The sequence below is a fragment of the Silene latifolia genome, chromosome 2 (assembly GCF_048544455.1).
Source record: "Silene latifolia isolate original U9 population chromosome 2, ASM4854445v1, whole genome shotgun sequence".
In the NCBI taxonomy this organism is placed as follows: Eukaryota; Viridiplantae; Streptophyta; class Magnoliopsida; order Caryophyllales; family Caryophyllaceae; genus Silene; species Silene latifolia.
Window position 1 is genome coordinate 55,601,456 of NC_133527.1, and position 72,089 is coordinate 55,673,544.

The window sequence follows — 72,089 nt, forward strand, 5'->3', positions numbered from 1 at the left end:
GTCAGGTGTTGGGTATGCGGGAGGTTAAGGAGAGAGGAGGGACTAGAGAGTAATGGTCGCGTGAAAAAGAAACACCATCAGATTAGCCGCGCGTGATTGAGATAGTACGGTGCAGATTTCTGGATTTTAAGTTAGTCCAGAAGCTTTCTCAAATGCAGTGACCATCTCAAGGACTGGATGTGATTTGGTTGTGAAACGAAAGCGCTAAGAACTTATCTTTACATTACAAGTTAAATGGAGCGGCACGCTGTACCTGCATAGTAACGACATCAAGATATAACATAACCTGAACAAGATTTATTGTCGGATATCATGACGAAGTGCATAGACGAATCATCATAGTAATTAAAAGACAGGATTGCAGGAAAAATAAAGAAATGAATGGCATAAAGATAAGAATGAAAAAACAAAATATAAAGCATATAGGAGCATCTAAGATTCTATGTTTATAGACGATATGTAAATATACTCAACCGTACCAGCCGTTTATTATTCTGTAAGGCGGAAATTGCAGCGTTCTAAGCTTACACATATAAGGTTTACAATAAGAATCCGGCATATGAAATGCGCCCCTGCAGGTATTTCACAATAAGGTTTTGTGTGGTGTCACAATCTACAAGTTGTTGCTCGGACAAGGAAATTAGTTTCCCGGTTTTAATTTGGTTGATGTCCTCGACTGCTACGACTGTCGAGAATGCCCAACAACTCCCTGTGTAGCATATAAGCGGCACTAATATCAGCACAATTAACCATAGCAAATATAGAGAAACTAATTCGAACTTGAATAACTGTTTGCTATTTCATGATGTAAAACAAAGGTACTTACCACATTGGTCTTGGTCCTTAATGGGGAGAACAGCACCCTTCAACCTTCAATCAACTGAGGCTAGGACTTGATCAGCCTTTGCATACACGAAGCTCTCAGTGGTAGGCCTGTAGCCTTCAAGCATTTGGTGATGGCGGATCTTGGATTCGGCATAGAGAGTCCTGCAATCCGGCATATGAAATTTTCCACAAGTGAAATTTGCCACAGGTGAATGGCAGATATCCCCCTGCTTCCTTTGTCCAATTCACTTAAGCCAACATCTTCATTTGCTGACATATATCAGCTTAATGGTTCGAACCATTATTTATTCCTCTATGATCGTTACTTCCATTTTACAAGCTACCTTTTTCAATTCGCCAAAAATACCTGGATATATATGTCCATATTACTAGCACAATTGGCTATTGCTCAAAAGATACACATGGTTTTACTGCCGGATACACATTGTATTAGTACTAGATACACAAATCGATTTGTGTATCTAGTAGTAATACCATGTGTATCCGGGCTGGTATTTCATGTATCCACGATCTAAAGATCAACTACGACCACCAAACTGGCCATCGCAACCACCAAAACTACCACCACCACACCTACTTCCCTAGAAAGCTCAATCAATTTAATGAAACATTTGCAGCCGCTCTAACTACATACCACACGAATAGGCTAGTAGACAACAAAACTCAAACAACGGTGAGTTAAAATTAAAGAGCTTAGCGAGGCTCGATTTCTAATAGATACAAGTATACAACCCAGTATTATTTTCCTACCTTTTACTTTCCTACCTTTGAATGTTTATAAAAGTTACCATAAAACGAACTACCGTAAAACGAACTTTGCAAGAAATTCACTAATTGGTAGCAATTACTTACTGTACATTTTATGGAATTTGTTCAATTGAAGATCAACCACAACATTCCTAAACCACTGTTGTTTTTTAATTGTTCAGATCAACTAACCTGAAATCTAAGAATGAAATACGTATCTCCTCGCCATCTTTGATCGCCCTTCTCTCTCCAGAAATGGATCAATTGTGTGAGGTCAACGTCGCCAGCAGAGTAGGTTCGGCGACAACAAAATCAGTTGCTAATGGTGTTATACGGTGGTGGAAAGGCAAAGAAAAATGGAGGTCGTGGTGACCGAGGATACACACCAAACAAAGAGATGCGCCGACACTGGTCGTCGGTGGTGCGCCGGCATCGTAGTATCTCGCCGGCGTCGGCGGCAGCGGCAACAGGTGAGGATGGGTGATGAGAGAAGAGAGTGGAGGGAGGATCGCAGTTGGGAATAGGAAAGGAAAAGGGTTAACTTTTGTACTCCGTAGTAGTTAGTTTTGCGTGAGATAGAGTAACAGTGTATATGAGCCTTAGTTCGTATGGTTCGTACTGAACTTTAGTTCGCACGTGACCCCGACCCTATATATATATATATATATATATATATATATAGAGTTAGGATCATGAGAGTCTAGCTTCTTAGGGTGAGTCCGTCCTACTATCTTGGACCGTCGGATCTCTTAAGATCAACGCCTCAGATTGATTAAAAACATGGTAACTATTTCGTAAGACTTTAGTAAGGGTAATTTTGTCATTGTGTTTTATCATATATAATACCCCCACCAAAACATTTTCTTCGCTTCTTTCATTTGTTTGCAATTCTTTTCTCTCTCTTCGCTCTCAGGTCTCAATTTTCCTCTATCGATCAGCTTTGATGACGCCGTTTTCCGTCATCGTTTCTCCATATCACGCCACTACTCGGATTTTCAAGCAACTTTTATTTTCGGTAATTTCTTTCAGTTTTATCGATTTTTAGCATTCTTTTTTAGTTACTTTTAGCAATTTTTTGGTTAATTTCAGTTCTAATTTAATAAATTCATCAACATGAGTGTAATCATGAAAATTGTCGTTTTAAAGTGTATTTTGTATTTTAAAATCAGATTTGAGTTTATAGATATGAAAATCTTAATGAATTTCAGTTTTTATGACTTATATATTAGGTACGAGTTATTGATGCCGATTGAAGAGCAACAATCAGAATATGCTGGTGTTTGACGACGACTTCCACTATTTTCACTCAATTCGTAGGTAATTCACTTTCCCACTGCTTTAATTTGGGGAACGATTGAAGGAGGAGCTCTTAAATATTTTGAAAAATGTGAGTTTCTAATTTAATTAGGTTTTTTATATGATGAATTTATAATTGACAATCGATTTCCGTTGATTGACGATTTGTGAGATTATTCAGATATTGTCGATTCGTGGTAAAAAATATTTAGTTATCGAGCCGAAGCTTAGTGGCTCACTTTTGCTGAATGTAGAGACTGCAAATCTTTAGGTAAGCGTTTTGATATAGTTTCCGTTTAGTTGTGTTTCTTGTCTTGTTAATTTTCTAGCATAATTTTTCTGTGTACTGGATTTTTGTTCACGTTATTATTAATTGTTCAACTTGTTTCTAGAAATAAGAATATCTAAGTATGTGTGCTATTATGTCAATGCTACATGTCCTAGATAATTGTTCAACTGTATTGCGATAATGGCTTCATCGTGTTATAATAACGGTTATCCTTTGTTACAATAATGGTTTACTTGTATTACACTAACGGTTATACTTTGTTACAATAATGGTTTTCTCGTGTTACAATAACGGTTTGACTACGTTATACAATAATAGCTTGTTATGATAATGTTGTAAATGTGTTACTGCAACGATGTATTTCTTTTACGTTAATGGCGTACTTATGTTACAATTATAGCGATAGTGGAACAATGATGTAGTCGTGTTACTCTAATGGTTTAAGTGTGTTATTGTAACGATATAAGTGTGTCATTGTAACTCTAATTCCGAGTAGTATAAGTGTGTTATTATAATGTTATAATGGTGTTACTATAATGGGGTAATTGTGTTACTAAATTGGTATATTTGTGTTACTCTAATGGTATAAGTGTGTTATAATAATAGTATAGAGGTGTTACTATAATGATATAATTGTGCTTTCCTTTGATTTGTACGTAATCAGTATCAGGTTAATGAGTTAGTTACCTTACCCAACTCAGAATTACTTATATGTACATTGGATGCTTCCCATCTGTGGTTAGTTATTTTGGTTGCAAATGCAAGTCGTCTTTTTTTGTTGTTGTCAGCTTTAGCTGGTGTAGTTGTGCAAGTCGTCATAGTGCAGGTTGCCTTTGCTACTTATAGAACCTGATGATGGTTTTTGCTCTAGGTTCAGATTGCCTTTGTAGGTGGTCGTGGACAACTGTTTGATGTTTCTAATTTCAACTAGATAATGACGTGTATTGGCTTAATGGATGATGATAAATGATCTATTATCGCACTTAACCGTCTATTAGCTCAAAAGGTAGAGCATTGCATTATTATGCAAGATGTGGGTTCGAACCCCACATAGACGAACGTGTAAGTGTATTGTTTAAAACATTGAATGGGCGTAACTTAATTAACTAGTAGAAGACACATGTGAATAGTCTAGTTTTGTAGGCACCCAGAAAGGGTCTAATGTTAGTAAAACGTAAGTGTGATTAGTGGTTGCGATTAAAGTTTGTCATCTTTGGGCCTTTCAAACTCTGAACTATGCTCAACTTTTGTGTTTATCTTCCTACGAAGTGTTACATGTTCTCTTCTTTTTATTAATTTTATCAACATATATTACTCTGATTAGTTAAATGATGAGACAGGATCACCATATTCACATGTTATTTATTCATATGTTCAAGTGCTTTGTAGAGTGAACGTTGATCAAAGGCCAGATAGCCTTCCACAACTCGTGCTGCCCAGCAGATAAAAATGTCATATTCACCTCACTGGGCAGCATCTTTCAGGCCTCCCACGTCCCAGTGCCAACGTGCTCGCCTGATGGTAAACTACTGGTGTTCTGTTCAGGAAGGTCGACTTGGGGCACAAGAATTTGTATGTGATGAATGCGGAAAAGGGAGAGTATGAGATGATAAGGCATCTGACTGAGGGGGAGTGGACATACACAATGCCGACCTAGTATTCGGATGGGGAGTGGACATACAAAGTGCTTTAATAATAGTAATTCTATAAAGTGCCATTAACTATTTTATATCGTAACACATCTTACTCTATAAAATAACATTACTTATTCTATAGAGTAACTAGGAGTAATAATAGTTATTCTAAGTAACATTAGTTATTTTATATTGCAACACATCTTACTCTATAAAGTAACATTACTTATTCTATAGTGTAACACTAGTTGTAGCCAAGAATTAGGCTATGTAGGAGTCGAACCCACATCTATGTACAAGATTGCACATTGCTCTACCATTGAGCTAATAGCCTTCACATAATCATTTACAAATTAAATCCTAAAACTCGCAAAAGAAAGTAATTCAAAAGACTGGCATAGAGACAAACCAAAAAGTAGTCACCTAGCAATGAAAATTGAATACTTGTGGGAAAATACTGCTAGGACAATATCACAGAAGTAGGCCTCAAGAAAAAGAATTTTAAAAAAAAGAGGAGCTAATTAAGTCAGCTAACTAACAACATTTAATCGTTAGACAGACAAAAATAATCAACAGATGGATAATTCTAGCAAGAAAAGTAGCGATTCTACTCTCCAATGCCCAAGTTATTGTCCACTGATCTACTAAGCTAATGTAATATACTCCCTCCGTCCCGGTCAATTGTTATCCTTTGGTTTTGGCACAAAGACCAAGAAAAGAGGAGAGGGTCAATAACTAAATGACAAATGGAACAAATTGAATGAGAATGATCAAATTACTCATCTAGTCCATTCTTAAAATAGAAAGGACCTAGTCCATTCTTAAAATAGAAAGGACAACAAATGACTGAGACACCCAAAAATGGAAAAGGATAACAAATGACCTAACAGAAAAGTATTTGGCATTATGGTGGCCAAGAGTACCTTGCGCTCCTGGCCATGTAGTGGAGGTAGATGAACTGTCCAAGACTCCAAGAGCTCCATTCAGTGCCATAGAGCAGCTCGCCACTTCCGTTAAACTAGTAACCGCCTAACTGGAGCTTTCAATCCCAAAAAAGATCTAACATTACAGATTTTTTAAGCAAAATTTTCATGTACTCGAATTCATAATGACAACTTAAGCACCAAAGCCACTACAAATCATAACATTGAGCAATTGCTCTCAACAAAGCTGGAATTTGATTAATTGGCATTTATCTCAATGAAGCTGAGATAGTTATTTTTGTTTTTGTTCTAACTGCATCTTTTAAGTAATACAGTACTCCGTATGTCTCACCTTAATGTACTTTCATTGTTTCATATGCTCAAAATCACTTCTTTTGGTCTCATAATGAGACTTTTTTGGCACAAGCATATTATTAGAGAAATCATGGGAAAAATAATAGCAGCTCTAATTCAAAAGAAAAAAATCAACCCATAAACGGGATAACTTCTCACTGTTCAAAATTTCATCGATTAAATAGCCGTGGAAAAGGAACATGATCCGCGGAAATACAGCCTTTATTATAACACAACTGAATCGTTATGGTAACATGGGTAAATCTTTATTATAACATGGTTAAACTCCTACCGTAACAGGGCTAAACTATTACGTAACAACCTGCACAGATCATATGCATGATAGAACACAATTAAATTGTTATTGTAACAAGTTGCACATATCATATCCATGATTGTAAGACAGTTACAAAGTTACTATAACACAATTATGCCGCTATGGTAACACAATTAACTATTGCCTACATTATTATTTTTACAATTGCACCTTTCTCGGATCATAATATAGTTATGTTGTTACTGTAACACAAATAAACTGTAATTGTAACATGTCAAAAAAAGATTTTGATGTAAAAATTTTTTAAAAAAAATTGCGCTTTTTGGTACTATTTCACCCATCTAGCAATTGATCTGACATATCTTGACAATAAAAGAGCAATTGTATGAGTCAAGATATCAAATTACAGTTAAACTAAACTGAACTAATTTCTGAGAAATTTTCCAATAGATCACAATTTAAACCGTCAATATAAACAATTAACCTTACTGTAAACTAAATTACGAATGTCTTCAGTATTGGCAGTAAATTGATAAATTAAAATTTGTGAAAATCAAATCATAGTAACACTAGTTATTCTATGTAGTAACAACAAATTATTCTCCCTACTAAAAACAAATTAGGATATGTGAGTCTCGAGCACATATCCTTGTATAATATTATACATTATTCTACAATTGAATCGATAACCTTATGGAAAAAAAACAAAAAAAACCCCAATAATAATAGTTATGACACAGTCATAGATATTACTCTAGATTATAAGCTAATAGGCTTTTCCGATCAACAACTCACTTGTTTACATGTTTTTAGACTTCTCAACTTTACAATAACAATTTGAGAAATAGGATTACCACTAATATTATTGAACAAATGAAATTAATGCTTTGATAGTATAATAAATCAAACCTGCAATTGAAATTACTTTTCTTGTCGCTCGTTTCGTAGATCTGAAATATGGTCGTTTAATATTGTTGACGAGGTTGTAGAGATTTGATGATTATGTTCCTTCTTTTTGGCTGCAAAGATAAGAACAACAGAAATATTGGGAAAAGAATAGACTAGAGAGAGAGAAAGGAGAGAGAGTATATTTTTTTAAAATGACAAGTTACGGTTGGTAAGGAAAGTCAAGCGAGGTTCGCGTGATATTTTTTTTGGTTAATTAGGATTGCCTGACGTGGCCTAATCTGGCGCGTCGAATAGTATTAGATCTGACGGTGTATAATGATAGGACGGACTCATTTAAAACCCTGGACTCACCGGATCCTTGCTGTATATATATATATATATATATATATATATAGAATTAGGATCTAATGAGTCTAGCTTCTTAGGGTGAATCCGTCCTACCAATTTGAACCGTCAGATGCGTGAGATCCAACAGCCAAGATCTAACGCGAGTTAGTAAGGGCATTTTTGTAATTTGTTGATATCACATAAAACCCCTTTTTTTCTTCTTTTGTCAGTAGTCATTTTCATTCCCTTTCATATTTTCTCATTTTTCTCTGTATACTTTTTCTCTCTCCTCAAAACCACGATTATATCTCTCATATCAAAGCAAATTTGAGACGAAAATTTCGGACGACGATTTCTATGGCTATGTGAATCTAGAATCGACGCTAACACCAGATCAATTTGTGGTTATTGCTAAGGTTTGTCACTACTTGTATGAACAAGTTGAATAACCCTAGATTATTAAGATTTTTGGTGTATTTGAGCCATAATTTTCACACTGATCTTCAGTTTCTGGTGAATTCTTCTTAATCATCTTCAATTTTTGATTAATTCTTCTTATTGATCTTCATTTTTTTCTGTTGCTTCTTCATTCTTCGATTACTCTTGACTGTTCTTACACGATTTCGATTTTATTTGTGTATAGGTGTTTACGCTGATCTTCATCGTCATCTACAATCGTCTATGTGATTCCTTTCGATTTAGGTATTTTCTGCACTTTTTCTACAATCAATATTCATCTCCAGTTTCGTTTTCTTGGAATCAAGCTTTCTATATGCGCGTCTTACGATTCTTCAGATTCTTCAATTTCATTACATCCTATTCTTCTCTCTTCTATCAAATTCTTTGAAATTGACGCCTCACCCTCCTTCATATGAAATAGAACATTTTTTCGCAATTCAATTACTATGATTCGTATACTTTGATTGGCATATTGTTGATTTGATTAAGTTGTTTACGATTCCGTTCTATCGATTTGATAATTTTGTACTTTTTGGAGTAAGATGATTGATCTCTTTTCTGTAATTAGGCTAGGATTTCTGTTTAAAATAGCATTTTAATTTTTTTACATTAAACTGAGATGTATAATGCGTGGAATGTATACTTTGTTACAATAATAATTTACCTGTGTTACAATAACGGTTATACTTTGTTACAATAATGGTTTTCTCTTGTTACAATGATGGTTGTACTTCGCTACAATAATAGTAATTCCACCACCGAGATGTCAGTGTAACCTGTTATAATAACGGTTTAACCTTGTTACGATAACGGTTTAACAATGTTACTATAATTCTAGTCTTATGAATGCGTTTCTCTATTATCATAAATTATACTTGACGGGTTGGCTTTGAGTCAATACTCATAAAAGAGAAGACCTTCTTTCGTAATTTAAGCAACGCTCGAAGTGGTTGGTATTTAAATCCTAGGTGTTGGTGTCATGTGCTTTTGTATTGTTGAAGGTGTTGATCTGGTAAATCAGGTTTACTTATTTTGGAAATGTGGAAATGTCTACTTACCAATCTAATAACGTTCTACTTGTGAAACAAAATAATGCATAACTGTGTTACCTATCTTTCTAGTACGAAGTAACTCTAATGGTATAAGTGTGTTATTGTAATAGTGTAGTTGTGTTGTTATAATTATATACCTATGTTACTTTAATGGTATAAGTATGTTCATAATTGTGTCATCATAATAGTACTAGTGTAATTTTGTAGAGGCACTCGTCATTTTGCGGCTGATGAGTAGCAGTTGTGCACCTAGCTATTTCAGAAATTCAGAAAAGTTAATTTCAAGTATTATTATTACTTTGTGTTTCATTATTGATGTTATACTGAAATAGTCTATATCCGTGAGGTATAGTTGTGATTATTGTACCAACCAGCCTAATTTCAAGTTTATGAGCAACAGATTCTTAGCTATGTTTTGGTGTTGAATGTTGTAATTAAGCGCAGTCAGTGTGTTGCATGTTGTAATTACTACTAGACGAGGTATTAGCTTTTGAATATTTCGTGGAATGGCCTAATATTTATTAGCTTTGACTATTTTTAATTGTCTCATTCACTGACATGCTGAACATTTTTGGAGATGGGGATTGCTGATATTGAAGATCTGGGAAGAGTACCCAAATAAAACCGGTTGTTAACTTCATTCATTCACTTTCTTGTGGTTATTTTGACCTCTTACCTTCTGTCAGTCCCATTAATGATGGTCAGTAACAAGTTAACTTTTCTCAAGCTAGCACAAGAAAAGCCAATGAATGAAGAGGAAATATGCAGTACATCTTTAACTTGGAGGTATATTTGTAGGAGACATGTGATTATGGCCTGTTTTGCTACATTACAGGTATCTGAGGAATGGTTTCAGGTTGCTTATGCACAGACCTGAAAACCTGAAATCATGCTACAAGAAATCAGAAAGGATACTCACATTAAAGTTCAGGCGATGGAGCTCGAAAAAGTGAAGCATTGTACCTACTTGATGCAGGTGGTGCTAATGGCATATGTGCATCAAGTTAGCTTTATTATTCAGTTATTTGTAATCTAGACGTTGGTATAGTGAAAATTTCAGTATGTATTATGTTCGGGATGGTGATAAATGATACATTGTAATTGTCAAATTTTTTGAAGTAAAATGGCTAAAAATAACATTCGTGAGTTGTTATAACTATTTCAAAGGCTATTAGCTCAAATGGGAGAGTGATGTGCAAATTTTGCACAAAGGTATGGGTTCAAATCCCATATAGCCTAGTTAATGTAAGACTTCAGTGACTAGATCTTGTCCTGATACGAGCAATGTAGTAGCATTAAGGATGAGCCAACTGTAATCATAGACATTTAAAACTAAGAATAAACAGGCCATGATCAGACACGAGAGTGAAATAGTGATGTTCGTGAGCCATTGTCGTCGCATGGCAGCGAGATAAGATTAACTTCTGTGAAATGCTTATTCAAAGCATGTGCTAGTTTTAGTAGGATTACAGGTTCTAGCCCTTTGTGCGTCAAAGTCAAGGCATGTTTAAATCATGCTCATCTAGACATAACACAACTTCATCCGTCTTTTAAAGTAACATTTGTTAGTAATTAAAGTAACATTAGTTAGCCTTAATAGTAACAGAATAGACAATAACCAATACGGGAATTGAACCCACATCTTGTGCATTGCACAATGCTCTACCATTTGAGCTAATTAGCTTTTAAAAACAGTAAAAAAAATAATAATTATTCATAACGTAAACCAATTTATACGAGATTCATTCAAAGTCGTTTCAGCTTAAAGTGAACATCTTGAATACATAACTCTTATCATTTATCTACACAAGTCTTATACCAACAAATTGTGTGTGTTACAATAACCACAAATATGTGTTTCATTAACAATTAATATGCATTACAATAACGATTATGACTCACGAGAAGAGCTCAGGACACTACTCATATGGATTATACATGATAATAAATGTGTTACACCAACCGCGGATATGTGTTACAATAATAGTTAATGTGTGTTACAATGACAAAATTCATATGGCTTATCAACGGATAAATATAAGTGTTATAATAACCACAAACATATGTTACAATAACGACTAATATGTGTTACTATAAGTTATAATATAGGTATAAAATTAATAAATACAGTATGTTATAGTAATAAAATATTATGCGTTACAGCAATCATATATGTTACTGTATGCGTAACTATAGTAACACAAGAATGAACCGCAAGACACAAGGCAAACAAATCAATTCGAAATCACAACGGAATCATTTTCTCTTACTGATAACAAAGCCTTTACAAATGTCTACTCAGAGTCGGTAACTAACATTAATGAACCTCAAGGTCCTCAAGGCATAGAGATATCGGGAATAGTCATCAAAATCAAAGTGTCCCTCAAAGCAAACACTTTACAAGACAAAATTGTCTCACTTCTTATTCACCAGAATAACCAAATATACTCGACAACCAATTTTATATAACTCCTTAGTCGACACTTTACATTGCACAAGATAACTTTTCAACAACAAAAAGTATTCCATATGAGACAAAGGATATGCCTCTAGGTGATGGGGCAGTAGATTTCAATTTATATGTGTTACAATAATAGCTAGTGTGTGTTACAATGACAAAACTCATGGTTTATGGACGAAAACAATAAATATGTTACAGTAACATCAAAGTTGTGTTACAATAACGGCTTATATATGTTACTCAATACACCAAACAATCGAATAGCTATTTTGAACCAAACATTTTTTAGAGCTATGATCAACAATCGATCGAGTACGAAGCCATTCAGATATCGATCAACTCAAAAATTGCAGAAATAAACATTCTAAATCAACCAAAAACCACACAATTCCTATGAAGGTAAGAAAAACTTAAAATCTATAGAAATTAAAGCTCTAATCTAAATAGTTATGGGTGATCCATTTCGTAAAATCGAAATTGCAAAAGTAAAACTTGAATCGAATGGTACAAATATACCTGATTTTCAACGGTTTATTACGCTACACTAACGCAGAGAAAATCGACATTGAATAAGCAAATCTTCTATAATTGAATTGGAAGAAGTTGTATTGAAGAAGACAAATCGTTTTTGCGTTGATGTTTTTTTAGGGGAAAAGGGCTGGATCAATGAAGAGGAGAGAGAAAAAAAAATTATGATTTGCAAATGCCGTGTTTTTGGCGTTTTTGTTAATCCCTTACAACTATATGCAACGTGGCTTCATCCTGTGCGTCCATTATTTTGATCGGACGGTCTGAAATGGTAGGACGGACTCATTTAAAACCCTGACTCACCGGATCCCGCTATATATATATATATATATATATATATATATATATATATATATATATATATATATATATATATATATATATATATATATATATATATAGAAGGATCCTGAGTCCACCTTCTTAGGTGAGTCCGTCCTACCATTGAGGACCATTAGATCTAGCGAAATCAACGGCCTAGATTGATGCAAAACTTGAAAAATAAAACTTGCGAAAGTCGGAAGCCAATTGCTGACCCCTTTCTTCAGGTCTCACTCTCTCTCCAACTTTACTCATTCTTTAATTTCAAAGAGAGAGAGTCACACATAAACTTGCTTCAAAAATAATAAACAACTTAAGACAATCAATGTCCAAATTTAACGACAACAAGAATGATTTTAATTGCAGGTTCGATTTCTTTTTCTATTAAAGCATCGATTTTATGTTTTCAACAATATATCTTTTGTTTTCTGAGATTTTTATTGTAAAATCGAAACCCTAGAACGACATGTAAACAAAGGAACTTGAATTGTTTATTTGATTAATTATATTTGTGAAGATTTATTATCAATCAATTTCACCAATGACTCATATTTTAACTTTTTCGAGCTTCAATTATCTTAGTTGCTTAATTCTGCTATTGTTTGTTTCTGATTGGATTTTACATGATTATTTATATTCTCTGGTTATTACACTATAAAAATGGTTTATCAACTTTCGTAGAGTTTGTTCATAGGCCAACTTGGATTGATCGTTATTTTTCTCTTAATCTCAAATTGAGTAATAGATTTGAGGTGCTCACGAAGAAGCCATTTAGGTTAGTAGGCGAGTGAATCCATTCAATAATTATAGTGTTACATGTTATTGTAACACATGTTTGTCGTTACCGTAACACAAACTAAAGCTTATTGTAATACACATGTTTTTTTGTTAATGCAACTCATTGTTGTAACATATATTTGTGGATATTGTAAAATATTTATCATTATCCTTTTCTCACATAACTCGAAGGAGTAATGGTTGTCATCTTAAGACACGCGAGTGTGAGTTATCATTAGAAATACATAATTGTTATTATTGTAACACTTATTGAATTGTTGATGCTGAAGGGAGCCTGTTGTGACTGCTTGAATGTTGAGATGAACAAGATACCCCGTTATATTTTTGAAATAAGCTGAATTAGTAATAAGGTATTCTGAAGAGAGTTGCCTGGTACTTGGACTGAAGTTTTGTTAATGTTAAATCAGATTGGAATTTCTTCTTTGTTTAAGAGGCATATTCATACAAGCATGTTTACAAATTGCTAATGTCATTATAACATATAATTGTGGTTATTGTAACACGTACTAGCTATTATTGTAACACATTCTTTTATATTATCATAATTCAATTTGCTAGTATGGTGACACAAATTTGTTGGTATTGTAACACACAATGTCTGTAACTGTAACATATAATGTATGTTATTGTAAAATTTTAATTGCGATCAAGATATCGGATCTTTACTCATGAAAAGTATTTAAATGAAACTCGTATATTAATGTACATTTTGAGATTCAAGCCAATTAGCTCAAATGGTAGAGCATTGTGCAATGCACAAGATGTGGGTTCGAGTCCCATGTTGGTTTATTAAATACAAGTGTTAATCTAAAGGACAAACTTGTTGCACCTAATTCAGAGAAGCCTTGTCTTTGAGATTACAAAGCATTCACATACCCAGCGGTAAAGACACTGACTCATGAACATTGTTGTTAGATACCCAACGTAACTCTGATCATCACTTGCTTGTCCTTAATTTCGCAGGCTTGAATATTAGTATGACTATTACTCAACAATGCTACTTCATTATTGTAACATATATTTGTGGTTATTGTAACATATTTATATTTGTGGTTATTATAACATATTTATCATTCTCTTTATTTCATTAGATAAAGATAACTAGTGTTACTTTAAAGAGTAACAGTGTTACTTTATAAAATAAGTAGTGTTACTCTATGAAATCCAATGTAAATCTAATAATATGTGTTGTTCCATTGAATACTAGTGTTACGTTATAAAATAACTAGTGTTACTTCATAGTAGAGACTATAACTACATGTATCAGGTTCAATCACACTATTTGTACTTGAGATTATACCTAGTTAATTGAGTTTTGCCCATTCAATGTTTATCAATACACTTACATTCGTTCGCCTATGTGGGGCTTGAACCCACATCTTGCATAATAATGCAATGCTCTACCTTTTGAGCTAATAGACGACAAGGTACCAAAATAAGAGTATTTATCAACATCCACTACCTCATGCATTGTCATTATCTAGTTGGGAGTTAGAAACATCAGCCAAGAAAGCCTGCAAAGGCAATCAGGACCTACAACAACAATCGTCAGTAGTTTGTGTATGTAGAAGCAACATTCACTACGACAACCTCACTAAAGCAAACTAATAATGAATAACCAATTTGTTTCCAATAAGCACCATTCTAATTCAAATGTATCAAATGTATACAGCACCTCAGAGAGTTATTGCTAAATGGCTACCAACATAAGATTCAAATCTACACCTTTTACACCATATAGGTTTGTGCATTGTATAAATGAATTGTTCACTTATCATATATCTACTTTGTAGAAAATACAGAGGATACATTTAGGTTTTTGGCACTACTAGTTTGTCCGAACTGTTGTGCACTTGTGCCAGCCATTCATAGTAAAATTTCTTCTTGCGGCTGCACTCCAAGTATGAACCATTATCTCTTTGGAAACAAACAAACGAAATACCTTGAACTCGGATGTAAAGATACGGCAACATTAGCATATTCCTTCTTGCATCGACACATGTGAAAGCCACTATGCTGTCTATACTCACATAAGTCACACTGAAGACCATTGATAATTGCAATAAAGCTTTCTAGGTTGTTTTTAAAACCAAATTCTCAAAAGTGATAATATAAGGAGAACATAACCTCATTCCATTTCACCTATTCATCAGAATAAGCATGTTAAGGCAAGCCTTATGTAAAATATCAGTGGTAACATGAGAATTTACTAAATTTAGAAACAACTTATAAATCTCATGCACAAATTTAACGAATGCTCAAGATTTTATCATTATTCAACAATATTTCATTGTAGTAACATACTTACATCATTAGAGTAACACAATTACGCCATTCTAATAACACACTTTTACCATTTCATAACACTTAGAGTAACACACTTAAACCATTAGAGTAACACAATTACATCATTGTTCAACAATCGCTAAAGTAACACACTTATACCATTAAAGTAATAGAGCTACACAATTACGCAATTTTTAAAAAATATATACACAAGAAAAGCTTAAACATTAATTGATAGAATCTAATCTTACATCAATTTAGAAAAATATGTATACATCAGCAATTATTTCAATAATTGATAAAACTGCCTTCCGATAACATTATTTGAAAAAACTCGCAAACAATACACACGAATTCTAAAGTACGATTGAGTTAGGGTTTGAACAATTAGGCTGCTTGAAACGAAAACTAGAAGAGCAAATAAAAGATTCACAACGAAATTAAGAGAAAACTTACCATAACTTTGAAATAAATGAAGATTTGTTAGTTTATAGTGGATCTAATGGACAAATTGAAAATTTGAGCAGTAGTGTTGAATCAATGAGAGTAGGAATAGAAGAGAAACAAAAATTTGATAAGACAGAAAGAAAACCTGATAATGATGATGATTGAGAAGTGCAGCAGTTGATAATTTGATGCTGAATCGGGAAGAGTAAGCAGGTATAATTAACCGCATGTGAAAGCGCGTAACAATCGAGCTCTGAAAATCGTGAGAGAGAAATTGAAGAGAGAGAAAATTATTGGGAGCAAGAATAATAGAAACAAGCTGGGGATAGACATCTTATACAAAACGAGGAAAGTACAAAACTACCCTTAAACTCGCGTTATATCTTAGCCGCCAGATCTCCTCAATCTAACGATCCATATTGATAGAACAGACTCACCCTAAGAAGCTAGACTCTCATGATCCTAACTCTATATATATATATATCGTGGTTTATTCTCATAAATCACAACCATTAGATAGGGTTAGATATACGGCTAAGATGAATCTCAAATAAAACAAGAAGATGGTCCTCTCAAGCATCTTCAATGAAGAAAATTTAATCTGCTTCATACGGGTCTTCCCTTCAAACACGATAGTTCTCACAACCGTGCTTCTCTCCTACTGTTGCCTCACCTCGACTTCCACCCCCGCCACCGTGTTGCCGACCACCGCTGCTGCCTTCCCCATGTCAGGCCGTTAAGCAAACACGTAGCACCGCCACCAATTTCGAATTAGGATTCTAGGCGTGAATTTGGGAATTTCGTCGGGTTTTCAGCAATTACAAGGAGTATTTCCGCCATTAAAGCAAGGTTTGATCTATAATTGTTTAATTTTCAAATTCAGCAATTTGGGTTTCGAAAATCTGTCTGTATTCGAAATCAAAGTTCGTTTTTGGGTTAATTAAAGCGATTCTCTTTGTCGGAGAAAGTTTAGCATACGTCTGATTGCATTTCTGGAAATTTCTATTTTGCGGGTTATAGGTGCGAACTCAAGGAGGAGGCAGAGGAGCGCCGACGAAGGAGCAATTTCTAGGACGGGTAGGAGTGGATGTAACTACATCCCGCATTATCATGATTAGGGGGAGTCCAGCTAATATTGTTGTTGCTTATCTTGTCATGTGATAGCATAACTGCAGGGCCTTTTTCAAAAAAACTGATTAGGGAAGGTGGTTGATTGAGTGTTTAAATATGTGGGTTTAGGAGGGAGAAACTGGGACAAGGATGGCCGGCGTCTGCTCTTGGCGTCTATGGTGGTTCGGTGCCAAGTTCTCTCTGTTTGTGGCCAGATGAGTGCTGATGGTTGTTCAAACTCGACGTAGATGACGAGTTTGATGGTGGTTTTTTAGTGCTATGTGAGGTAGGTGGTGTATATGGTTGCTGGATGTCCGTGACGATGGTCACGGTGATTGATGTGGTGATTTTGATTGATTAGAGTTACATAGTCTAATGCTCCAAATTTTATGCTTCTTGTGTTGTTCATATCATGCTACAAAAATCAGTCGAGTAGTTGAGGTCCCTCTTTGCCAAAGTGGATGGATCATATGCAGACATGCAGACATTCATATGCGTTAATACTGAAGAGAAATGTCGAGCACACTGAAGCGAAGCACCCGAAAACAGATCTCGACGCATGTTTTTCTCACTTGAACAATTGGTCTTTTACGTGTTGGAATTAAGGGTTTAACCAGTCGTGCTGGATCTAGTTTTATGTGATTGTGTAAACCTAACTTAGTTCTAAATAAACTATGTGAAGGTTGGTGGATAATTGGTAATGTCTGAACCTAATGTCAAAAAATGAAACTTGAGAAGTTGCTTTGCACATGTCTTCATTGTTACTGTGGTGTTATTCCTTTGTTATTGCATTGTTACTCTAATGTTACCAATATCCCATAGTTACTTGGTGTTATTCCATTGTTACTCTAAGTTACCGTTATTCGATTGTTATTCTATTATTATTGTGTGTTATTTTATTGTTATTCTATTGTCACTCCAATGTTAACTATTATCTCATTATAAAACTGAAAGATGGTGTTAACATCCGACAATTCTAAATAAGAAAGGAAACATATACTCAGTAACAAATAACTAAGCAAGGACAATAGCTAACCCGTAGAGAGAGAAAGCCTCTTCACCCCCAAATTAAAAACCCCCAAATCAAACACTAACCTAATCCACCACATTCAGCCACCACCCGACACCCTCGCTCCTCTGCCGACCGGCGGTCCGCCGGAGATGAAGCGGTGTCTTTGCTCATCTCCGGCGGATCGATTTCCCCTGCCGCCGTTTTTTCGTCTACCCGTCTGTGGTTTACCTTGGAGTGCGAAGTGCGGTACACCGTCGTCTTTCCTCGTCTGTTGATAAAGTGGGTTAGCGAGGCCTTTATGTTCCAGTGGCGTTTTCAGTGTGACTCTAGCTGGTTTTCGCGAGTGTTGTTTCTGGCGCCTTTCAATTATTTTGATTGATTTGGTTGAAAAACTCATACATATCAAATTGTCGCTGTTGAATTGCAATAAGGTTGATATTTTTGCAGGTTTAATTGGAAAATAAGTTCTGAACGGTAGTAGATGATGATTGGTATGGCCGAGTGAGGTGAATTGCCAGACATCTACAATGGAGTTTTTGGTTTGGGTCGTCACTCACTGGCTTTGTTCTACTACGTCGACTGTTAGCGGTCATCCCTTTGGTCGAAATTTCTTATGTTTTAAATGTTTCGAGCTTGTTGCTGCGAGCTTGATGTTGTCGTGTTTTTGTTGTCGCTCCAGCTGCCGGATTTGCTTTTGCGGCCTTCCTTCTTTGACTTCATTGCTCTTCGCACCCTGTGATGGTGTTTGATGCGAGCGGGAAGGATTGGTGGTTTGCGTTGTGCTCTTCCGAGGGGCTTAGGACTTTCATGGAAGGAGTGTGGAGTTTTTTCGATTCCATTTTAGTTTAATGGATGTTATGACCATTTATTAGGTCTGGTTTTATGCCCCATCTGTGTCGGACACCCGTCCCTCCGTACCCTTGTCCTGTCACTGAAAACCATATTTGCATCCTAGGGGTGATCCCCCCATTCCCCCCACCCCTGGTTTGGCCTGTTTATTGTGTTCTTGTGTCTCTTGTGTTTTGCCTTTGTCGTCCCTTTGTTCGGCCTTTTGCTTGTATGGCGGTGGTCCTGGGAGGTGTCGTTTGGTGAAATTGGGTGTCTTTTGCGGGGTTCTTGTTTAGTGCTCCCCTCCTGGTTTTTTGCTTTTTATGGTACGGGTCTGTGTGTGTAGGCCCTTGGCTGGGTGGTTACTGTCATGTTGGTGTTATTTCGACTTTTGGGGTGGCTGTGGTCATGAGGTTTATTACTTATTGTTCCTGGGGTTGTTGCGGGTTTTTAATTGGTTCTCTCTTGTGTTGGTTGAATGTGTTGTGCGTGTTCGAGATTGATTTGGTATGGGTTTGTAGTGGCCTTTTCGCTCCGGTTTTCAATTGGTTTTCTGTAAGACGTTTGGATGGCTACTGTTTTCTTCTGATCGCCTCTGGTGAGCCGTTATGGGTTGGTTTCGTGGTAGGGGAATCTTTGGGTTGTGTCGGTATGAGCCTGGTGTGGAGTTGGTTGGTATTGCTGTGGTGGTTTTCTCTTCATGAAAGGACTTTGTTGGAATGTCAGGGGATTTAATAATCCCCTTGCCCCTACAATCGCTAAGACTAGGGCGCTTCTTTCGAGTATTTATTTTGATTTTGTTTTCTTAGCTGAGATAAAATGTAAAGTAGCTTTAGTTGATCCTATGTTTCGTTCTTTTGGGTTTTCTCGGAGCTTTGGTGTCGATGCTGATGAAACCAAAGGAGGTCTGTGGTTTGGTTTTAGACATGATGCCAATTTTGAATGTCTTCTAGCTTGTCAAAACTTCATTGTTATCAAAGTCACGCAATGTAGCGGTAGGTTTTGGTACTTATGTCTTGTCTATGGCGAACCAGTGACCCATAAACGTGAAGCTGTTTGGAATGATCTTAGTGAATGGATTCGATCTTTTGACAACCCTTTCCTTCTTATAGGGGACTTTAACCAAGTTGATTATCAAGAAGATAAATGGGGAGGTAGTAAGGGTCGGATTCCGGGGGCTACTCTGTTTAATAAATGGAAAACTGAGCATCTTCTGATGGATATTCCGTTTAAGGGGCCAAGATTTACTTGGTGCAATAAGAGAGATGATCATAGTGTAGTGTTGGAACGACTTGATAAGGGATATGGATCGTGGGATTGGAATGATATTTTTCCGAATTCTGGTATTACTCATCTTCCTATCCAAGTTTCAGATCATGCGCCTATTATCTTTGAAACAGAGTTAATTACTTGTAATGGTAGAAGACCTTATCGTATGGAGGCTTGGAACCTGGATTATGAGGAATGTATTCGCTTGGTACATAACGAATGGACTGAGCCTGTCTTAGGCTCTGCAACCGTCAGAATGATACGTAAGTTATCAAGAGCTAGAAATTGTATGCGTCTTTGGTCTATTTCCAAGAGGAAGGAATGGAATAAGAAATGGAGTGATTTTGATGACAATTTGGTCGAAGGGCTCCATGAAATTGAGACGAAGGGAGTGACTCGAACTTTCACCACTGCATATGCTAGTCAAGTGGAGTATGCTAAAGTCTCGGCTAAATATTGGAAACAAAGGGCCAAGATGAAATGGAACACCGAGGGAGATACATGCTCCAAGTATTTCTTTAATTGGGTTAAGGGTAGGGCAGGCAGGAATTACATTGCTGGGATTAAAATGGATAATGGGGAGTGGAATTTTGACAGTGAGGGTATTCAGGGTTTATTTGTCCAATTCTACTCTAGACTCTTTCAGGAAGGAGCAAATCAGATCAATTTTGAGGAGTACCGCCTTACTGTGAAAAATTTGTTCAGTATTAATAAAGAGTTCCTTTCTCCTGATGATAGAGATGCACTTGGCATTCGCTTTACCCCTAAGGAGATTCTTACGGCTGTGTTTCAACTTGGTCCGTTAAAATCTCCGGGACCTGATGGTATTCCTGCTATCTTCTTCCATAAGTGTTGGCATTTTATTAAGCATGATGTTGTTGGGACTGTCTTGGCTATCCTCAATGGTAATAGCTCACTGCAATTTCGAATAAGACTTTCTTAGTTCTTATCCCGAAATCTAGTGCCCCTGAAACAGTTGATAACTTCCGACCGATTAGCTTATGCAATGTTATAATGAAAGTCATTACTAGATGTATCACTAACCGATTGAAAAAGTACATGGGAAAACTAGTGGGTGACTTTCAAAATGCTTTTGTTCCTGGAAGGAATATTGGTGATAATATTTTAATTACAAATGAAATATTACACAAAATTTCTTCATCTAGAAGTGGTCGGATGGGTAGGATGGCCTTTAAAGCTGACATGAGTAAAGCCTATGATCGGTTGGACTGGAACTTTATTAGAGGTACGCTTCTCTTGATGGGATTCCCTCCTAATTTCATTCAGCTGATTATGAAGTGTATCACGACAGTGTCTTATGAAATTCTGGTAAATGGAGTTCCTTCAAGACGTATCCACCCGAGTTGCGGCCTTCGTCAGGGTGATCCTCTTTCCCCTTATATTTTTGTTATGTGCACGGAAATTCTCTCGTTAAACATTCTACGCATGGAGAAGGAGGGGATCATACGAGGAATAAAGATCAGCAGAAATAGTATACCTATCTCCCATATGCTTTTTGCGGATGATTCTATGTTTTTTATTGAAGGTAATTCTAAGAGTTGCGAAAGCCTTGACAAAGTTATTAAGGAGTATTGTCATGCCTCCGGCCAGGTTATTAATGATAATAAGTCCTCTATGATGTTAAGTTCGAGCTCTAGTCTGTCCTTTGCTCAAAAATGCTTGAAAACCTTCAATATACCGTGTGGCACTAATTTGGGATCCTACTTGGGTATTCCTACGGACGTGGGACTCTCAGGTGGGAATAAAAGTAAACGGGAAATTTTTGAGTTTATCATTGATAAGGTTAGGAAGCGATTATCATCATGGAATTGCATTCTTCTATCGCCGGCGGGTAGATTGGCTTTGATTTCTTCTGTCTTGTCCTCCCTCTCGGTTTACTTTCTATCGGTATTCAAAATACCGGTAAGTGTGACAAAAAGACTAGATGCTATTTTGTCACATTTTTGGTGGGCGGGCCATAAGAAATCTCCCTCTATTAGTTGGTGTAGTAGGCTTTTCCTTAGTCAACCCAAAAGGAATGGTGGTCTGGGTATTAGACGTATGAAGGAGTTTAATCAAGCACTTCTAGCAAAGATTGGGTGGCGAATGATCACCCACCCAGATTCTATTCTCTGTAAGTCTATTGGTGCTAAATATGGCCTAAAGTGGTGTGAAGGTGATCTGCTCTTTAACGATGGTAAGAGTAATTCTTCGTGGGGATGGAAAGGTATAGTTTGGGGCCTTCAACTCATCAAACCCCATTTAGCGTGGAACTTCTCCCCATTGTCTGACCTTGGTGTTTGGAATACTAAATGGGTTCATGGAACGGTGCCGAGACCACGATGTGTTGAGCTTCTTACTGATTCACCTAACTTGTGTAATTTGAGAATCAAAGATCTTATTTGTGACAACAACAGGTGGGACCATAGACTTGTGTCTATGTCTTTTGACGAGTCTTTCATTAAGGACATTCTTGCTATTCCAATTCGTTGCTCTGAAGGCAGCGACACTTTCTATTGGTCTGCCTCGTCATCTGGGAATTACTCAGTTAAGATTGGCTATCACATTGCTCTTCAAAATCACTGGAACACTTCCGCTTCCCCGAAGGACCGATCAAGAGTTCCTACTGCATATATGGGTGTCTTTCAAAAAATCCTTTGGAACCTTCCAGGGCCGAAAAGCTGGATCATTCTCTTATGGAAACTTCTCACGGAATCGTTGCCCACTGGGGAAGGATTCCTAAGGAGGGGCTTTGATGGTCCTTTTACTTGCGTGCTTTGTGATTCACAAGTAACGGAATCACCGGAACACCTGTTCCGGGACTGTTCTTTTGCTAACGAGTTTGGGCCGAAGTCTCCTGGGATTAGGGCACAATCGGGGGATAATTTGAGTCTCCTGTCTTGGGTTTGTAATCGGCTCTCTGTTCTTTTTAAAGCTGATAATAAGCTTGAGGCTTGTCTCTCCTTTTTGTGTACCTTTTGGACTATTTGGGTGGTAAGGTGCGGAAGATTTTTGAAGATCATCGAGTGCTCCCCTATTGGTGCTATCTTTCTTTATCAAGACTCCCTTAACTTAGCTCTTTCTGCTGAAGATGGGAAACCGGGGTCCATAGCTCCCCAAACACTGATGGAGGAGGACTTGACTAATCTTAGGAATGGAGAACCCTTTCCTCTGATTCAGAGTTCTGTGAGTTGCTCTCGATCTCATATTTATGTGGATGCGGCGTGGTCTAAGGAGTTTGCTGCTGGGTTTGGCGGATGCATCCTTTTTGATAACGATATTGTTTCTGAATTCTGTATCAAAGGAATGGCGGAGAATGCTGAACAAGCGGAAGCTTTGGCAATTAGGGAAGCCTTAAAGTGGGCACTCTCGCGCAACATCCTCCATATTAACATTTTCTCTGATTGTCTACAGGTTCTTGCCCAAGTCCTACGGCTCTCTCAACTCAAACATTGGACAAGGAACACTATTGACGATATTACCGATCTAGCGGCAAACTTTCACTGTGTTACTTTCGCTTATGTTCCGAGAATTTGTAATAAAGCCGCTCATAGGATAGCTAAGCGTGCTATTAATATGTAAGTCTCGTTAACCCGATTGTCAAAAAAAAAAAAAAAAAAAAAAAAACTATTATCTCATTGTTACTTTGGTGTTATTCTTTTGTTATTCTATTGTTACTCAAATGTTAGCATTATCCCATTGTTACTCGCTGTTATTCCATCGTTATTGTGGTGTTTTTCCGTTGTTAGTGTGGTGTTATTCTTTTGTTATTGTACTGTTACTCTAATGTTACCATTATCTCATTGTTACTCTAGCGTTATTCTTCCATCGTTATTGTGGTGTTATTCCGTTGGTGTGGTGTTATTCTTTTGTTATTGTATTGTTACTCTAATGTTACCATTATCCCATTATTAATCTAGCGTTATTCTTCCATTGTTATTGTGGCATCAAAAAATCAACACAAAGCATGAATGTTCTAGAATTTTAGAATGTCACAACGCAATTTACTTTGATTCTACATATTATCTCAAATACATATACATATGTCTGCACATGGCACTCAACACTCGGGTACAAGTGTGACATCTAGACACTTCATTTTAGCGAGCATGAGTTTTCATAAAATAGCAAAGTTCATTACGGACCTAAGAAGCCTATTAGCTCAATAAATTTCTTCATCATTGGAGTATCACAGAGCGCTTTGTCCCGACTAGTCATCTATTTACAAATTATCGATTCATCTGTTTATCTTAAAAGTGATGCCGTAATCTACTTACCTGACGGTTGGAACATACTTGCAAGACAAATTCTGATAAACTGTACAAGTAAAACAATATATATATATCTAGCAACAGATGGTTACTAGCTTCCTCAACTCTCTGAAGACGGACAAACAAGCATGTCAAAGATTGATTTGGTCTTTTAAATATCAACCAATATAGGCAAGGTGTTCTGAAACTGATATTCACCTCAGAAAACTGAACCAAATGAAGCCCCAGTGGATATTCAATTGCGTGTTCCATTACTAGCGTTCCGTCCTAAATAAAAAAAGTCGAGATGTCATCTAACGGAACCCACCCTGACTTATAACACAATTTTTCCGGTAAGACTGTCTATTGATAACCTATCAAACTTTTATACGAATGGTTGTCTACTGACCTCATACTCCGTATTATGCAAATACACATTCTAACTGCATTATCAAAAACTCGCAATACATCAAGCAAAATCACAAAACATCCATCAAAATATAATCGAAAACAGCAAAATGCTGGATAACGTCATCATAATCTTCATGCTATACAACAAAAACTCAACAACACAAATCACAAAAAAACGTTCATCAAATCAATATATATATATAACTAAAGGAGGCTTTTTTTTCTAATTATACTATTAACATTAGAATTAGGAGATAACTAATTATTTACAATTTTTCTATTATAATTAGGAATATAATTTTCCTATTAGAAATGAGAATTAATTAATTATTTTACAATTTTCCTATTAGAAATAGGAAATAAATTAACAATTTATTAAGGCTTTTTTTTCCTAATCATACTATTAGAATTAGGAGATAATAATTATTTAAAATTTTTCTATTATAATTAGGAATATGATTTTCCTATTAGGAATGAGAATTAATTAATTATTTTAAAATTTTATTATTAGAAACACGAAATAAATTAATTATCAACAATTTATTAATACTAAAAAATTATTCATTAGTATCTGTTCACTTTTTATTAAATTCGAAGGAAAAAAACCTTTGATATATTTATAATATCCAATTTTATGACAACTTCCGATTAAAAAAATGAGGTATTATGAGGCTAAAAGGCCCTAGGCTGAACTGGATTGTGACAAATGTGCATGCATAATACGTACTACATGGAATTTACTCATGTAAAGAGTAAAATGAACGCTGAAATATGCCCCTACGTCTTTTGTTATTGTTAATGTCATATTTAATTATACATAATACGAAGTTTATTTTTCAAATGTCATATGTATTTCTCCTACTAATTTTAAAGTTATTTCCCTCACAATACACTTCAACTTCTATTGATAATTTATTGTTATATTATTTACATTCATTTGCCATTATATAAAAGTATATTAATGAAAATTTAAATAAGATATTCACAAATTATTGATAAGTACAAAGTTTGATATCTATTTTTCAAGGAGTATTAAAAGATAAAGAAAGTTGCTGCTAATATGCAAATCGAAATATCATATTATGACAAATGAGTAAATATTTTGAAAAACTTTATTGTGCGATTGTTTTACAATTTAAAGTAAAAATGGTACCATGAGTAATAAAATAGATTTGAATGAGGCTTGAAGATAAATTAGATACACTTATTATAGAAATATGTATAAGGTTAAGGTTCAATTCAAGTAACGATCAACATTAAAAAAAAAAAAAAGTCATGATAAACACATAAAAGGGTAAGAGTAGTCTTTCCCTAACATAGTGAAGACCGTCTCTTTCAAGCTTTTCTTCTGAAAAATTTACATGCATAAAAAACGGTACTATTCAATTATATGGAGCAAACTAATTATATTGTTGATGCTATCATTTTTTTTTTTGTGTAAATTGGGCCCATCATCACTATAATTTAGGGAGAGATACGAATTGGGGAAGGGTGAGGCATATTCGTCATGCATAATACGATGATTTAACCACCTTTAGGCAAAAAATTTAAAATAAATGAAAAAAATTTAAACCTAAAAGGGGGTCACGTACTTGCCAACTCTTCTATAGTTCTCTACTGCATTAATATTTTCATGAAGTTTATGACATTTATTTCATATTAATAAAAAAAATGATTATACTGCTTCGTACAATTCGTGATTTATAACTTTTAGCTAACTTATTTGAACTTGCTTAAATTTATATATTTTAAGTGAAGAATATTAATTATAAATATGATAAAGATAAAGTTTGATCTTTAATTTCCTCACAGATAAAAAAAAAAACTCAATTTTTATTTTCTTATAATATATTTTAATTAAAGGTCATAATGTAAAACAGGAAATTACACCACAATCTACTATTTCAATATGTCGATGATCAACACTCGAAATATCACATTTGTTATTTAAATAGTGTAAAAACTCTCAAAATGCTAAAAAAAAAATGTTCAATATGTCGTTATCAAAGAAAACCTAAGTTTCTACATTTTTTTTTGTCATGTTCAACTTGATCTTTACGGGATGTAAAAATGATGAAGTTTAGAAAGTAGCGGTTAGTTTTCTGTTAGTTAGATGGACTTTTCAAGAGAGAGATGAAAGCTTTGCATATTAGACCGTTTTATGTATGAACCGAAAGGATTAAGTAGTGGGCTAAAGGTTGTTTCGAGTGGGAATGAGGTTGATTGCGACGAGTTGGTTGACTAAAGGTTTTCCTTACTAGATCTAGAAAGGGGATAATAATTATGAGATAATAACATTTGAAGAAAAAAGGACAATAAAAATGAGATGGAGGTAGTAAGATTTATTTATGCAAAATGAAATAAATAGCAAAGTTCGTGTGTATATATATAATATTCAAACTTATTCAGTTTACAAACATAGTACCAAAATACTTTGTTTGAGTATCTGGAATGGAGGTAGGGGAGGGGACGAGAAAAAGACTAGGAAGGGAAAGGGAGAGAGATAAGAGAGAAGATTGCTTCTTAAACTTTTCTTTGTTGAAGGAGAAATAAATTGTCTTCGATAAGGGAGACGAGGATCCATATCATCTAGAGTAAAGATTGGTGTTTCATGGAGCTGAATGTGATTTATGACTTCTTAGATGTAAAACGTGGCGAAAAGGTAGTGATGGTGGTAGTGGATTGGAGGTTGTTTCAAGTAGTAAGAACTAATCACAAGTGGCTAATGTTTTTTTTTATGTAAATTAGTGGGAAGGAGGGAGGGTGCATTTGTGGAGGGTGATGAGTTTAGCGAGGACAATGATAATAAATAAGGTTATTTATCAGCAAAATATCATTTGCATTAAAACATATAGGTAACATGAATAATAAGAAACAACCTCAAAACATCATACTGATAAACTTAATCTTGACCTCATCAATCCAAATTAAAGTAAAATCTTAATCCTAACAACATTGTCGAGAGCAAGGGTTAGTTTCCATTGGACTGTGGATTTTTCTATAAGTAGGGGTTTAGTTTTTCACTTGGTTGGATAAATTTGAGATAAGTTTCAGAGACAAGGATCGATCTTTCAAGTGATGAGATTGTTTTAGATCATGTGTGTGAATAGGGAATAAAAATAGAGATCTGCGTGAAAGATTTTGTTTCAAATGAGAAGATGGGGGCCAAGACTATTGCTATAGAAAAGGGGTGGGGGGTGAGTCATAAGCAGCCCAAGCCATGTAGTATTGTGTTGGAATTTGGTTCACATTCAAACGTATTTCTATAGTTTGACCGGGAGATATAACATTCTAACTACCTCTAAATGATTTACATAATTACATTTTGATCCGGCAATGATTAAATTATGGTTGTTATTCGAAAGAAGGAGATTTGTTGCATCATTGAGTTGATTATGCAGAGTAGATATTATTGTTTTTCTTGACCAATTGAAAAACAAACAGGTATTAATGAACAAATTCTAAAAACTATCAGTCCAAGTATCATATATATAAACTTCATATTGGTTTTATTTTCCTAAAAAAAAGTATTTATTAATCAAACAATCTTTTATTCTTATGTCAATATTATGTTAACGGGAATTATTTGTTGGTCAGGTGGCATACATAAAATCTTAGACATGAACGATGTACTATATGTCTATATTCCATTTTATTATGAAATTTATCACACATTATTTTAACATCCGTGCAACGCACGGGCAAGAAAACTAGTATCATATAAAAGAACACGAAAAATGGCGCTTCTCTAAAAACTCAAGATAACATTTATCAACTTACCAGCATAATCCCTAACCATCTCAACCCTAGCAACGTGATTCGCAAGCACCAGCAACTCTTCCGCCATGTGCTCCCCTCCTCCACCTAAAAACGCAACAAAAGCACCAAATTTAACCTAAGTCAAACAATTAAGTAATTAAAGAATCAATAACATCAATTTACACAACAATTTATAAAATGACCTGAATTCGAGTGGAAACTGGAGGATGCGGACTTAAGATCATTCAATCGATGCCGAATATGTCGAAAATCGCCATTAATTTAATCATAAGAAGCATAACAAAGAAGCTATACCTTTGAGGCGGCGAGTCAGATCAGCGACCTTGTGAGTCAATTCAGAACAGCCAGAGTCGAGTTCAGAGACTCGGTGTGTCGACTCGGAGAGATTGAGGTCAATTTTAGGAGAGAAAGTAGAGTTGAGGAAGGATATGTAGAAGAGTCAAGTAAGAATAATTAGGTCTCCTATATCTTAGAGCATCCGTAAAGGTGAGGCTCCTCATATGTTCTCTTTCCTTTTCTTATTCGTCCACCTCATTTTCCACTAACTTTTCCATTTACCCTCCCCATTTCATAACTACATTTATGCAATAATGGGGTTCCCCAACTCACACACAAAATTTTGGGAACCTTCCCAAAAGTAACACAAATTACTTTACGTTTTGTTTTGGGGACCTTCCCTAAAAACAGTGGAGCCCCATTTTATGGGGAGGTTGGTGCAACAATGGGGTTGCTCATTTGAGGAAAGAGAAGGCAAATGGGGAGGTGATTTCTCTCCTTTGGGATGCTCTTAACAAATTATTATGGGAATATTTCTGTGTTTTTCCAAAATGGGGTTTTATAACAAACAATTTAATAAAATGAGGTGACTTTGAAACTAATTACCCAAAATGGGTCCACGTAGGCTCGGTTTTAGCGATGCTAGGGTTAGATTAAGGTCGCTCAGCGAGAGAGCGACTTGAAGCCAAAACGCTCGGCCGCTAAGCGACTTAGCAGTTTTTTTTTAAAAAAAAAAAAAAAAAACGTAACTGATGGGAATCGAACCCGCAAACTAAAACAATCACTTCACACCCCATAACCATAACACCTAGGATAATGTTATGACTTATTAGGGAGATTAAAATTACATATTTAATATTAATAGCAATAAATGCATTTTGGGACTTTAACAACAATTACTCAATATTTTATTTGAGCACTTAGATTTAACGTATAACTTTGATTGCTTTGGTGGTTATCTAGTGTAGAATAAGTGTCATTTTTGTGGATGGTCTTGAGTTCGAATTTGTTTAACAGCGTTGTTTTTTTTTTTTTTTTTTTTTTTTTTTTTTTTTTTTTTTGCAAAGACCCAAGACGCTGTGGGGGAAGACGATTTGAACTCAAATCGCTCACCCCCCGAGCGACTTGCCTTGAAGTAGTATACTGCGGTTTGGGTGTGACACTTTCGGTAAGGTCGTTGAGCGGGAGAGCGACTTCAATCCGAGCCTAGTTTCGGTGATGACGTGGACCCATTTTGAGTAAATACTTTGAAACTCAACCCATTTCGTTAATTAGTTTGTGTTTGAGCCCCATTTTCGAAAAAAATTCCTATTTTGTAGATATTTTCTAACCCTTTCACACCTAGTTTTGTACTATATATGCTTGTAATTCCTAAGTTGTAACTATATACTCGCCCTCCTAACACTCCTACCTTTGCCTTGACCCATCTACAAACCGGGTCTATAGCTCTCGTCATGTCCGGTTTGTAGAAACCACGTACCCCTTCGCCACCAAATCGACCTCCACTCTGCCCCTTTCCACCTCCACTGAATGGTGTAATGTCTCCATCCCACTCCTCTCACCCGCTGCCACACCCTCACCCACAACACAAACCCCTCATATTACCCCAACACCCACTGCCACGACCCCCTCCACACCGAACCCGAACACCCCAGCAACCCCAATCTCCCCTGCTCAACCTAACACCCCTACTCCCCTCCCTCCTCGCCTTGCCCTTCTACCACCTCCCCTGCTCCACCACCCTCTCCTCCCCCCCTCCCCCATCTCCCTCTCACCCTCATGGAACCCGTGCCTCCCACAACATCTTCAAGCCCATCAACAAACTTAACCTCAGTGCTCACCTACATTCACCCGAACCCACCACGGCCAAACAAGCCTTTCTTGATCCCATATGGCGTTCTGCCATGGAAACCCCGTTTCGAGCCCTTCAAGACAACAAAACATGGGAACTTGTTCCCTCCTCCCCATCCCAAAACATCGTCGGTTGCAAATGGGTCTTTCGAACCAAGTACAACCCTGATGGTACCATTCACAAACACAAAGTTCGCCTTGTCGCGAAAGGTTTTCATCAACGACCCGGTCTCGATTACTCGGAAACCTTTAGCCCCGTCATCAAACCTGTCACGGTCCGCCTATTACTTAGCCTTGCTGTCACCAATGGTTGGTCCCTTTGTCAACTTGATGTTAACGACGCCTTTCTCCAAGGCACCTTGACTGACACCGTCTATATGGCGCAACCACAAGGTTTTGTTGATCCAACGAAACCGACCCATGTGTGCAAGCTACACAAAGCTCTCTATGGACTGAAATAGGCCCCCCGGGTGTGGTATACTGAATTAAGGACGTACCTCCAAGGCTCGGGTTTCACAAACTCGATTTGTGATACCTCCCTATTTATTCTTCACGGCGCTCACCCCTTATTTGTTCTTGTGTATGTTGATGATATCATTGTTACAGGTGCCTGCTCCTCCAAAGTCGATGCCTTTATCACTGCTCTTTCGGCTAAGTTCTCCCTCAAGGACATCGACCCCTTAAACTATTTTATTGGTGTTGAAGTCCAGCCTTGCTCTCGCGGCCTGTTCCTCAATCAACAAAAATATACACTTGATCTCCTTGCTCGTGCCTCAATGGCTGATGCTAAACCAGCCACGACTCCCATGGATGCCTCGGCCACTCTTCACCTTCTTGATGGCCCAGCTTATGATAATCCCACGCAATACCGGACCTTCGTTGGTGGTCTCCAATATCTCTCCCTAACTCGCCTGGATATTGCCTATGCCGTCAACAAGCTCTCCCCATTTATGCATGCTCCCACGGTGTGTCACTGGAATGCCTTAAAACGGTTGTTTCGTTATCTTGCAGGAACTACCTCTCACGGCATCACAATTCAGCGTGATTCCCCGCTCATTCTCCATGCCTACTCTGACTCCTATTGGGGTGGTAATACGAATGATCTCACCTCCACAGCTGCATATGTCGTCTACCTTGGCCGCAATATTATTTCCTGGAGCTCGAAGAAGCAACGTACCGTAGCCCGTTCATCGACAGAAGCTGAGTATCGCTCAGTTGCTAATGTCACGGCTGAAGTTATTGGCTCACTAATCTCCTCACTGAACTTCGAATTCCAATTGCAGCTCCTCATGTTGTTTACTACGACAATATTGGTACAACAAGTCTCAGCGCCAATCCTGTCTTTCATTCTCGCATGAAGCATCTCGCTCTTGACTATCACTTTGTTCGCGAGAAAGTTCAAGCTAGCTCCTTACGTGTTGTTCCTATTGCAAATGACGATCAGCTGGCCGACGCTCTCACAAAACCTCTACACCGTCCTCGATTTCAAATGCTCATGTCCAAGATTGGTCTTTCCCAAAGGCCGTCCATCTTGCGGGGGGTGTAGAATAGTCAACTAAGAATAATTAGGGAACTAATTATTCTCCTATATCTTAGTTAACAAATTATTATGTGAATATTTCTCTCCCTAGTTTGTAGATATTCTCTAACCCTTTCACGCCTAGTTTTGTACTATATATGCTTGTAATTCCTAAGCTGTAACTATCACATTTGATCAATACAATTACATTTCCTACAGGATACGTGAACAACAAAGTAAAATATCAAGTGAATAGAAAATTCGAAACACGGTAAAAAATGCGCAAAAAGGACACATAAAAATAGTGCACAATGTAAAAATCGAGATAATTGAAGAGAAAATTCGAAGATTATGTTAAAACATAAAATAAACAGCATAAAAGAAGAATAAGAGGGAAAAGTAGTCATAAGAGTACCTTAAACTCCAGAAAATATGATGAATTTGGAAGAGAAAACAAATAAAATTTGTAGAGTAATAGTCGAATAACAGAAGAGAGCCAAGTGAGAAAAATGGTTAAGAATTTGATCAAGAGAGAGAAACAAAATAAAATAAGATGGTGGGAAAATGAAAGAAACGGTGTTTATATATGATCCGTGAGATTGGATCTCGGCCATTGATTTCTAATATAATCGTATGGTTGAGATTTGTGACCACAAACTCACCATAAGAAACCAAACTCACATAATCTCAACTCTCTCTCTCTCTCTCTCTCAGAGAGAGAGAGAGAGAGAGAGAGAGAGAGAGAGAGAGAGAGAGAGATAGAGATTGGATTTGGTGATTTTAGTTCTTATGGTGAGTTGTGAGTTGGGTGAATCTCAGCCATTAGATTAAATTAGAGATGAGTGGCCAAGATTAATGTTAGTTGTCATATAAAAACATTGTTATTTAGTTTATTTTCTCTTTTTTCTAGTGCTACTTTTTTTTTTACTTTAATTTTTTTATCTTCTTTTTTTTTACCTCGTGTTATTATGCTTTTTTTTTACAACTTTGATTTTTTTTTTCTCTTATGTTTTTCTCTAATTTTCTCATTATGTTACCTTTTTTTCTTTTTCTTTTTGTACCAGATTTTTTTTACTTGAATTTTTTTTACTCTTATTTTTTTTACCTCGTGTATTATGATGTTATTGTGCTTTTTTTACTTTGTTTTTTTACGACTTTGATTTTTTTTTTCTCTTTTTTTTTACCACATGTTATTGTGATCTTATTGTTATTCCGCTGTTATTCTGCTGTTACTTTGATTTTTTTTATGACTTTGATTTTTTTACCACGTGTTATTGTGCTGTTATTCTACTGTTACTTTGATTTTTTTTCGACTTTCATTTTTTTCTTTTTTTTACCACGTGTTATTGTGTTGTTATTCTACTGTTATTCCGTTGTTATTGTGATGTTATTCTGCTGTTACTTTGATTTTCTTAACGACTTTGATTTTTTTTACCACGTGTTATTGTGCTGTTATTCTACTGTTATTCTGCTGTTACTTTGATTTTTTTTACGACTTTCATTTTTTTTTACCACGTGTTATTGTGCTGTTATTCTACTGTTATTCTGCTGTTATTGTGATGTTATTCCGGTATCACTTTGATTTTTTACTACTTTGATTTTTTTACTACTTCGATTTTTTTACTCTTTTTTTTACCGCATGTTATTGTGCTGTTATTGTGATGTTATTGCGGTGCCACTTTGATTTTTTTTACGACTTTGATTTTTTTTCCTTTTTTTAGCCCGTGTTATTGTGCTGTTATTCTACTGTTATTCTGCGGTTATTGTGATCCGACTACCTACCATTCACGGCCTGATGCTGAGAACCGCCCTATTTCAGCCTGGTTGACAGAATTTTCTGCTTAGTATAGACCGTATTATACAATTATTATCATATAACTATCATTAAACCAAATACTGCAAATTCAACAGTTATACACGAGATTTTTTGAAATCAAATAATGTTAGATTATTACCGACAAAACGCAGATGCCAAGCTTTTTAAGTGCAACTGTGCAATCATAGAATACTCGAGGTCTTCTTCGTCCAGATAGCATCAAATTAGCTAAAAGAAAATAAAACCATAAAATTGGTTGAGACATCTCTTACAAGCATCAAATTAGCTAAAAAAACCTGAAAAAACCAGCAATCTTTCAGCCAACCCGCAACGAGCAACTAACAAGGCTCAATTTCGAACCCGACTCCATCAATTGGACTAATACGCACCAGCAGTCATGACTACCAATCTCTCAATTCAACACAAAACGAGCAGTGATTCGACATACCCGAGTTCAGTCCATCGCATCCAGCTACATCCAGGAGCCATAAACACCACCTACCTCATACATAACCCAAAACCATCAGCAAACCCATTATCTAGGTCGATTTTGAACCACCACATCACCACGACACCACCATCACTCCTCTAACTCTATATGTACCATCAAATGATGCAATCCAGCTAGGCAGAAGGAAATTCAAGCCATACCCAAGGTGATAAGACCCGTCTGCTATGAAATGGGTCACACCCGTGGATATAATCACCATACACCGCGCCACTCAACAGCGACGCGACACCAAATTTTCTCACCTCTGATTGTCGAGCTCAGATCACCGCAGCAGTTCACCACAAGTCCGGAGCGACGCCGAGCTGCCACGGTCACTACTCTCCTCCTTTCTTCATGTTCGAGCACAGATCCGATCACCACCAAATTTGCATCGATTCGGGTCAAATCGGGTTGACCCGATTAAACGCTAATTGAGTCGGTTGATGAGAAATTATCATCATCGCCGTTAACTTCGCCAATGATTCTCCTTGATCCGACCATTAAAACTAACATATGATTTGATTCAATTATTCGAGAACACTAGAATTTGAGGGAATTAATTTTTTGAATTTTGGTAAGAGATCTGAAAAGGAGGAGTGGGTCTGGTGGCGACGGCACGAGTTTGGTGATGATATGGTGGCCAAAGATGCGGTGGTTGAAGGGAGGAGGAAGAGGGTAGGGGAGAAGATTAAGGGCATGCGACGGTCTTGTGAGGTGCTTGACCAAAAATGGGTTTTGTTTAATTGGTGACTTTGTTTTTATGTCAGAGGCTTGCAGAGAAGAATATTGCGCTTTGTTTTATTTTTGTAATTCAATCCCAGCCGTTAGTTTTGCTTGATCTGATGGCTGATATTTGTGAGCACACACAAGCTCACAACTCACCGTAAGAACCAAACTCACGAGATCCCGCCTCTCTCTCTCTCTCTCTCTCTCTCTATATATATATATATATATATATATATATATATATAGAGAGAGAGAGAGAGAGAGAGAGAGATAGAGAAGAGATCAACTAAGGCCATTATATCATATAAGTCCATAAGTCCTAATGTGGGCTGTTGGATCAAGCAAACCAACGGCCAAGATTGCGCAGTAAAACCCCACTCAACTAATATTTTAGATTTACCTCTCTCCTCTTACCCACTAACCTATGCATGCTATATTGTTATGTCCATCAGTCCGTCATCATTTCCCTCCTCATTTTCCACATAATTCAAAACAACTTGCGGTTTTTTTCCCTCTATTTCCTGTCATTTCGTCTTCCTTTTCTTTCTTCACATTGCTGATAACTCCATTTTCATCACTACCAATTAGTTCCAACTCAACAGACGCCATTTTCATCACTACCAATTAATTCCAACTCGCCTGCAAACTCGCTTGTCTCCATTTTTTTATAAGGTATTTTTTCCATTCCTTATTTAGTGATTTGTACTTTGTTTTTTTGTTAATTATTGCCTTTGTTAAACTATCATAAAAAGAGTTCATTTGATTTTTCAATTTTCAATTATGGGTTTGCTGATGTTGATTTGTTCAATTGTTAATTATGGTTGTGCAGATCAAATACGAGTTCATTTGATAATTAACAATGGTTTTTGCTAAGAAAAATGTCAAGAAAACTTCCAAGAAATCTGAATCAAAGGTAAAAAAATCTCGTCTTGTTGGTATAACTCTTATATAATGATGTATAACTTCAATTAAATATATGCATAATTTTAATCCCAATTGTTTGTCATCTACAGATGGACGTTGTAGAAAGTATTGACAAGGGACTTGATATCCAGGTTGTTTAGGTATTTTTACCCAAGTCGATTAATGAGGGTCAATGTAGTCTTACTCTTTGGTTGTGTGTATGCTCGTTCGTACGTCAACAAATAAATAGAAAAATAAAGTACGTAATGTAAATTGACACGTAAGATTTGGTGACGCGGAAAACCCAATGTGGGAACAACCGCGGGAGGGACGGTACCCTGCCAAGTATTGCACTATATGAATAGGAGGATGATTATAATCGTGGCGCAAAGCTAATCCTGCTGGCCCTAGGCGTCAGGCCTACAAGATCCAAGACGAACGTATATTTGAGTATGATATGTCGAGGTGTGATCTTGAATGTGGATGTGAATGTGGTGTGTCCAATGAATGCCTTCTTGATTCGCTTCCTTGGCTATTTATAGGGTAAGAACCCTAGATATGTCCTACCTCGAATATGGAAAGGGAATATAATTTCCATAAGGACTCTTTCCAAACCCGGACTCCCTTGCCAATTCTCCCTGATCTCCCTAACTTCTTCCTATCTTCTCCCTATCTTCTCCCTGACACTTCTTTCCTTAATCCGGACGCCTTCCAAGATGGGCTTCTAATCTTCCTTGAGCCCGTTTCCCCTTTCTCCATCCGCGGGCTTCCTTCCTCCTTATCACTCCTTCCATAGCTTTCATTTTATTAAGTGGGCCTCCTTTGTTGTGCTAATTTTAGCCCAAACAGTTTGCCCCAAATTTCTTGTGAAGTACGCTTCTAGATATTGAGCAAAGAATTTACGTAATCGAATGCTAAAAACCCTAAGCCGTCTTTTACACTCCTTCCCATGGAATCCATCATGTCAGCCGCCCTACTCCTCTTTTCTCGCACCCGACTCCCTCTCTCCTCTTTATAACTCCAACCTCCACCTTCCACTTTTCATTAATCATTTCAAATCATTTCAAAAATACTTCTTCTTTCTTAAACCCTCAACCTTCCTTCTTTTCATCCTTTGCCGGCTTCACTTTTCATCTTCCTCGTCTTCTTCATCAGGTAATCCACCCTCTTTTCTTTTTTAATTTTCGCTTTCTCCCTCCACCATGGGCAAAACTCGTCAATCCTCCACACCTTCTGATCGTAATCTCGACCCCACTTTTCCTTCTCGGGGACTTTTTAAGCACCCCCACGACTGTGATTCTGCTTTAACTCCGGCCGACATTCCCACGATCAAGAATCTGCTTGGTTTTGGTGATGGGGTGGATATCGCCATCCCTGAACCGGGGCAAAAAGCTGACGCCCTCCGTCCAGGGTGGGTTAGTTTTTATCTGTACCCATTTAGATATGGCCTCCGTTTTCCTTTCCCTAAACTCATTCAAGACTTCATCTTCACCAATAATTTTGCCATGGCACAAATTTCTGCTGCCATTTGGAGAGTTCTTCTCTATTCTCTTGCCGTCGGTCAGAATATTGGTAAATCTGTCACTCTGGGCGACCTAGCCCATATGTACAACATCGATCCCCTCGGGCGGGGTCAATTCTCATTCCGGGGCCGTGGAGAGGCTCCCTTCAGACACGTGTCAAAATCCCGGTGATGAGAAATGGTTTGAGGACTTCTTTTACGTGAGGAAGGACTCCATCCAGCCTCCTACTGAATACATTTTTGAGAAATGGGTTCTAACTTCGAGTAAGTAGTCTTCCTGTCACCTGATTTGTTTTATCTCACTGCTTACTAGCTTACTTCATCGTCTTCGTGCAGGCCCCTGTGACCTTACCCGTATTGGCGCCAAGATCCCCGCTCGCAAAAGAAACCGTTCGAAATCTCCGAATCGAGAGAAAGTTTCCGGATCCGCTTCCTTGTTTTTCACCGCTTCCTCCTCCAATCCTCCTCGCCACTCACAAGATATCTTCCGTAAGACTTCCACAACCACTTTTCATTTGCATCTTTTTTCGCCGACGTTTTAAGCATTCTCGTCGTGCGAGGCTATATGTGCTTGCGAGTTCAAAAGTTGATCAGTTGGAAATCATCCTCCAAAGTGCCAAAAGAAAGAGACCTTCTGCTAGCCCTGACGTGGCCTCTGCCTCCAAGAGGAGTGCTCCTGCTGCCTCCTCCCACAGTTTCCAGTTCTGCTGCACATGAGCCCTTGGAGGTCAACCCGTTATCTCGCCATCCGCCTACTCCTCCTGCCAGTCCTCGGGCTTCATCTAGCGGAGGCATTATTGCTCATTTCCCAGAGGGCTTTGGGAATGTGGACAAGGTGCCCTACTGGCCGGAGATTGACCAGCTGTTCTTTCCTCCTGTTGAGGAAACGTTTTCGGAGTTCTCCCCAGAGGAGATGGCTGAAAATGACGTGCACAATGCCTTCATGGTAATTATTCTTCGTTTTCTACCTGTCTGTCTGCTTTACTTAGATTCTGCCTCCTGACTTCCTTGCTGACTCTTGATTTTTCCTGCCCCAGACCCTCCAGTCTACACTCTACAACAGGAAGATGATCAACATAGTGCAGACGACCAGCCGTGCTACCAGCGCCAAGAACCAGGAGCGGAAGGAGACTGTTGCTGATTTGGCACAACAACGGATCGATCTGAAGGAGCGTGTGGTGGAGCTGAAGACTGAGCTCGCTGTCACCAAGAAGAAGCTGAAAGAGGGGGCTGATCAGCTGGCGCGTACTCAGGCGGTATACAATACTTTCTCTGACTCCCTCAAGCGCTCTGATGATAAGATCAGTGAGCTGATCTCCCTGGCCACCAACGTTGTTGCCTATGCTACCTGGCGGGGAAAGATCAGCGGGATGCGTTATGCCCTCGAGGAGGCTCCTACCCAGCATGCTATAGAGGAAGAGGAGAAGCAGCTGGAGATGCTCTACCCCACCCAACCTGATCTGAGTGTGCTGATGCCTGAAGTTGGGGAGGTGAATTCTCCTGCACTGGCTGAGCAAGCTGCTGAGGATGGAGCTGGGATGTCCCAGGATGCTGCTGACGGAGCTCAGGGAGCTATGGCGGCTGAGGATGCACAGGCTGGTGCGGTACCTGAAACGGGAGGTCAGCATGCAGAGGAGATGCCAGAGGTTGAGGTCATTAATGTGACCGATAATTAAATATTTTTATGTTTCGATGAACTTTTTGGTGGTCTGGCCCAGAGGTGGCAGACTTTGTAATTTTTAAAACTCTTTCTGTGGTTGCTCCGCCAAGGTGGTGGTTAAACTTTGGGCCGTACTTTGGCCATATTTGGAATGCCCCTTGTCCTAGTTTGGCAAGGTTTTAGCTTACATATTGTGTGCTTGTTGTTTATTTTCCCTATTTTTAGGAAATTTGTCGTGTCAGCCTGTTTGACTGATTTAGGCGAGTCCTGTCATCCTGAGAAGGTTGACGTTATGACTCAGCTAGCTGCCGTGTCAGCCTGGTGGCTGATTTAGGCGTATGCCGCAATGTAAGGAGGAGTGTCCGTGTCAACCTAGGAGGCTGATTTAGACCAGCCCGATCAGCCTGAAAAGGCTGATCCAGACTAAGCTAGCTGCCGTGTCAGCCTGATGGCTGATTTAGGCGTATGCCGCAGTTTTGGACTACTTAACCTTGTTCATGTCGCAAGGTGTGTTCATCTCGTTTAAAGCCGACAGGGGCGTCATTGAGGCAAGTTTATCGTCATTCTAGGACCTATGGAGACGCTGCAGGATTCTGGTAGCGCAGATATCCCTACGTTCCATGTTCGTGTGCATGCATGCTGGGGCCTTGATTAATTGCGATTAGTGCGAGCTACGTCCAAGGGGTGGTATCAGGGGTAGCTAGGTAAGCGTATTCAGCTGTCAACCAGGCTCTCTTTCGTATGTTCCACAGTCCGCCTGGTGAGGGTGCTCCTTGTGGAGAAAATAGGTTAGGCATGTTGGAGTGCCATGTGCCTTGTCACCCCGCATTGGCGGTTGGATCTGCTAGACATCCTTTCAAAGTACCATAGATACCGAAATTCAAAGTGGTGTACTTAGAGAAGCCTGAAAATAAGAGAATCTATTAAAATGATGTGAAGTACTGCGCCATCTCATGGGGTACCGAGAGCAATTATGGTCCCAGACGCTGCACCACACCATCTAATAGTAGTTTAAAATCTTAAAATAACTAGAGACACCAGAAATAAAAGTGAAATTGGCAGTATGCCTACTACCGGATTTTTATTTTAATTTTTTAAAAGACGGTTTGGCTTTTCATAGTACATCATTCTAAAAGCTAGAGTCTACTTATTATTAAAAGTAATATCTCTTCAGATGAAGTATGTTCCATGGGCGTTGTATGATTTGACTGTCCATAGTCATCAGTCTGTATGCGCCATGGCCAACAACTCCTTCTACCTGGTACGGTCCTTTCCATTTATAGGCGAATTTGTCTGCCTTACGATTCTTGGTGTTTTGAAACACCTCTCGGAGGACCAGGTCTCCTACCTCTAGGAGCCTGACTTTCACATTCTTGTTATAACTCCTGGCCACAGACTGTTTGTAGGCAGCCAGACGGATTTTTACGCTTGCTCGCAGCTCGTCAATTGTGTCCAGGCTCCTGGTCATCTCTGCATTGTTTAGTTCCCCTGTCATATTTTCATACCTGTGAGTGGGAACTAGAACTTCTGACGGAATGACTGCTTCTGCGCCAAACACCAAGCTGAAGGGTGTTTGGCCTGTTGCTATCTTTGGTGTCGTTCTGTTTGACCATAACACTAGTGGCAATTCATCTGCCCACTTTCCTCCTAACTCCTGTAACCTCCTTATATTGTCCATGATGATTTTGTTGCTGGATTCAGCTTGCCCGTTGGACTTTGGAGTCCTAGGTGCTAACTTTTTTAAGGTGATGTTCCACCTGGCACAGTATCCCTCGGTATCGTTTGAGATGAATTGTGAGCCATTGTCACATATGATTTCTGATGGGATACCAAATCTGCAAATGATGTTTCGTTTTATGAATGAAATGACCTGTTTGTCCTTTATCTCCGTGAATGCTTCTGCCTATATCCGCTTGAAGAAGTAATCTGTCATTGCTATTATCCAGGTTCTATTTCCTGTGGCCCGTGGTAGAGGGCCTACTATATCCATGCCCCATGCCATGAATGGCCAGGGGGAAATAATAGGGTGCAGGGGCTCCGCTGGCTGATGGATCATTGGTGCTGAGCGCTGGCAGGCGTCACATTTTCGTGCGTATTCTGCTGCATCTGCCTTCATTGTAGGCCAATAGTATCTGTTTTAGAAGGATTTTCCCTGTATGGATCCGGCTTGACTAAAGAGTAATTTGGGTATCTAGTTCTATAAGTTTGGAAAAATATTGTGAGTGAATAATAAGGAAAGACTAAGTACAGAGAATATCACTTGTATTATTTGGATAAGCTGAATACAAATTTGTGTATATAATTGAATATTCGGGAAATAATGAAAGGTAAATAGTGTAATAGCTAAATAATAATCAATGAATAATGAATGAATTTACAAATACTCGATTATACTATTTTTAGTTTTACAAATATTAACGTTGCATTGATCTCAACGTCCTTCCCCATTGTCGGAGCTGTTACCGGATTAATAGGGCACACTCCCTATTAATCCGGTTGACTTGTTCTACTCTTAACCAATCTTCAGCTTTTCTTCTTTTACTCGTCTTGATTCATGGATGATATAGTCTTATAGTTAGACTCGGTCTTCCTTGAGAATAGGACGTGATTATTAGTTCATACAACTGCATTTCTTGTTTATCTTCTTAATCCAGTTTGTTTGGATGCCCTGCCAGGCTATTCTGTACTTACTACCAGGCTCTTCTTCCAGGATTTAGTAACCTGCTTATCCTGTAATACTCTTCATCTGCCAAATAGTAGTTAGATTTGTCCGGTCCCTGGTTGCCTTAATCAGCCTAGTAAGGTCAGGCCAGGTTAGAGTCAGACCAGGCTAAACTGGGCCTAACAATTGCCCCTTGACATTTTACCCGTGCTGGATCAGGCCAGGGGTGAGATGTCAATTTTACCGGGTTAAACAATAAAAAGAATTATATTTGCTCAATGACTCTTAGACTCCTAGTTACCGTTAAATACTACAACGGCTAACTGTATGATGTCATGCTGACAGTTTTGCATTTTCTAGGGTTTTTGCACCGTTACTCCCCTCCTATAAATATGGTATTTGCGATGAGTTTGTTTTTCACAAAATTTCTTCCACTTTCCTTGCTAAATTTTCTCTAAAATTCTCCCCTATTTCCCAGGAGTTTCATTCTGCTAACTTATAATTTTTCAATAAATTTCATCACAATAATCTAAATAATAAAGGATATGGGAGCCTGGCCTGCTAGTCTGGACAGCGTCCTGCACCCCAGAAAGCTACTGCTGAGCCTGAACCCAAAGACGTCCAGGAGGAGGAGGTGATTGAAGTTGATCCCCTCGCTCGTGCTATAGCTTTTAAATATCAAGATTCTATTTTTTCTGCTCTTCAATCTCTGGATCCCTATTTTCCTGAAGAAAACTTATTGAAAACAAACTATGATAGGGTTTTAAGGGAGAAAAAATTAATTCCTGATTCGACTGAGGTATGGATTCCTGAGTCTTGTCCAGTCAGAGCTAATTGGGTGTCTCCGGGTTGGTTCTATATTTATGAATGGGCGTTCAAGGCGGGTTGTAAGTTACCTTTTACTCCTTTAATGATTGATACTATTCGTGCTATGGAAGTATCACCTTTTTAAATTATGCCAATGGTTTGGAAACTTGTCCATTCTATTGAAAATTTATGTGCTAAGCATAAACTTGTAACTATTAATGACATCAAGGCAATATATCATATGAAAAATCCTTCTACTGGTCGTTTTAATTTGAGAATCAAGTCGAAAATGTCTCCATTAATTACTAACCTGGACTCTGGAGATGATAAAAGTTGGGCAAAGACTTTCCTGTTCATCCGGACTGAGACTCTGGGATCAGGCTTTGATTATCTGAGATACCCTCCTTTGGAGAGTGGTAGGTTTCCTGTATTCTTAGTTTGTAATATATTTTACACGAAATTAGGATGTTGAGTTTCACCTGTATATTTTTGGTGATTCTTGCAGCTCCTGATTGGAACTTTGAACCTCTTGACGAGGAAGCTATTTCCAGGATATAGGCTTTCCTTTCTATTCCTGAGGAAGAGAGGGCCTGGCCTGCTAGTCTGGGCAGGGATTTATTGCCCCGGTATATGAAGACCAAGCTGAGTGTGGTCAAAGTACCCAAAGGCAAGCCTAGCTCCACTGCTCTTTCCTGTATGTCTTCTATATGTCTTTATGTCAATTGTTGTCTTCTTATTGCTTCTCTTCTGATATTTATGTATATTCTCTATACGTTCAGTATTCAGGTCTTCTGCTCGGTTGGCCAGTTTTACTGCGAAAGATTTAAAGGCTGGGGTTGCTAGAATTGCTGAACAGTCCAAGAGCCAGGAGGCTAGTGGGAGTGACAAGACGCTTGACATTTTGGTTTCTGATGTCCAGCTTCCCCAGGAACCGCCCAGGCTAGTATCACCAGAGGTCGTTCAGGCTTCTAAAAGGAAAAGGGAAGATGTTATTCCTGAGGAGGAAGGGGGAGAGAAAGAGCCTATTCAGGCTCAACCAATCAGGAGTATCAGGCTAGTGTCTGCTAGGATTGACGATATGGATGCTGCCCGGGCACGGATAAATGAATTTTCTGCTAGTATGAGCGGTCAGCTTTTATCTGCTAATACCCTTGAGTCTTCTACTAAAGTGGTTTCTATCCTGTCTTCTCTTGTGACAAAGGCTGCTGAACTTGCTTCTCAAGCTAAGGAGGTTGGTTGTAAAGGGATTTATATTTTTTTATTGGTATGTGTTCTTTGTGTTGCTTTATATTTGGCTGATCGACTTTCTTTTGTTTCTTGTAGGGATTGGATGCCGGGTTGGCCACTGCTTGTCAGCTCAGGGATGCCCAGGCTAGGGTTTCTAGCTTGGAAGAGAAAGTGGATAAAGTTAATCGTGAGCTGCACACATCCAGGGGTAATGAAGTAGTACTTCAATCTCAACTGGGGACAGCTAGAGAGGCATCCAGGGCTGCTATAGTTTGTGAGGTGGCTGCAAAAAACGCTGAGAAGGTTGTCAGGCAAGAGTTGGAGGCTGTAAGGGAAGAACGAGGATCACAAGGAAGAGCTGGCTGCCGAGAAGCAGGCAATGCAGGATCAGCTGAGAAAAAATGAAGAGCTTGGTGCTGAAAAGGAACTAGTGGAGGCGCGGCTTGCTGATGCCGCTCAGTAATTCTTCGGGAAAGGCCGGGTTGATGCCATGAGGGATCCGGAATCTGACCGGGCTAATTGGGATCCGGACCGGGATGAGATAGCTCTGGACACCCAGTATCCTGATTTGGCCAATATGGGTCAAGAAGAAGAAGTGGACTCTCCTCCTTCCAAGGAGAAATCTGGTGACCAGGAAATGGTGGATGGTTGTGAGTCGGTTACTGGCTCAAAGCCTGCTTAGATTTTTGTTTTTCCTTTTTGTTTTGGCCCATCCAGGGGGGTTGTCCCTGGAATGAATCATTATTAGGTATGTGGTAGGGCTAGCTTTTTTGAATGGATATTTTTTTTTCGGTTTTGAATAAATATTTGGTCTTTGTTTCTTTTTGATGAGGTATATTTGTGGTGTTGGATGTGTACTGGATCTGGCCAGTTATTCGACTGGATCGGGCCAGTTTTTTGTACTGGATCTGGCCAGCTCTTTTATGTCATGGGTGGGGTTATTGCCTGTCTGGAGGGCTTATGTCCCTTGCCTGTCTGGAGGGCTTATGACCCATTTATGTTATGCAAGCTAGGAAAGGGTTTTCCTGGCTTGTATATTAATTTTGAGCTCAATATTTTAAGGCCTGATTTTGCAACTGAAAGTTGGATATCAGTTGTATATTAGTGGGGTGGCCCCCAATCTTTAAGATTTGTTTTAAGTAAAGTGCAGTATGTAAAACGAATATTGAAGATTCTACTCGGTAAAAGGAAACATGAAAATACTGACAAGTACTTGGGCATATAATGGACGAAATAATATAAGGCATTTATTCATATAATGGCAAGTATCATACACTTAGTTTCATATCAGACCAGACAAGAAATGTGAAGATGAAAATTATACCTGGACTGGGAGATATATTTTATATGTGAAAAAGTTTTAAGTGTGCAATATTCCAAGCTCTTGGGATCATTTCGCCGTCCAGGGTTTGTAGTCTATAAGCTCCCTGACCAACTATTGAGTCAATCAGGTAGGGACCTTCCCAGGTTGGGGCCAATTTGCCAGCATTCTTCTCTTTTGTGTTTTGAAAGATTTTTCTGAGGACAAGGTCTCCTACCCTGAATACTCTAGCTTTGACGGTTTTGTTGTAGCTTTTTGCAACTCTTTGCTGATATGCTTTGCTAATCTGATCTTTGGCCGCATCTCTTAGCTCTTCCGTTAAGTCAAGGTTATCCTCCATCAGAGGTATATTGCTCGTTATTGTGTTCAGGCTGCATCTGGCTGATGGGATGTCGACCTCAGCTGGGATTACTGCTTCACATCTATAGACCAAGGAGTAGGGGGTTTGGCCTGTGGATGTTTTTGGCGTGGTTCTATCAGCCCAGAGGACCAAGGGGAGCTCTTCAGCCCATCTGCCTTTCTTTCTTTCTAGCTTCTTCTTTTTGCAGCTGATTATTACTTTGTTACTGGATTCTGCCTGGCCATTAGCTTTTGGGTATCCTAGCGTGGAGGTTACCAGGTTGATGTTCCATTGAGCACAGAAGGCTGCTGTTCTTTTTCCCACGAATTGCGTGCCATTGTCGCATACTATTTCAGAGGGGATGCCATATCTACATATGATGTTGTGTTTGATAAATGCTATGACATCCTTTTCTTTGACTTGCCTGTATGAATCAGCTTCTATCCACTTGGAGAAGTAGTCAGTCATTGCTAGCATGAAAACTTTTTGTCCGGGTGCTAGAGGTAGTTTCCCTAATATGTCCATGCCCCACTTCATAAATGGCCAAGGTGCGGATATGGAATGTAGTTCCTCAGATGGCAGATGGATATATGGTCCATGAATCTGGCAAGCTTCGCATTTAGAGCTGAATTCCAGGCAATCGGCTCTCAAAGTGGGCCAATAATAACCTGTTTTGAGTACCTTTCTTGCCAGGCTCCTTCCGCCTTTATGATTTCTACAGTATCCTTCATGTATTTCTGATAATATCTGTTCAGCTTATTGTGGTTCCAGGCATCTGAGGTATGACCCTGCCTGCGATTTCTTAAAAAGCACGTTGTTAATAATAGTATACGAAGCAACTTTTATTTTTAGTGCCCTGGCATCTTGTTTATTTAGGGGAAGGATTCCCTGTTGTAGCCAATCGTAGTAAGGTTTTGTCCAAGAGTTGGCAACATATATTGGGAAACTTTCATCTTGCTTATTTATTGCAGGTTCTAATAAATGTACGATGGGTATTTTGTCAAAGTCGAGGGGACTGAAGTTGGATCCTAGGCCGGCTAAGGCATCGGCCTGGGTATTCAAGTCCCTGGGAATTTTGTCAATATTAAAATTGCGGAATTTTGATTTTAAATTCTGGTCAGCTTCTAAATAAAGCATCATTTTTGAGTCTTTTGCAGTATATATTCCATTTACTTGGTTTGAAATAAGGAGGGAATCAGTACGTACCTTTAGGTTTTGCACACCAAGGTCAATACATACCTTTAATCCAGCTATTAAGGCTTCATATTCTGCCTCATTGTTGGTAGCTTCAAATGCACAGCTTATAGCTTGTACTATCTTATCCCCATGTGGCGATTTTAGTACTACCCCCAGGCCTGTGCCCCTCATGTTGGCTGTACCATCGACAAATAGGGTCCATTCTAGGTCTGCTTGGTCGCTGGTCAGTTTATTTACTTCTTTTATTAGGTCGGGTTCTAGGGCTGGACTAAAATCAGCCACAAAGTCAGCTAGTGCTTGTGACTTAATTGCTGTCCTAGGTTCAAATGTTATGTTGTATGTGCTTAACTGGACTGACCATTTGCACATTCGTCCGGACAACTCTGGCTTCCTAAGTACAGACTTGATAGGAAGATTGGTTTTGACTATTATAGGGTGGCTTTCAAAGTATAGTCTTAATTTTGTGCAACTCAAATTAAAGCTAGAACATATTTTTCAAGTAGGCCATACCTGATCTCTGCATCCAGTAGACTTTTACTTACGTAATAGACAGGGTGTTGTTGTCCGTCTGCTTCTTTGACCAAGACTGCACTGACAGCAGTTTCTGTGACTGACATGTATACTGTCAGGGGTTCGTCTTTGACTGGTTTTGCCAGCAGGGGAGGAGAGGATAAATATGTTTTCAGGTCCTCAAAGGCAGCCTGATGATCAGGGGTCCATTGAAAGTCTTTGTTCTTCCTTAGCAGGTTATAGAATGATTTACACCTCTCTGACGATCTTGAAATGAACCTGTTCAGGGCCGCTATTCTTCCAGTTAGCTTTTGTATGTCTTTGACTGTCTTTGGTGGTTCTAGCTCCAGGATAGCTTTGATCCGTTCAAGGCTGGCTTCTATTCCTCTTTTTGTCACCATATAGCCCAAGAATTTGCCTGCCGAGACTCCAAAATGGCATTTTTGTGGATTGAGCTTCATATTGAATTTCTCCAGTATTTGGAAGGCTACTTCTAGGTCTTTGACGTGGTCTTCTACCTTTTTTGACTTGACTACCATGTCGTCTATGTAGACTTCCATGGTATCTCCTTTTTGGTCTTTGAACATCATGTTGACTAACCTTTTATAGGTCGCACCTGCATTCTTTAATCCAAAGGGCATAGCAGTATAACAATATATTCCTCTTTCAGTGATGAAAGCTGTACTTTCCTGATCTGCATGGTGCATCTTTATTTGGTTGAATCCACTGGAGGCATTCATAAATGTTAACATCTCGTGGCCTGCAGTGGCATCCACCATTGCATCGATGTGTGGCAGGGGAAATGGATCTTTGGGGCAGGCCTTGTTTAGGTCTGTGTAGTTTACACAGACTCTCCATTTGCCGTTTTTCTTTTGGACGACTACTACATTTGCAAGCCAGACAGGGTACATTACTTCTCTGATCATTCCAATGTCTAATAGCTTGTCAACTTCTTGGTTGATGATTTCATGCCTCTCTGCAGCAAATTTTCTTCTCTTTTCCTGTACAGGCTTAAATGATTTGTCAATATTTAACTTATGGGTTATAATATCAGCATCTATACCAGTCATATCAAAAAGTGGCCAAGCAAAACAGGACATTTTAGTTTTGAGAAAGCTGACCAGATTGGGTCTGACCGAGTCTGGTGCATCTGACCCTACAAGTACCTTCCTGTCAGGGAATTCTGGGTCCAAAATGACCTCTCCTATTTCCATCTGTGATTGTGCAATATATTCTTCCCTTACAGGTGACTTTAATTGCTATGCAAGGGACTTACCCGATTTTGAGGGTTTCAAAGCCTGGGTGTAGCATTCCTGAGCCGTTCTTTGTTCTCCCCTGATGGTGGTTATCCCCCATTCGGTTGGTATTTTCACACATTGATGGTATGTTGATGGGATTGCTTTGACATTGTGGATCCATGGTCTGCCCAGGATTACGTTGTATGAGGATAGGCAATCCATTACCCCGAATCTTTCATATGAAGCCACGCCTTCCACATAGGTTGGTAGGCTAATTTCTCCCAGGGTGTTCTTTGTTTCTCCGCTGAACCCAACCAGGATGCTGGATTTCTTGATGATCTTTCCTTCATCTATCTTCATAGCTTTGAGGACGTCAAGCATCACCAAATTGATTGAACTGCCTCCGTCTATCAGGATTCTTGATACCTTAGCTGTGCCAATTTGCATGGTAATTACCAAGCTGTCATGGTGTAGATCTGATATTCCCTGCAAGTCTGAGTCATCAAAAGTAATAGCAGGCAATGACTTAGATCTAAGAGGGGGATGAAGTCTAGACTCCTTGGATATTCTTTTGGCAGCCGAGCTGGTCAGACCACAGATTTCTGATCCTCCATTTATGAACTTGACTTCATAGATGGGGGGAGGAGGAGGAAGATCTCTGTTGTTCCCTGAATCTCTCTTGTTTTGTCCTTCATCTTTGTTCTTTGGCTGTTGGATTAAGTCCTTCAGATAGCCTTTGTTTAGGAGATATGCCACTTGTTTTCTGAGTTGGATGCATTCTTCTGTGGTGTGCCCGATGTCCTGATGGAAGTCACACCATCTCGTTGGATCTTTCCTGGGGTTGTCGGATTTTTTGGGCCATCTGACCATATCTCCCAAGCTTTCCAGGCGTTTGATTAATCCTGCAGTATTTATAGAGAAGTTACATTCAGGAATAGTTGGTAGGCTAGAAAGGTTACCTTTGTGTTCTTGTGCCATATTGACTTCAGATCGTTCAGGCCTGGAGTAAGGTGCTGATCTGGTGTTGCCTCCTTTCTGGTAAAAGCTTTTCCTGTTCGTGTGACCATAGCCTTGTTTTCCTCCGGATGAGTTTGTTCTGAAGTTGAGATCTTCTTCCAATCTGACATGTTCTAAGGCGATGGACTGAACAGTGACAAAGGTTGGGCAAGCTTTTTTGGTTAAGTCTGCATAGATGTCACTGTCAAGCAGGACTCCTTGCCTGAAGGCTTCTACTGCTGTTTCTTCGTCACACCTGGGAATGGCCACCTTCTCTTTGACAAATCTTTTCAGGAATTCTTTGAGAGATTCTTCAGGGAGTTGCTTTACCCTGAACAGGTTACTGGGTCTCTTGGCCATGTCTCTGCTGCTTGCGAATTGTTGATTGAAGGCATTGATCAGTTCTGCAAAATTCTTGATACCTCCATTTGGGAGATTGATGAACCATTATAATGCTGCTCCGGTCAGGGTTGTACCAAAGCCTTTACACATGCAAACCTGCCTGAGTTCACTGGGTATTGAGGCGGCTAACATTTTCTGTTTGAATATGGCAACGTGATTTTGTGAATCTGAGGTCCCATCATAGGTTCTCATGGATGGGACGGTAAATTTCTTGGGGAGATCAATCTTTGCAATTTCATCTGCAAAAGGTGAATCCGCAAAGCTGTCAACTTCTACTTCAGCCACAGGGTCTGGCACTCCAGGTATATTTTCAATTTTGTTGTGGAGTTTTTGAATTTCCTGAAGCATGGCCATCATTATTGCTGCTTCAGTTTTGTTTGTTTCATCATTGGGAATAGTCCGGGTATCGGATAAAGTATCCTTCTCCGGAGTTCCAAAATTGGAAAAGTCAATGTTTTTGATAATGGATGAGAATGGGGTTCCTGGCTCGAATCTGGTCTTGGAGCCTAAAGCCTGATTGTCCAATTTCTTTTTCAGGTTAAACTCAGATTCCTTAAGCCTACGATTTCAAAACTGCTGTGGTCCTTCTCTTGAATTGTCTCCAATTCTTTGATCTTGGCCAGGGCAGCCGCTAATTGTTGTTCTGAGGTGAGTTCCACCATTTTTGTATGTGAATATTAAATGGAAAATGGTAAAAGGAAATTTTTGATTAAAGAACTAGATGCCCCACGGTGGGCGCCAATTGTTTTAGCAGGATTTTCCCTGTATGGATCCGGCTTGACTAAAGAGTAATTTGGGTATCTAGTTCTATAAGTTTGGAAAAATATTGTGAGTGAATAATAAGGAAAGACTAAGTACAGAGAATATCACTTGTATTATTTGGATAAGCTGAATACAAATTTGTGTATATAATTGAATATTCGGGAAATAATGAAAGGTAAATAGTGTAATAGCTAAATAATAATCAATGAATAATGAATGAATTTACAAATACTCGATTATGCTATTTATAGTTTTACAAATATTAACGTTGCATTGATCTCAACGTCCTTTCCCATTGTTGGAGCTATTACCGGATTAATAGGGGACACTCCCTATTAATCCGGTTGACTTGTTCTACTCTTAACCAATCTTCAGCTTTTCTTCTTTTACTCGTCTTGATTCATGGATGATATAGTCTTATAGTTATACTCGGTCTTCCTTGAGAATATGACGTGATTATTAGTTCATACAACTGCATTTCTTATTTATCTTCTTAATCCAGTTTGTTTGGATGCCTTACCAGGCTATTTTTGTACTTACTACCAGGCTCTTCTTCCAGGATTTAGTAACCTGCTTATCCTGTAATACTCTTCATCTGCCAAATAGTAGTTAGATTTGTCCGGTCCCTGGTTGCCTTAATCAGCCTAGTAAGGTCAGGCTAGGTTAGAGTCAGACCAGGCTAAACTGGGCCTAACAGTATCCCTGTATGAGGGCTTTATTTGCCAGACTCCTGCCCCTGCATGGTTTCCACATTCGCCACTGTGGAGAGCATGCAACACAGTCTGTGCTTCTTCCTTGTCCAGGCACCGTAGGTAGGGGCCTGCTAGCGATTTTCTGAACAATGTATCATCAATAAGTAGGAATCTGGAGGCCTTCACTCTGAAAGCTCTCACTTCCTTCTTGTCATCTGGTAGCTTGTTATGGCGCAGCCAGTCTAGGTAAGGTGTGCGCCAGTCATCTGCTTGATCGGTTGTTTGGTCAGGTGCCTGCCTGTTTGGCTGGGAGTTCTCACCTTCCTCTGTAACTGCCTGGATTTCTTTCTCGCTCTGTGGATCCTCCAGTTCACCTCTGTCTATTTCGTCCGCCTTCTGAATAGATGGTTCCAGCATGTGTACTATTGGAATGCTAGATAGCTCTGTTGGTTTAAATGTTGCCCCCAAAGTTGCTAAGGCGTCTGCCTCCACGTTCTGATCTCTGGGGATCTGTTTAAGCTTGAAAGTTTCGAATTTCTGTTTTAGTTCCTTTGCTACTTTTAGGTATGCAATCATCTTCGAATCTCTGGCTATAAACTTTTCATTCACGTGGTTGATTATTAATAGAGAGTCACTGGATATGAGCAGGTGCCCGACCCCTAACTCCAAGGCTAGCTTCATTCCTAATATCAAGGCCTCATACTCTGTTTCATTGTTGGTTGCCTTGAATTCACATCTTACTGCTTGTGCTATCAGGTCTCCCTGTGGTGACCGCAGGATTAGTCCTACGCCTGCTCCCCTTTGGTTGGAGGCTCCGTCAATATGCATCTGCCAGACTTCTGTCTGATTGCTTCCTTCTAAGGTGAGGATCTCTGTATCTGCCAGATTCTGGATGACAGGACTGAAGTCTGATACGAAGTCGGCCAGTGCTTGTGATTTGATTGCTGTTCTGGGGTCATATTGAATGTCGTACCCACTGAGGTGTACATACCATTTCGACATTCTGCCTGACAGTTCAGGCTTCCTCATGATAGCTTTTAGCGGGTAATTGGTCACGACATGTATAATGTGAGACTTAAAATAGGGGCGCAGTTTGCGAGATGCTACTACCAATGCTAGTACTAACTTTTGAAGAGATGTGTACCTGGTCTCTGCCGGCAGCAGAGACTTGCTTATGTAGTATACTGGCTTCTGTTCCTTTTCTTGCTTTCTGACCAGGACAACACTCACTGCCACTTCTGTGACGGCTAGGTATAGGAATAATGGTTCTCCTGGCTTTGGCTTTGACAGCAGCGGTGGGCTGCTGAGGTAATGCTTCAGCTCTCTGAAGGCTTGTTCGTGCTCAGTGGTCCATTCAAACTTCTGGCTTTTCCTTAGTATGTCGTAAAACAGCCTGCATTTATCTGAAGATCTTGAAATAAACCTGTTCAGGGCCGCTACCTTCCCGGCTAGTCTTTCAACATCCTTAGGCTTCTTAGGTGACTCCAGCTGTAAGATGGCTTTGATCTGCTCGATGCTGGCCTCTATCCCTCTTTGAGTTACGATATAGCCCAAGAATTTGCCAGAAGATACTCCGAAGGTGCATTTAGATGGGTTTAGCTTCATTTTGTATTCCCTGAGGGTACTGAATGTTTCTGCTAGATGCCGCATGTGATCTTTGGCCTTCTCTGATTTCACCACCATGTAATCGATATACACCTCCATTGTCCTTCCTATCTGCTCTTTGAACATTCTGTTAACCAACCTTTGATATATGGAGCCAACATTCTTTAGGCCGAATGGCATGACGTTGTAGCAATATATTCCTCTTTCAGACATGAATGTCGTCTTCTCTTGGTCTGCAGGATCCATCTTGATCTGATTGTATCTGATACCCGTCGTTGTGAGTATCAAAAATAAGATTTATAATTTCCTATTAAGACTAACCTAGGCTAGTGGTAACAGGGTCGAACCACAAGGAGGCAGACGTAATTTCTAGCTGTCTAATTCTAGTCTAAGGTAACGAGTGTAGAGGTTGAGTTGAATTGGTCTATAGCTAAAAATAAATAAAGACAATAAACTAAAAAGACGGATTAAACAGATAAAGAAGGGGTACTAGGATGGTTGGTTCATTACAGCTTCGGCGGCAGCATACTAAGTCGGTCTAAATCGAACACAAGTGAGGCGGGAAACAAGAGGTCCTCTCGGTCCACTCTTAACAGATCGCATCTTTCAATCTCGCTATAAGTCCCTAATATCACTAATACTGACTCTCGTCCTGAAAAGTGACTAACGGTCTAAACTATACCTATCTTTCGATCTCAGCACAGTTTAGTCATCTTAATTGGTGATCTAACAACTTTCCCTATCTTTCGATCTAATGGGTCACCATAAATTAAGCGTCTAATCGGTCGCATGCATTCGATTCGTTAAATACAACATTAAAATCAATTAAAACGAAAGGTAACCTCACGTGGTCGGTCGATCGACCAGGTATGGCGGTCGATCGACGACACGCGATTCGATCAATTTAATACTACGCCGCCTACGTCATAAATCCCCTACATCCTAGCACAAACTATTTAGCTACTCATGCTGAAGGTGATAACAACAATAAAACTAGGGCATAAAAGTACTGAATTCATAATTAAAGCGGTAGGACAAACAATTAACATGCAATAATAAAATGGTTTCGGGAATCTAACTAGCAATTCTATACTAATAACGAAATAGAAGTGAATTGAAATAGGGCAGAAGAATACCGAGATTGCAGAGGAAAGATTAAGAACAAGAGTGAAAATTCCAATGCTAAACAATATCCCAAACCCTAATAAAACTCAATGTTACTGTGTAAAACTTAATGTCAAAACTTGATAAAAATCCGATCCCTGAAACTGGTGTTCTCAGTTACGTTATATAGCAAACATACGTAACTTTTATTTCCAAAACCTAAACTCAATGGGCTTGCGCTCCCTCGGTCTTTTAATTCTCGTCTGGGATAGCAGATTGGTCGATCGACTGAGCATGGCGGTCGATCGACTGATCTTCAGTATAAAGTAGCTTCTGGAACCCGCAGGTTGGTCGATCGACTGATGGCAGTGGTCGATCGACTGCTTGAGCTGCTACTTGACTTCTATAATCTCGTGGATTTGTCTTTTGGGCCTTGAATTGCGCACCAAGCTCGTTCCTCGGGTGAATACTTCACGTCAAATGCGATGCAAGATACTCGGGGACGGATTTAGCTCGATTTCCGCTGGATTCTTCACATTTCTGCAATAATGTACAAAAATACGGAAGTAGACGGAAATAGGGAGAAATGTAGCATAAACTACATGAATGAGCTCTGAAATGCGTGTAAAATGGGATGTAAAACATCATATAAAAGACACGCATCAAACTTCCCCAAACCAAACCCTTGCTTGTCCCCAAGCAAGAACTAGACTCGATCTAATTACCTAATGGAACGAGTTCAATCTCAGAGCGAAATGCAACATGTAAAGCCTAAACCAATTTAATGCACAACCAACTACAATTAGCAAATGAATCATGCAAACGAGTTATGGAGCCATTAAAACTACTGAACCGTCAACTGTAGAGACTTATCAAATTGGACTCTCACGGGTCGCTCATACCACTCAATAAACACAGGTGATTATATGTAAGATAGAAAGAAGTAAATGTAATGACGCTCACCTAACTACGACCTATAAGAACATGCCTGCAATATAATATGAAAGCAATCTCTACAACCGTACATACGCATTCCAACCAACAAAAGACCATGACACATGCCGAGGTATATATGTGGATATGTGAGTTATGGGTAAGAAGAGGCAAAACATTTATGGAAAAGTGGAGGTACAGGTGATCAAGCTAGTACCGTAACGGGACCATATGGCAACATCCAACTTCTTGCTCAAAAACAAATGGAACGGTGCTATAGCAAGCACAAATCTCACAATCTCCAGGTATAAAGGTAATCAACTAACTCCCCACAAAATATGAATAATACATGGGAGCAAAAATCGCCAAAAGATAAAGGCTTGAATTATGCGAATTGATTCTTTCTCTTTTTCTCGAACCTTAGTCGATCGACCAAAAGGGGCAGTCGATCGACTGCACGAACAGTACATAACTCTTTTTTTTCTTCGAATCATTTTTCCATCTTTTTTTTTCTTTTCTATTTCTTTTCTCTTTGTTTCTTTCCTTCCTTTATTTCATCTTCTCAATAACATCTCAACAGAGCATATGCCACCAAGAATGAGTAACAACCCCAAGAACACAGACTACTAGCTTGACAAAGGACAGGCTAAATGTAGGATGTAGTAAATGGGACAAAAAGGGATATTTTTGGCAGTGTGGAGTTCATGGGTAAAAATGAGAAAAGGAAACCTCTACCACATGTGTCAACTAACCACAGACCGAATGCATACAGGTATTATGAAGATCAAGTTCATATTTATGCACATTGATATGACATGTCTTATAAGGAGTACTACTCACATTCCTAAATAAACTGGTCATAAATGTCACCAGTTATAGGCTCTAAATCTCAGAAATATGATGTAGATTGCCAATTTTCAAAGTCAAGTCTCAAGTCCAGCAAATAATTAACGAAAACTCGTAGATATGCACTTATACGATTCTACTAATAACATGTTAATCAAGCAAGGCTCAGGCAAAACAGGTGCAAAATGCAATATCATCCTTGAAATACTACCATTCCGACTCGACCTATATGCTAAAATAAACGTGCATTTTATGGAAATTTTTGAAATTTTTCAATTTTTTTTGAATTTCGTATATATATAAAATGGAATGAACAATGCAAAACAGAATGTAAACGTGAATGCAAGCGAATGATATGCGACGCAAAACCCTTCCCCAAACCAAATCACACAATGTCCCCATTGTGCAAAATCATATAATGAAGAAAAGAGAAATGGGAATTTGCGAGAAAATGAAATACATAAGACATGAAGTGAAAATCGGGAACTTACAAGACTTTAAGCGCAGCAAAGGAAACCTCCCCAAACCAGCGTGAGCTAGGAGGTTTCAGTAGCCAGCAGTGCTACTAATAAGTACCTAAAAGACAAATAAAACCCACGCATAAAATCGAGAAGACAATTTTGAAGCGGTAAAATTGTGCACAAATGAGAAAAGTTAGAAGAAATAAATAATTTGACGGAAAGTAAAGTGGAGTAGAAAACTCCCTTAAGTCCGCATATCGACCAAACACAGCAGGGGAGAGGTCGTGAATAGGTACAGCAGCGTCCTTAGTCGATCGACTAAGGACGGCAGTCGATCGACCAATATGTCAGGAACAGTAGCTCCTGGAAAGTGCAACTCAGTCGATCGACCCATGTAGCCAGTCGATCGACTGAAAATACTGCTGTATTCCTTACTTTTTCGTATTTGCTCAATAACTTGAGCGAATGAGGTCTAAAAACCTGCAAGTGCACAATAATACGCGCCCAAAATTGCGCAAAACCCAAAATAAAGTCTCAAATGTATAAAATCCTAAGCAAGCAAAATAAAATGCGAAGTTTCGCGCACACAAAAGCAATAAAAAGTGTCTAACAAAAGCAAATAAAATGAAGTTTATAAAGAGCTCGATCAACTAATAGTTGATCAATAATGGCCACGGTATGGCCCACTTCGTCGGCTTCTGGCTACTAGAGGTAGCCTCAACAGTGCTTATCTTAGCAAACAAGCGTCCCTTCTTAGCTTCCACGTCCGCATGGCTCAACGGATCAACACTTTCATCATCTCCCCAGTCAATGACCTCTTCTTGCTTATCAAAGTCCAAGTCGGACTTCCGTGCCTTGACCGGTTCGTCATCAACTTCCTCATCAATGCCATAGTTAAGGCAACCAAGACCTCCTCTTTGAATGATCGGCCTCTTTACAGCTAGAGTGACCTGCAGCTCTTCCTTCCCCAAACCAGCTCCTGCATTATCATAAATAGACAAATCTTCCTCCAATTTGCTCCCAATCTGGCGGAGGGGTTACAACAGGAATAGAGATAGGTGAATCAGGAAGCACAAAGTACGATTTCTTGTCAGAAACCGTGTTACAAGTCACAGGCCACATGGGGTCCTTTTTCTTAGCAGGTTGGGCAAAGACAATAGAATGCTTTCCCACTTTGAAAGTCAAGGTTCCTAGACCGACATCTATGACTGCACCAGCAGTGTGCAGAAATGGCCTACCTAAAATAACGGGAATATGGGCATCCTCAGGCATGTCAAGTACCACGAAGTCGACGGGGAAGAAGAACTTCCCTATTTGGACAGGGATGTCCTCTAAGACTCCTATTGGCTGGACCGCAGATCGGTCACCATCTCATCTTGTCATATCTCACATGCGAACCTAGTCAATTTGAGCTTCCTAGCTAGACTCAAAGGCATGACGCTTATACTAGCTCCTAAGTCACATAATGCCTTCTCAATAGAGAAGGTACCTATATTACAAGGAACAGAAAAGCTACCCGGGTCCTCTAGCTTATGGGGTGCAGTGTGAGACAAGTAAGAGCATGACTCTTTGGTTAATGCGACAGTATGAACATGTTCAAGTGACTTTTTCTTAGACAGGAGTTGTTTCATGAATTTAGTGTAGGCAGGCACTTGATTGACCAACTCAAGGAAGGGTACTTGTACATTCAAGCTACGAATAACTTTTTCAAACTTACTGAAAGATACCTGTTCCTTTGTCGGCACTAGTCTCTCCTGGATATGGGGTCGTAAGAAGTACCTTAGCCCTCTCCTCTAAGTTGCGCATGCCGGCATCCGTGGACTTAGGCTGGAAGTCCACTGCTTTCTCCTTGTTGAAGCTCGAACCCTCCTCAGACCGTCTCAAATGTGAGCCATTAACCGTCATTGGATCAAACTTGAATCGGGACGGACCCATCAAAGACTCGGTCCGCCCTAACACTTTCGGAGTTGTCGTACCCCGAAACAAATGGTCCCTCAAGTTATCGGGCATCGGAGGACGAAAAATCTCGCTATCAGCAGTGATATTGGTCGATCGACCACTATCCTCAGTCGATCGACCGAGGTGTACAGTTCTAGAAGCTGTTGTAACCCGCGTATCAGTCGATCGACCGGGTGTATCAGTCGATCGACTGATATACCTGGTAAACGCCTTTTTCTTTGAATTATTCGTTACAGCTTTCTTTTGACTCGGATCCGCCTCATTCTTTTCAACAACGTCCTCGACCATGGCAGGCCCCTCCAGGGTAGACCCACTCCTCAACATGATGGCGTTTAGGGTCTCCTTTTGGTCGGTTTGATTCGGTAAGTGTCCTGGAGCTCGAGTGGTACTCTTACTAGACAATTGAGCAATTTGGCTCTCTAGTAGCTTCATCCCGGCCTCTCTTGCTTGGGACTCCTTCAACAACAAGTTCTTGAACTCAAAGAAAATCGAACTATGGGATTGTTGTTGTTCTTTGCGGCATATAAGAAGGTTTTTGATATTGTTGTTGCTTTTGATGAGGGGGTACATAGGGTTGCTGCTGCGGAGGTGGAGTTGGATTTAGGACATTCTGGCTACTCCACCTCAGGTTGAGATGAACATTAGGCTCATAGTAGGTGTTTGTCTGCCTATAATGTTGAAAGGCAGCACAAGACTCAAAGGGACTAGGACAATTCTTCGAAACGTGTCCCTCGGCTCCGCACCTTTCACGAGCACGAAAGGACCGTCGACACAAAGATTTACTTGGTAAATGCCCCTCTTTGAAGCTCCTCCTAGTTCATACTTGTCAAATCTCGCAGTGAGAGCTTCAAGTGCAGCTACAGAAGGAGATTCAGCGCTCCTCCTTTGATTCCCTCTGGAATTCCCATACTCAGCCTTGTGGGTGGCTAGATCATCAATGATCTTCCACCCCTTGGTTTCTCCCAAATTCTCAAAAATCGGCCACTTGGCCGCAGATCCAAAATAGCCCTCTCGATCGTCATACAGCCCATTATAGAACTGATTGCACAAGCTCTATTTTTCGAACCCATGGTGCGGTATGGTTCGCACCAACTTCTTAAAACGGACCCATGCTTCGTGGAAGTTCTCGTCCGGCCCTTGTTTAAAACTCGTGATTTGAGCTCTAATTGCATTGGTCTTTGAGGCAGAAAAGTATTTCTTGTAGAATGCCAAAGCCAATGAATTCCAATCGGTGATCCCATGAACGGCTCGGTCCAGATCCCTATACCACTCCCTTGCAGCATCACGAAGGGAGAAGATAAACATAGTCTCCTTGATCTGGTCTTGGGTCACGCCGGTTGGTGGGGGTATGAAACAAAGAGAGTCAATAAATGTCTCCATATGCTTAGCCGCATCTTCATTTGCAGCTCCCCGAATCGTTTCTCTCAACCATATTAATGTATGAAGGCTTTGGTTCGAACTTCCTGTCATCTCCTGGTAATTCGAACCCCTTATATAAGTTTGCAGCTGTCGGCTCAGAATGACTAGCTATACTCGCTTCCTCAGCCATGACTGGAATTTCTGGAGAAGTGACTGTCTCGGCTGAAGAAGTGGAAACGGGTGAAGAATGTGGGTCTTCCTCGAACAACTCGTTCTCGTAATAGCTTGACAGAGTACTCAGCTCTTCCTCTGTCGGTAATACCCTTTGTGATCATCTCAACTCGCGCAGGGATTTCTCGATCTCAGGATTTAATGGTACTAGTTCGCCACCCTGTGACCTGCACATAAGAGGAAACTAAAAAAAGAATATAAGAAAAGGTTAAGGAACAGAAGTCCCTTAAACTAAGAAAGACTAAAAATAAAACAACTAAAAATTAGAACTATTGCCTCCCCGGCAACGGCGCCAAAATTTGATACCCGTCGTTGTGAGTATCAAAAATAAGATTTATAATTTCCTATTAAGACTAACCTAGGCTAGTGGTAACAGGGTCGAACCACAAGGAGGCAGACGTAATTTCTAGCTGTCTAATTCTAGTCTAAGATAACGAGTGTAGGGGTTGAGTTTAATTGGTCTATAGCTAAGAATAAATAAAGACAATAAACTAAAAAGACGGATTAAACAGATAAAGAAGGGGTACTAGGATGGTTGGTTCATTACAGCTTCGGCGGCAGCATACTAAGTCGGTCTAAATCGAACACAAGTGAGGCGGGAAACAAGAGGTCCTCTCGGTCCACTCTTAACAGATAACATCTTTCGATCTCGCTATAAGTCCCTAATATCACTAATACTGACTCTCGTCCTGAAAAGTGACTAACGGTCTAAACTATACCTATCTTTCGATCTCAGCACAGTTTAGTCATCTTAATTGGTGATCTAACAACTTTCCCTATCTTTCGATCTAATGGGTCAGTCATAAATTAAGCGTCTAACTGGTCGCATGCATTCGATTCGTTAAATACAACATTAAAATCAATTAAAACGAAAGGTAACCTCACGTGGTCAGTCGATCGACCAGGTATGGCGGTCGATCGACTGACACGCGATTCAGTCCAATTTAATACTACGCCGCCTACGCCATAAATCCCCTACATCCTAGCACAAACTATTTAGCTACTCATGCTGAATGTGATAACAACAATAAAACTAGGGCATAAAAGTACTGAATTCATAATTAAAGCGGTAGGACAAACAATTAACATGCAATAATAAAATGGTTTCGGGAATCTAACTAGCAATTCTATACTAATAACGAAATAGAAGTGAATTGAAATAGGGCAGAAGAATACCGAGATTGCAGAGGAAAGATTAAGAACAAGAGTGAAAATTCCTATGCTAAACAATATCCCAAACCCTAATAAAACTCAATGTTACTGTGTAAAACTTAATGTCAAAACTTGATAAAAATCCGATCCCTAAAACTGGTGTTCTCAGTTACGTTATATAGCAAACATACGTAACTTTTATTTCCAAAACCTAAACTCAATGGGCTTGCGCTCCCTCGGTCTTTTAATTCTCGTCTGGGATAGCAGATTGGTCGATCGACTGATCATGGCGGTCGATCGACTGATCTTCAATATACAGTAGCTTCTAGAACCCGCAGGTTGGTCGATCGAATGATGGCAGTGGTCGATCGACTGCTTGAGCTGCTACTTGACTTCTATAATCTCGTGGATTTGTCTTTTGGGCCTTGAATTGCGCACCAAGCTCGTTCCTCGGGTGAATACTTCACGTCAAATGCGATGCAAGGTACTCGGGGACGGATTTAGCTCAATTTCCGCTGGATTCTTCACATTTCTGCAATAATATACAAAAATACGGAAGTAGATGGAAATAGGGAGAAATGTAGCATAAACTACATGAATGAGCTCTGAAATGCGTGTAAAATGGGATGTAAAACATCATATAAAAGACACGCATCAGTATCCACTCCATGCGTCCAGGAATGTTAACATCTCATGTCCAGCTGTTGCGTCCACCATTGCATCAATATGAGGCAGCGGGAATGGATCTTTAGGGCATGCTTTGTTGAGATCGGTGAAGTCCACACATACTCTCCACTTCCCATTCTTCTTAGGCACCACTACTACGTTAGACAGCCATTCTAGATATTTTACTTCTCTTATTTTTTTCGCTGCCAGCAGGCTATCTACTTCCTGGTTGATTACCTTATTTCTCTCTGCTGCAAACTTCCTTCTTCTCTGCTGGACGGGCTTGCACTTTGGGTCCACACTGAGCTTATGTGTTATGATGGACGGATCTATTCCTATCATGTCACCGTGCGACCATGCAAAACAATCCATGTTATCCTGTAAGAACTTGACTAGCTGCTGTCATAAGCTTCATGTGCATCCTGCTCCAATGAGCACGGTTCGTTCTGGGTGCAGCTTATCCAGGTTTATTTGATCCAGCTCTTCTGCTGGAGGTTCGATCTATTCGTCCTGGATAGGCTGTTTCTGTAATTGGTATGCGGGGGGCTGGCAGTGCACTTCAGTGCCTTCTTATAGCAGCCTCTAGCTTCCTCCTGATCTCCTCTTATCGTTTCTACTCCCCATGGTGTGGGGAATTTGATGCACTGGTGGTATTTTGAGGGGACTGGCTTCATCTGGTGTAACCATGGTCTTCCCAAGATGACATTGTAAGTAGAGGGGCCGTCTATAACCAGGTACCTGACCTGCTTGTTGACTCCTCCCACATTTTTGGGATTACTATCTCCCCTAGCGAGCTGGCTGTTTCTCCACTGAAGCCTACTAGCGGAATAGTCTTCTTCTGTAAATCCTTCTCGCCGAATCCCATGTTTTCTATAATTTTCAGCATGATTAAGTTGACCGAGCTTCCTGTATCTACCAAGACCTTTATAACTGTGCAATTGGCCATTGATAAGGTGATAATAAGTGCGTCATGATGTTCTCGTTCATCGTATGCATCTCCTTCATCAAAGCTGACTGCTGGCAGGTCACTGTGAGAAATTCTGCACGAATTGGCTGGCCTATCTCCTTTAGTCTCTGTAGCACGTCTCTTAGCTGCTGAATATGTCAGCCCGCTCAAGTCTGAGCCGCCTGTTACCACGTTTATGATTTTGGTGCATGTGGGTGGGTCTGCCGGCTTTGCGGAGCCTACTTTATCTTGTTGCTTGCCCCCACGTGGTAATAGGTGGCTCAGCTTTCCTTGTTCGTACAGGCGCTTGATCTCTCTTCGTAATGTATAGCAATCCTCAGTTTTGTGCCCAATATCCCGGTGGAATTCGCACTTCTTCTTGCTGTCCTTCCTCCATGCTTGCTCTCCTACTGGTGGGTTGGGCCACCTGACTCCATCTCCCATCTCCCTGAGTGCCTTCAAGATTCCTCCGATTCCTGTGGTGAATCCGTATTCCGCCAGAGTGGGGAGTAGCTGATTTTCCTCGATTCTGTTGACTCCCCTCCCGTATGGTCTGTACCTCTCATCTTTCTTGCTGGTGGTTTGTTTTTTTCCTGATTTCTCCACGGCTAAGGTACTAGAGATACTAGGCGCGCTTAGCAAGCTGGCTCTGGCTAAGATATCTTCCTCCAACCTGATTGCGGCAACTGCCTTCTCCTGTACTACTTCGAAACGATGGCATGGATGCATGGTTAACTGGTTGTATAGGTCGGAGTCGTGATGGAGGCCTCTTCTGAAGGCTTCTACTGCTGTTCAGACATCACATTCTCGTACTGCTACCTTCTCATTGTTGAACCTAGTATTATATTCTCCAATGTTCTCTCCTACCCCCTGGACGATTCTGTACAGGTCTCCTGCGTGTATCTGTGGCTTTCTGCTGCTTGCGAACTGTTGAGTAAATGCGTTCACCAATTCAGCAAATGTAGATATCGACCTGTTGGGCAGGCTGACAAACCATCGAAGTGTCGGTCCTGTTAGGGTGGACCCGAATCCTTTGCACATGCAGGCCTCCTTGACTTGCCCTATAGTTGTTACCGTCATCATTTTCTGCTTATACTGGCTGATATGATCAAAGGGATCTGCTGTTCCGTCGAAGAGAGGCATATTTTGATTTGTGAATCCCTTTGGCATGGCTGTGATGGATATGGTGTCCACGAATGGTGAATCGGCGAATCGCTTGTCTGAGTCCGCTTTCTCGAGTGGGGGTGGTAGCCCTGGAACCCTGCTCAGTATCTCCTTTAGTTCCAAGTACTGCTGATTGGTTATACTGGTTGAATCCGGGGTCCGTCTGTCAGCTGTCTGCATATTTCCTCCTGATCTGGGTTCTTGAAGGTTCTGATAGGCTCCGGCAGCCAGGGGGGTTGTAGTAACGATTATCCCCTGCTGCCAGTTCACTTGCTGGTTTGACTCGGATCCTGCTACCGGTGTCTGATCGATTGTTGCGACACTGCTGACGGGGAGGCCACCTGTCTGCGTGTCCCTATGCGATTAGCCACGCCCGGCTATCGGTGTGAGGTATCCTAACCCTCGTGGGGTTATTCTTCCATCTCGACGTCGTAGCCAAATCTAATCTTGTTATTAGTTCACCCGGGTATCCGCCTGTCGCCGATGCTCCCCGTGTCAGATCTACCAAAGGAGACCTTCCTTCACCTGTCCCACTTACTGGAGTGACAGACTGCTGTTTTAGGATATCAATCTGTGCCCAGAGCTCTCTGTCTCTCCTTCTTGCTTTAGCATCTGCTCTCCTTTGGTCTTCTCTCATGTTTTCCATAGCTTTTTGATGATTTTCCACGCCGGTGAGTAAGATTTGTGTGGGACTTGGTGGCGGAGTGATGCCTGAACTTGCTGTTCCCTTATCTGACCTGGCCTGGGTCACGACAGCAGGAGTCCTTGGAGGTAGAGAGGCTTTTGTTGTCGGTATGATTCTTGAGGTGTGTCCGGGAGCCTGCGTGGCCACTGTTGATGTTGGATTTTGGGTAGACGGTGGTGGTGGCGATGGTTGCCTGCTCCCTGACACGGCTTCAGATGCTTGATTTTCCATTGTATATGTAGAATATCAACGATTGACGACCACAATTCCCCACGGTGGGCGCCAAACTATTTAGGTATTTTTACCCAAGTCGATTAATGAGGGTCAATGTAGTCTTACTCATTGGTTGTGTGTATGCTCGTTCGTACGTCAACAAATAAATAGAAAAAAAAAGTGCGTATTGTAAATTGACACGTAAGATTTGGTGACGCGGAAAACCCAATGTGGGAACAACCGCGGGAGGGACGGTACCCTGCCAAGTATTGCACTATATGAATAGGAGGATGATTATAATCGTGGCACAAAGCTAATCCTGCTGGCCCTAGGCGTCAGGCCTGCAAGATCCAAGACGAACGTATATTTGAGTATGATATGTCGAGGTGTGATCTTGAATGTGGATGTGAATGTGGTGTGTCCAATGAATGCCTTCTTGATTCGCTTCCTTGGCTATTTATAGGGTAAGAACCCTAGATATGTCCTACCTCGAATATGGAAAGGGAATATAATTTCCATAAGGACTCTTTCCAAACCCGGACTCCCTTGCCAATTCTCCCTGATCTCCCTAACTTCTCCCTATCTTCTCCCTATCTTCTCCCTGACACTTCTTTCCTTAATCCGGACGCCTTCCACGATGGGCTTCTAATCTTCCTTGAGCCCGTTTCCCCTTTCTCCATCCGCGGGCTTCCTTCCTCCTTATCACTCCTTCCATAGCTTTCATTTTATTAAGTGGGCCTCCTTTGTTGTGCTAATTTTTGCCCAAACACAGGTTAAAAGTTTTGACTTTTATTTATACGTTACTAGATGTATAACTCTGTGATACGTGCATATTCTATACACTTTATTTGCAGTTTTGACACGTATTTCTATGCGTATTTGTTAGCTTAAAGCTATTATTTCTCCCGAAACGGTTTACTTTGGAATTTCTATGATTTATTGTAGGAATGAGTGGAAGTAAGCTAAATCAAGCTTAAATCGCCCTCCGGAAGGAACTTTATGGAAACTTGGAAGATGGGAGTTCAAACTCGCTCACCTTGGGATGCGTGCATTGGAGTGAAGAGGCTGATTGGAAGAGAAAAAGAAGTTACTGCACAGCTCAGTTGGTCAATCGACCAATATCTCCGGTCGATCGACCGTGGAAGTTCAGCAGAGAAGGAAGTACTGTACTGGCTGGTCGATAGACCGTGCCACCTGGTCGATCGACCAGGCCGCGAATCTGAGATTTATTTTATGCTTTAGTCTTTTAAAAGCCCAATTGTAATTAACTTTTGGAAGGACGTTTATGAGTAGAAGAAAGACAATAATTTAGGTTATGCTTTTTCATTATTCAACAACTGAAGTTTTAGATCTAGTTTTGGGAACAAGAAAGTGTAGACTACGGATTCGAATTCAATTGCTTTGTTCATCAATTTCCTTAGTAAGCCTTAATTTAATTTCAATCTTCCTTTATTCTTGTCCTTTTAATTCTTGTTGTTACCAATTTATTTTCAAGTAATTCAGTTTAATCTTCTATTTAATTTTCAATTCAATCATGTCAATTTCATTATATGCCTTTAAGTTTGCAATTGTTATAGTTTTAATATGCATAGCTAATTATCTTGATTGGGAATTAGGTGAGCCATGGCGTAAATTAGGGTCAATTTTATTAGTATGATTTTCTTCCATATCGATCTTGTTTTCTTTTGATAAACCTATCTTGCTAGATTGAAAGATTAGTAGTTAGGTTATCATTAGATTTGGAATTTCCTTTGAGCGAAAGCTTTGAGAAATTCTAGGGAATTAGAAGACCGTAAGGTTAATTTTGAGCATTGATCGAAAGGCTTGCTCATATCTCCTGAGACCGTATTACAGGACCTCTGCTACCCTTTTGACCTGACCTTAGCCATGGTGAACCGAAGTTCCTGATCTTCTTTTTATCTCGTTTGAGAAATTTCTTATTTTAGCAATTAGTCACTAGAATCAAACAAATTCAAACCCCCCATTTAATTGTTAGTTTTATAGACCGAAAATAGCAAATAGAATTGATCTTGTCTCTCTGTGGTTCGACCCTTACTATCACTAGCTATAGTTTTAGTTCGGATTTATAAATTTAATTTTGATACAAAACGATGGTATCAAATTTTGGCGTCGTTGCCGGGGAGACGGTGTAATTCTGTTTGCTTTATTTTTAGTTTATTTTTCTTGTCTCAAGGAACTTTGGTTCCTTGAAGCCGTTGCTTACTCTTACTTCTAGTTTTGCTTTTGCACAGTTAGATGACAGGTTTTGAGAGGAAGACTTGAGTACTCTCAGTTTTGCGAACATGACTACAATATATGACAATCTTCAGCCACAAGAGCAACATGTTCCAAAGGGATACGAATTACCTACCCCCACTCAAGGTCACTTCGAATTTCGTTCCTCCTATATCGATTTAGTGGAGCGGAATCCGTTTGCTGGTCTACCGGACGAGGATCCTTTGAAGCATATGGAAATTTTCACAGACTACTGCTGTTCCATACCTGTATCGGCTGGGGTGACCCAAGATGAAGTAAAGGGGATGATGTTCTTGTACTCCTTGAAGGATTCTGCGCGAGATTGGTACCGCTACCTTGATAGGGTAGCAGCTGGAGTCACGGATTGGACATCTCTAGCATTAGCTTTCTACAAAAAATACTTCCCACTTGCAAAGACTGATGCCTTGAGAAGCAAAATTACAAATTTCCAGCAAGGACCTGATGAGGAATTTTGTGAAGCATGGGGACGTTTCAAGAGCTTGGTTCGGTCTGTCCCTCACCACGGTTTTCAGCAGTGGTACCTTTCCAACTTATTCTACAATTCTTTATATGATGACTACAAGGTTATACTGGATGCAGCTGCGAATGGTAGGTTCCAAAACAATACTGGTCAGAACAAAGGTTGGAACACTATTGAGGAGATGGCAGTCTATAGAGCTGAGTTTGGGAGTTTGCGTGGGAACTCGCGAAAACAAAGTGATGAAATGAGCGCCGTTGCAACACTCATAGCTTCTATTACAGCCCGGCTCGAAAAGCTCGAGACTTCTAAGGTTTCCGAGAGGGAAATCGAAATTCCTGTTCATAACTCAGATGAGACCGCGGAATTGAGAGAAATAGTCCGAGCTCTTTTAGTTCAAGTCACAAAAATAGAAGAAGCTGGGATTGAATCTGCAAAGAATTTTGTGAAGCAGTTAGAGAATTTAGAGGCTAACCAAGTCGCCAATTCTTCAAGAAAATGTGAGGGGCCAATTGAAACCATTAATGCCATTGATCTCCGAAGTGGTTTTTCTTATGAAGGTCCCGATAAGCCAAGAGAAGACTCGAGAAATGATGAAGAGACAAATTTAAATTCTGGTGCGAAAACGAGCTTTACTGCCAGTACCAGCGGTCGATCGACCAACAACAGCAGTCGATCGACCGGATTCTCTGATGAAAAAGTTTCTGACCAGAAACTAATTGAACCCAGCATATGTGGTCGATCGACCAACAATGTCAGTCGATCGACTGAAGTTCCTGACGAAGGAGTTTCTGACCAGAAACTGTTCATGCCCAGTGTGATTGGTCGATCGACCGAGACCAATGGTCGATCGATCGGGTCTCCAGTGCAGGACGCAAATCCGTCAATTAATTTGCATGATTCTATACTTATTGATGATTTGACGGAGGTTTTAAATTTACGGAAGCCAAAGGTTGCTGATCCTACGGCCAGTGTTGCAGTCCCCGTATCCGGAGCGTTTAAAGAATACTAAGCTGGAGCGCAAGTTTGGTAAGTTTTTGGAGATGGTCAAGAATCTTGAGGTAACCATTCCTTTCACTGATCTAATTACCCAGGTACCCTCTTACGCTAAATTTATGAAAGACATTTTGAATCGTAAGAGAAATTTTCATGATGATGGTGATGTTGCTTTTGTGGAAGAATGCAACGCTCTTTCGCAAATTAATATACCACCTAAATTAAAGGACCCGGGTAGCTTTTCAATTCCCTGCACTATAGCTAACCACGAAATTGGAAAGGGCCTTTGTGATTTAGGGGCCAGTGTCAGTGTCATGCCATATTCCGTTTGCGAAAGGATAAATATTGGTAGACTTAAGGTGACCGATATTACCCTTCAGATGGCAAATAGATCGAATCAGAGACCTTTAGGAGTCTTAGAGGATGTACCCGTTCGAGTGGGTAAGTTTTTATTCCTGTCGATTTCGTTGTTTTGGACATTGCAGAGGACAAATCGATACCTATTATTTTAGGTAGACCATTTTTACATACAGCTGGGGCTGTAATAGATGTCAAACACGGAATCATTACCTTAGAGGTAGGAGATGACACCATTGAGTTCAGTCTTGATCGTAAGGCGACTGAACCTGCTGATGATGATACGTGTTATTCCATTGACATTGTTGACAGGGCTATTAATTGTAACTGGAGGGAATCCTTAGCCAAGGATCCCTTAGCTGATCTAACCCGTTAAGATGAGTGTGCAGGTAGTACAGCGGGGAATGCTGAGGAGCTAGATGTTTTGGTAGCCTCAATGGAAAGCTACGAGCTCACAGAGGAAGAAGATGAGATGCTCTTAACCTGGCCAACGAGAATTTGGTAAACACTTGCTATACCATTGAAGCTGATTCTGCCTATGCTGTAGAGGTAAAGGTGCCAGAGCGTAAGCCACTTCCTCCTAATCTTAAGTATGTTTTTCTAGATGATACGGAGCAGTACCCAGCTATTGTTAGTGCTAAGCTTAATGATGACCAGCTTTCTGCTTTAATGTGTGTGCTTAAGAAAAACAGGAAGGCTTTAGGTTACTCTTTGGATGATATTAAGGGCATCAGCCCTGATATTTATATGAACACGATAGAGCTGGAGGAAGGCCACTGTTGGGAAATATGTCCTCAACAATAGTGCGATCAGATGATATAAATATCATTATTAAATCTCATTACAAGAATACGGAAGGGATGATACATTACATATATAGTAACCTGGTCCACACATATCGGTAATGATTGGCTGGCTAGAGTTTGACATTACTGTCGTGCGACGGTGGTGATCAGTTGATCCCTTGAGGTCACACCTAAAGGACGATTCCCTTAATTGAAAAGGTTAATTAATTGTATACCGATACAGATTAATTAATTCCTTAAAATTGAACAATTCAATTGTGAGAGAGAATATTGATATCTTATTGTAATGAGATTAAATAAGATTTATTTTAGTAAATAAAATGCTTTATTACTAAAATTGTTTATTGTTTGAGAAACAATAAAGATAAGAATGAATGGTTGATTATAATTACAAGATATTGTGAATTATAATTATATGACCCATTTTATTTATGTGATCAAGTATCACTAGTCAATTTGTTGAAAGTAATTTAATTAATTTATAAAATGATATTTATGTGATAAATATGCATTTAATTAATTAGTAACATGTATCATACTACATGTGACATATTGTGTGACAAATGACAAATTGACAAAATAAAATGGTAGTCCATTTTATGGTACATGGACCGAAATAATGAGAGTGATGGGTGTTAGTGGGTGAATTATTTTATGGGATAAATCAAACTAATAATGCCTAGTCTACACCTAGCCTTACATGCCTAAAGTTTTGATAAGAACAAAAGAATAAAGTAAGATGCCTTCTTTGGTATTATAGTAGTGCTCCAACCGTGAGACACAAGAAGAGGGAGGCTTTTGTTCTTTAATTATTTCTCTTACATATTCATTCATTCAATACATGCAAAAGTTGATGAATACCTCTCTCTTACACTCTTCATCTTTCTCCAAAATTAGAGAAATCTTGATTCAAATTTGTTCAAAAGATTACTAAAATTATCAATGTAATATATGAGTATTAGTAATCAAATTTAAGGTAAACCACAATATAAACATCTAGTACATGTTAGTTTGTGGGATTAAGGGATAGTTTTGGGTGCTACTAATTGGAGGGCTTATAATTTGAAGTCAAGTATGTTCATCCATTAATGGAAAGCTCAAGAACTAACAAGAAGGAGATCTTGTTGGTGCCCAATATGACCGAATTCCATATGGTGAGAAAATGTTTTCTTATCTTCTTTTATTTTAGTTTGCATGCATAAAATCCATATTTAATTTTATGACAAATTAATTTTAACATATATGAGTATGTTAGTATGTATAAAGATCTACATTTATTTCAATCGGTATCAAGAGCCATGGTTGTTTGCATGCAAATCGGTTACAAGTTTTTCCGAGTAATAAAGATTAACATATAAAACTTGTATATTTTGTGTTATTATGAGATATCACGAAATTAATCCATGCATGTTAAAATTTCTGGTCCTAAAATGTTTTTAGGATATTTTGGTTAATTTACGGATTTTTATTGTTCATATTATACTATAATGGCATTTAAATATGATTTTATGAGTAAAAATGTCATTTTCGGACTAAAAATAGCTAAACTTTGAATTTTCCAGTGATTTTTGGATATGTTGTCACATATATTATTTTGAGATAACCTGTAAATTTTCATTATTTTTGGACTTGTTATGCTCGAAAAATGGATTTTTCATTATTAAATTCGGTTTTAGGTGAAAAATAGGTTAATATGAGTTAAATTTCGAATCTGGTCATAGAAAATTAATATGTTGTCACATGCAATTTTACAAGATGTGTGTAAAATAATTGGCTATAAAGAAGTCCCTTTGCATGATTTATGGATTTTTGAAGAAAAATAGCATAAATAGTGACATTATTAGTGAAAAATTAATAAAACATAATCTATGACTTAGGAAAAACGTCTAATGTTGCATTTTATTATATTTTTCAGATCTAAAATTGAAAAGTTAATGAATATAATTTTTCCATATTTTATGATTATTTTTGGTTAAAACCGATAAACCGCAACATTGTTTTTCCGGAAAATTTTCGAAATTTTTAACCTAAGTTATTGAACATTATGAGTGTCATGGTATTTTTCCAGAATGTTCATGAGTTTAAATTTCAAATTTTGAATTTATTTGAAATTTTGTGATTTATTTGAAGTTTATAGCTTATTTTTGTAATTTTTGGTCCATTAATGAACAATTTTATAAATATGAGTTAATTATGGTCAAATTATTAGTCAAGACTAAATTTTGAGTCCTAAGAGGTTAGGGTAATTAACTTATGCATAAATATGAATTTATGTAATTTTTGTGATTGTAAAGTGTTGAAATCACGCAAATCCGTAAAAACCGAGAAATATACGATATTG

At 39.2% G+C, this 72,089-nt stretch overlaps 2 protein-coding genes, 2 long non-coding RNA genes and 1 other non-coding gene across 5 annotated transcripts in view; 3 read left to right on the forward strand and 2 right to left on the reverse strand.

Annotated features, from left to right (window-relative positions):
• LOC141642772 (uncharacterized) overlaps positions 1-2,151 on the reverse strand; it is a 4,457-nt gene extending 2,306 nt beyond the window's left edge. The window contains exons 1-4 of the long non-coding RNA XR_012543418.1: positions 1,786-2,151; positions 827-1,192; positions 480-709; positions 1-253 (exon numbers count right to left, since the gene is read on the reverse strand). The exon at positions 1-253 is cut by the window's left edge and continues 135 nt beyond it. This is a non-coding gene — a long non-coding RNA (uncharacterized LOC141642772). The remainder of the gene's footprint in view (positions 254-479; positions 710-826; positions 1,193-1,785) is intronic.
• Positions 2,152-16,537: 14,386 nt separating this feature from the next.
• LOC141642774 (uncharacterized) lies at positions 16,538-17,814 on the forward strand. The gene is made up of 2 exons (XR_012543419.1): positions 16,538-16,803; positions 16,975-17,814. It is a non-coding gene; the product is annotated as an uncharacterized LOC141642774 (long non-coding RNA).
• Positions 17,815-19,604: 1,790 nt separating this feature from the next.
• Positions 19,605-21,116, forward strand: LOC141640820 (uncharacterized). Its single transcript, XM_074449501.1, has one exon. The coding sequence runs from the start codon at positions 19,605-19,607 to the stop codon at positions 21,114-21,116; it is 1,512 nt and encodes a 503-aa protein (XP_074305602.1).
• Positions 21,117-21,232: 116 nt separating this feature from the next.
• On the forward strand, positions 21,233-23,755 carry LOC141640821 (uncharacterized). The gene has a single exon (XM_074449502.1). It carries the CDS (start codon positions 21,233-21,235, stop codon positions 23,753-23,755), a length of 2,523 nt encoding a protein of 840 aa, XP_074305603.1.
• A 43,776-nt stretch (positions 23,756-67,531) lies between these two features.
• LOC141645175 (small nucleolar RNA R71) lies at positions 67,532-67,640 on the reverse strand. Its single transcript, XR_012544761.1, has one exon. It is a non-coding gene; the product is annotated as a small nucleolar RNA R71 (small nucleolar RNA).
• Positions 67,641-72,089: the final 4,449 nt, after the last annotated feature.

What these genes read in the sequence shown, in the direction of transcription:
- LOC141640820 (XM_074449501.1), top strand. Translation starts at nt 19,605, where the DNA reads ATGAAAGGACTTTGTTGGAATGTCAGGGGATTTAATAATCCCCTTGCC.
- LOC141640821 (XM_074449502.1), top strand. Translation starts at nt 21,233, where the DNA reads ATGGGAAAACTAGTGGGTGACTTTCAAAATGCTTTTGTTCCTGGAAGG.